This window comes from Rhea pennata, chromosome Z, assembly GCF_028389875.1.
Source record: "Rhea pennata isolate bPtePen1 chromosome Z, bPtePen1.pri, whole genome shotgun sequence".
Classification (NCBI taxonomy): Eukaryota; Metazoa; Chordata; class Aves; order Rheiformes; family Rheidae; genus Rhea; species Rhea pennata.
Window position 1 is genome coordinate 4,367,000 of NC_084702.1, and position 72,089 is coordinate 4,439,088.

Sequence of the window (72,089 nt, forward strand, 5' to 3'; positions counted from 1 at the left end):
TTGAGGAGCATCAAAGAAATTAAAAGGTGAAGGTTGAGCAGCGATCAAAAATTAGCTTTTAGCTAGTGCTTCAAGAACGTGCTGCTTTGCAAGGCTGACCTACACTTTGATGCACAGTCCTATAGAGGTTATTTAAATTCATCAGAAGAATAGAAGTTCACATGTACAGATTAAATTCTAAAACTCTGTGTTGATTACAGCAGTGTTACTTTCATTACACCAAAGAAACCTAAACATAGATATTCATAAGCTTGTAGACAAAACAGGTAAGGGGTATAGCTCCATACACAAAAATACAGAAAACTGGTATTTTTTCAGATAGTAGGCATATTCAAAATTTTTATCTATAACAAATTAATCTATAATGAATTCATCTAATAATACACACTAATTTGGTCAAACATTTCGTCTTGATTTCAGGTACAGTTTCTTCTTTCTGGTGTAAATATTCCTTATTAATGACAGCTCTATAAACGTATGATTTTAGCAGTAGACTTTTATGACAGTTCTTGTCAGTGTTTTGTTTTCATCACAAATTTTAGCAATTTTTTTTTCTCTTAATTTCAAAGTTTTTCATTTTCAGAGTTTTGTCCAGTTAGGCATTTAATGCTGCATTAACTTGCTTTCTCAGTATTCAGGCTTTTTTGCTTCTCTAAAAAAGAGAGGAAAAAATCTAGAGAGAAAGCTCTAAACTTAATATCAGCTTTAATTGTGTTTACATTTAAACTAACCCAATTAAGCTTCAAAGTTCACACCTGGACAGCAAAGTGGCTCAAGGGACAAGTGCTTTCCCAGCTTGATTACTGTAGGACTGGGTTACAAGACCACCTGCGTGCTGATCAGCACATAGCAATATACTCAAATTCACAAAACTAAAGTAGAAATCTGAAATCAGCTGTGTGTGGCAAACACTATAGTAAGTTGCTCATATTGGGGAGTCCTATCTTCTGCTCATATAGTTACATATGTCTTGCATACATGTCTTGCAATTTCAGGCAGAACATTAAACTTTTAATTATTGCTATGGAGAAATTTTGTTTTCTCTCTCATTTTAACCATTAGGTTTGAATTTTAGATGGTTTTGCTGTACATGGTTCAATAAAGCATTTCAAGATGCTTTCAGAAGATCATAGCTGTGTTTTGGGAATTGCAGATTTTAATAACATTATTTTTTTTTCTTCCACCAAAGGAGTTACTCTGTTTCTCCTCCTTGAAGTCAGAGAACAAAAGAAATATGGAAGGAAAGTTCATTAGCTCTCACATCTTCAAAGAAATGTATGAAATATATAAACCAGAAGAGTTTTAAAGGTGCTTTATAAACTATGCCATTCTTTCTTTCATCCCCTCTCCTTGAAATGGCCTTTTCAAGGGTAAGCAGCCTAAATAAATCTAGGCCAAGATTGTATCAAGTCAACATATTGCATTTTCATCATATAATTCTTACAAATTATTCAATGAAGAGAGAAAACAAAATAAATGTTTCCTGCATATCTCAAATATTTATGGCTCATCCAAAGCATGCTTAATCAAAACCTCCTATTTATTAAAGAAAGCTGTGTATTAAGCTCTCTAAGAGTTAACAATTATTTATGGAATTACTTTTTGCTGTGAAGGTAGTGTCTTTTCTGTTGATTAATTAGAGACTAAGAGTAACTGATAAAGCATAACAGATTAAGAAGTTTACCTACTAGAGGAAAAAAAAAAAAATCAGGACAACAAAAACAAGACAAACTATCTTACACAGAACTATCACATTTCTCCCGTCACTCCTCCCCAGAAAAAAACAATTATTTTGTTATGATAAAATTATCCAAAGTGCAAAAAAGATGATAAAGTATTTATGATGTCAACACAAAACATTTAAACTTTTCAAAACTGCCCCTCCCTTTTAAAGTGCAAAACTAAGTAAATATGTGAACAGTTTTGAGAAATATCAGAACAGCATTGTTTAAAAAACAAACTTAACATGAAAACAATGGCTGTGTTCAGCTGAAACCTACATCTCCAGTAGGTATTTTGTTTTTTAGAGATTTTTACATTCACTGAGCCCCCAGAATGGATAGACTCACGCTTTTAGATCTAAACCAGTTCTGCTCAAATTCTGGTTCACTGGCCATACATGATATGTACAAAATGTTTATAATAAAAGGAAAAAAAGAAATAAAGAGGAAATAAATTTTTGACTATTATAAAATATATAAAATATTCCTAAATATATAGGCAAGCAAATTAATGGTATAACTGAATGAATGCAATGGAAGAATGAGTAAAAAGGAACATTTGAAGTTTACTGCATTTTGCTATGTTAGTCACACCAAAAAAAAATAGTGCAAGGCAGGCACTGAGTTTGATTTAATGTAATGTCTGCAATTTGTTTGGTTAAAGATTTTTATGAGTTGACTTACCTCTCCTTTTTTAAATATTCAAATCTAAGAGCATGAGCAGTTGTGTACATGCACAGTGTTTGATCTTCATTAGTCCTTCCTTACTTAGACAAAATACTGTGAAGAGGTCTTTTATCAAACATGCTTTAAATATTTTTTGTTCATACAGCTGCATATGAAAACCAATCTGCTATAAACACATTGAATTGGAACTTGAATTTAAGTCCTATGGCCCAGACTAATCCCTCCCATAGGATTTTATGATTCTTGTTCCTTCTGATACTGAATATTCATTTTTGATTGAACATAAATAATGTGCTCCAACAGATACAATATGATGATCTTGTACTTACAAGCAAGGAAGGACTGATTGAGAGTGTGAGGGTCATGGGCAGCGTTGGCTGCAGCAAACACAAGATGGTGGCATGTAGGAATCTAAGAGAAAGGAGCAGGGAAAAATGCAGAATCACAACCCTGGACTTCAGCAGAGCAGACGGGCATCTTTAGGGACCTGCTTGGAAGAATTCCATGGGACAAGGTTCTAGAGGGAACAGTGAGCCAAGAAAACTCATTGATAGTCAAGAATCACCTCCTCCATGCTCAAGAACAGTCGAACCCAATAAGTAAAAAGTCAAAGGGGTTGGAGACCTACATGGATGAGCAAGAAGCTCCCAGCAAAACTCAAACATCAGAAGGCAGAAGCAGTGACAGAGAAGCTCAGAGGAATATTGGGAATGTCTGAGTTTGCAGAGATGGCGCTAGGGAGGACAAGGCCCATCTGGAGTTTAATCTGGCAAGACATGTCAAAGCCAACAAGAAGGGTATCTATAAATACATGAGAAATAAAAGAAAGATTAGGGAAATGGGTCAGGAGCACCCTTTGGTGACAGAGGACACTGAAATGGCAGAGATACTGAATGACCGTTTTGCTCCAGTCTTTATTGGTAAGACTGATCCTCAGCAATCTCAGTCCCTGGAGACCTGCAGGACCATCTGGGAAAGGAAGACTTTCTCCTGGTACAGGTAGATTATGTTAGGGATCACTTAAGCACAAGTCCATAGACTCAGATGGGATTCAGCCATGAATGCTGAGGGAGATGACACACGTCAGTGCAAGGCCACTCTCAATCATCTTTGAAAGGTCACGGTGATCAGGAGAGGTGTCTGAGGACTGTGGGGGAGGATGCTCCTATTTTCCCCTCCATTCCCCTCCAATCTAATCCCAGTTAGAAGCAGTCTACATTCCTGTGCCAAACACTCTGAAAAGGAGGATGTTAAGACTTTGAGATAAGGCCTGCTTAGGCCTCGGAACCTTGAAAAATGAAGCCTCCTCTCACTGCTGAGGCAGTGTTAATTATGGTGGTCTGGAATTAACTCCTTCTTACACCAGCTATGGGAACTCTTCTTGGCACCACCACTGCAAGAATAAAGCACTCATTCGCAGTCCCTCGAACACCTTCATTCAAGGCTACTCAAGCCAGCTACCCTGCTTCTAGGGGTTTTCAGCCACTCACATACACACCCCATGACTATGGGTGCAATCATCATAACACACAACATGGAACAGCGACAGAGGAAAGCTGAACCCTGCAGCAGCCAAGTGCTACAGTCTACGACTGTGTGAACAGAAGGACAACTGCCCTGCTGATTCCACTTCCACCTTCTCCTGAAGGAAAGTCTTGGGCTCTTACCAGGTGACAGCAGATCTGCTAACTAGCAGAGCAGCTTAGGACAGGGGTGTCTTCCACAGTTACTTCCCTGGGATTAGTGTATCTTGGCAGCTGAGGCTACAGTGGTAAGATCAAGCAGAACTGGTTTGCCTGGTTCATTCATTTGGGTGGTTACAATTAGTACAAGTTAGCTCATTTTTTTTTCTCTTTACTAAGTAGTTACCATTTATATAACTTTTAGTGTAATTAAAAAATAAGGATTCTAGTTGAGCTAAGTTTCTGTTGATAATAATTGTTGCTTTGTCGTGTTGTAACTCATGTAGTAAATTCTGATCTTTGAAACAAGTTATGGAGTCATGCAGTAAATCTCCTTCTCCCATTCTTCCCTACCTCATGTCACATTAAACCCACAAGCTCCGGGGCTGTAAAGATAGTTGGTCATCCTGCAACATTATTGGTACCAAGATTGGGGCGCGGTTTGATGAGATGGGGACTTTGGAAGACGAAATGGCGTCCCTAAGAACCCAAAGTTCAACCAGCAATGGGTTGAGAATAATTGGGATCAAGGAAAAGAAATGATTGTACATTATTTAGAGACCACATGAGTTAAGACGAAAGACAAAAAGGGTAAAGGCATTGTATATAAGATGCTTATGTCTTGTTTGTCAGTGGGAGGTGCTCAGAAAAACTGTTCAATCAGTTAGATGAAAAAGAGGAGTATATCAAGGATTTGAAGGCATTCTCAGTTATCTCACCATTCTGGAGACAGAGTTACAGTCTCAGAAAATGACTGTGCAGAATGACGCAGTTCAAATTCAGCTGTTGGAGACTTAGGTCAACAGTATGTTGACCCCAGCTAGTGTCTTGCAGAAGAACCTCAGATCTTTTGAAGGATAGGGCTGTAGTCCAAGCTAGTTCCAAGGACTGGGATAGAGATACTTGGTTTGACTCTCATCTGTCTGAATCCTTGGACAACCAGAACTCTGTGATTGAGACCATTCCAGTGAGACCAGTGGGGAAGTGGGAAACTATAGGTGGGCAAGGGGCTCCACTTCACACAGTCATGAAGCACCTCATGAACCAAAGCCAGTCCAGGCAGTGACTGCTAGCACTGTTAAATCAAAAGAAATTAATAAAGAAATGCCTCGGTCCCAGAATGCAGAGGCAGTTAAATACAGGAATGATCTGTGGAGGCAGGTCCTTAAGGCAGGTATTCCTAGGGCAATCATACATGGAACACCCACTCCACAGCTGCAGACACTGGTGGAGGCTTTTCTGAAAATAGAATTGGGTTGTCCGAACCCAGGTGGGTCCCCACATGCTCCTCCAATAGGGATATACCAGCAGAATCCTTTTCCTCGTAGTCTGCATAAAGGAATTTTGGAGGACAACTCCCAACACAATCATCAGGTAATTGATGGTAATCGTCAGATAACCAGGCTCCGGACACTCGTTAGACTCATGAACTAGCATCTCAGACCTGCTGGTAGCCCCTTGTCATGGGCTTTTCCAGCTGTGACAGAACAACTCTCTCCCCCAAAGAAATTCATTACAACTTGCCACCTGCTTAGCACCTGGTTCCAAACTACAAGTCTGACTCCTAGCTGTGGGAACTCTTGAAGGTATTTTAAAGAATTATAGAATCACAGAATCAGTAAGGTTGGAAGGGACCTCTGGAGATCATCTAGTCCAACCTTCCTGCTCAAGCAGGGTCACCTACAGCATGTTAGACAGGGTCGCATCCAGCCAGGCCTTGGAGATCTCCAGAGAAAGGGACTCCACAACCTCTCTGGGCAACCTGTTCTACCGCTCCGTCACTCTCACAGGGAAGAAATTCCCCCTCATGTTCAGGCGGAACTTCCTGTGCTTCAGTCTGCGCCCATTGCTTCTTGTCCTGTCACATGGGACAACTGAAAAGAATTTGTCCCCCTCCCCTTGGCACCCTTCCTTCAGCTGCTTAAACACATTGATAAGATCCCCCCTCAGTCTTCTCTTACCCAAGCTGAAGAGGCCCATCTCTCAGCTGTTCCTCATAGGGCAGATGCTCTAGCCCTCTGATCATCTTCGCAACCCTACTCTGGACTCTCTCCAGTAGCTCCATGTCTCTGATCTAAGGGGCCTCGGTCCTGCTAATAGCCCTCAAATAAGGGAAAGATTTTCATATCCTTTTGTGCCACCTCAGTGACCTAGCTGAAGCGACAGACCTCAGCAAGTGTGCTTCCCATATGACAGCCTGAAAGAGCTTGCACTGTTTAGCTTGAAGACTGAGAGGGGATCTTATCAATGCACATAAATATCTGAAGGGAGCTTGTAAAGAGCATGGGGACAGACTCTTTTCAGTGGTGCCCAGTGACTGGATGAGAGGCAGTAGATCCAAATAGAAACACGGAAAGTCTGAACTATGGAAAAACATGGTAAAAATACTGTGACTGACCACGGGCATAGCATTCCCAGAGGTTGCGAAATCTCCATCCCTGGAGATATACAAAAGGGCAGGGTCTTTTTCAGCTGTCTACAGGTGACCCTGCTTCAGGAGAGAGGTTGAACTAGACAATCTCTGAAGGTCCCCCCCCCAACTGTCCCCTCAACTGTTCTGCGATTATGTCATTCTATTGACTACCATGAAAGAAAAACCATCATATTCTTAACTGTATAAAGGCTGCTGATGAGCTTAATTAACATGTATCACTAGACAATGCATTATTGACTTGATATTATGCCTGACAGTGAATACATTATATTTAACAGACGGCAAAGGAAGTGTTAACATTAACTTTCAAGAACTATTACATTAAGGTAAGAATTCTCAGGAACAAGATAGAAGCAAGGTGAAATATTAAGGCATTCTGTATTCAAGTGCCATAATCTTTTGAAAGCTTCCTAGAAATACAGCATGCCTGCAGCTCAGACTTAAATATGTAAGACGAACGGTGATGCTACTGTTGATCATAACCCGTAAGATTCAGTTTATGTCAGCTACACAGTAAGATTTCTTGCAAGAAATATCAATGTAAAAAAATGGGAATAATGTATTCTTTCCATCATACAACAATATGAAAGGAAAGATAGTTCACTCCAATGGCAAACATTTCATTTTTAGATTATAGAACAGTCACTTCCCAAATCTTTGGAAATGAGCTGGTAGGTTGTTCACCAACACTTATTTTTGGCCATCATTTCAGGAAATCACAAAGGAAAATAAGTTCTAGACAATGAATTTAACAGAGAAAACAAATCTAAATAAGAGAAGGAAAAGTAATTTCATAAACTTTCATGCCATCTTTTAATTTTCACTCAGATCTATATTATCCTTACTATCAGAAAGAACAAGCACCTGCATTACACAAAGGCTCACAATATCCATTGAGCAGAATTCATGAACTTTTCTTTTTATTGTTAAAAAAAAAAAAAAAATAAAGTAAGCAGTCACTGAAATGTAAATGAAATGAAATGAAGGATGAGAAATGCCCCAGCCACCTCTGAAAATGAAACAGGAACATATATGAGTCATGCAACATTGAGAAAAACAAAGCATAAATTAAGCCTGATCAACTTCCAAAAGGCCAGATGTAATATGCAACAAGGACGGATTCATAATCAAATAACCAGAAGAAGCAAACAGCATTGGACCTTCTCAAGAGTAGAGGAATTTGCCCTAAGGTAGTACACTGATGCTTTCAGTGGTAAATATTTGTTGTGCAGAATCATGTGCTATGCATCTCCTGTACCTAAATAATATAGTAAAAAGTAGTAATGTTTATTTTGTCATTCCTAGCATCTGAACTTAATGGCTTGCCCATAAATTAATTTAAAAAGAGATTATTTTAGAATAAATTTAAAATAAGATATGACAATGAGCTCCATTTCTTTAAAGAAAACTTGGAAATGTTTTCACCAAGGTAGAGTGTTTGCTGTGGATGAAAGAACAGGAATAATACTAACGAATTACAAAGATGAGAGCTATGTGTTCTTAAAATACGTAACAGGATTATATGTATTTAATTTCACTTAATCTCTGTGCTTCTATATAGAGTATTAACTAACAGAAAAAGTACAAACTCATGGCTCATTAAGATACTTTTTAAGATATGAAAAATAAAAATAGTATTAATCAAAGTAAAAATCCTGGAACAAGTAAGTAGAAGTTGCTACAGAACCACTGCTTCCTAGTATGTTTATATGTATTCCAGAAAATAGCTTATAAAGACAGATTGATCATCCCACTTTCTGGATATTTGATCATGAGGAATCTCTTTGGAATAAAAGAATCTTACAGGAAAGTGTTCTGATGTGCATCAAAAGGCTTGAACTACGATTTATGTGCCTTTCTCAGTTTCTTTAGCAACTAAAGCCAAAGCATAGGGGAAAATAAGCATTCCACGCAGATGGTGCTGGAGAAAACCCAAATTAGCCAACAAACTGTCTTGTGATCAGAACTTTCGTTTTTTTCACCACTGAGCCTTGGATACATCAGATGCCTTCTCTTTTTTAACTATAAATAATATTTTTACATTTAAGAAATACTAACATAATCAATATTCCACACAAATAAACACAAAATGTATATTAAATGCTGTCTCTCTTTTTTGGGTGAAAGAATGCAGTGTAAAACCATTTTGCAATTTGTATTTTTCAGCTTATCATAAACCTTATCAACTACCAGCAATTTCTATCTACTTTAATGAAAATTAATTTCAGAGGGAGTATCAGGTGTACAGAACACCCTGTGATCAGTCCACAGATTTCTCATTTTGGTCAAAACTGACAATGAATATGAGTATGATTCATCATTAAATAAATATGGGATCCCATCTGTGCCCTACACAAAGAACAGTACCACATGTACGTCGCACGGGAGTTACTGCATTTGACTGCATTTACACTCTTTTAACATTCAAATTGACTCCAGAGAAATGTACAGAGATATTTTGGCCTTCACAAGGGAGACAAGACCATGAAAATAAAACAATTTTCCTCATATTCATAAATACCTAATTCAGTTCTCTCAGTGCTCTATTTAAGTGATTAAAATTTCACTGGCAATCAACTTGGACTCAGGTTACCTTTCCCTGAAAGTTCTTCGAACTTACAGCCTAAGTTTTTCAAATATTATTTTTTCAGAAAAACAAGAGCAAAGCACTTCTTGTCTTACATAACATAAATCCAATATAGTGATCACTTAGGACGGGGCCCTTGGAGAGGTGCCATGTAATCAAATTCTGCTCAAGCTGCGGATGTGCGCACAAAATGCACAATCATGACTCAGTTCAGTATGAAGGAGAAAAGGCACCTACAGAACACTTACTATCCTTTATAATGATAAGAAAGAAAAAAGAAAAAAAAAAAAAAAAACTTGAATCACACACTTTGTATATGCACCAATGGCTTCAGCTTTTTTATATTTAGTACCTACAAATCTTAGCTCTTTAAATGTTCCACTTAATTTCCAACAGTTTCTAGGGTCAAAACACCCAAGGGTTATGAATAAGTCTATGCAATGGTCTGTGACTTCAATTTGATAAAGTTATGTTCTCACACAGCATCTACACCTCTGTCTTTATGTACCTCAATGTATGTTTCCCATTACATAGAATTCAAGGAGATTTTAAATATATTAATTAAAGATTATGTTATACTAACCTTTAAAATATTTTTTGTGTTGTTTGACTCTTACATGCATCATTCCTTCAAGATATGCTTAAGGGCTACAGGATTTAAGGTAGATACTGCATCGTAATTTCTAAATACAGGAATTATTGAAATTCTATATCGTAAAAGTGATCATTTGCATCACTTTTCCACCTCCAAGCAAGCCAGTTTGTGGAAGGAAAGCTCCGAACATTATTTACATCTTCCCCCCCCCCCCCTTCATCCTCCAACTGTTTTGTAGTAATTAAAGTTGTTTATCCTTGTGGTAGTTTTAATTTAAAAACAGACACCCACAATACCCATCAATCTGTAACAGACTGTCAAGGTCAAAGCTCAGGTAGAGAAAGAGAGCTGAAAATCAGTACTTGAATAGCAGTAGCCCAGCTACAGTTGTATATCTTCAGTGAAACCAACGTTTAAATAAGGAAATAGTGTATTATTTCAAAACAATTCTGGGAGCAATAAAAAATACCGGAAGTGATCAGCAACATCCAAAGTCCATTTGCAGGCCAGCCACAAGAGGTGTCTCTCAGGGTTCAATACTGTTTAAGATCTTTATTAATGACCTGAATGTTGGGTACCCACAACAAATCTGTAGATGACCCAAAATTGAGAGCAGTGGCTGATACACCAAAGGATTGTGCTGCCAGTCAGGGGGGCCTCATAGGCTGGAGAAATGGACAGAGAGAATCCTCTAGATGTTCAAAAAAAGCATGAACAGGGTCCTGTACCTGGGGAGAATAACCTCATTCACTATACAGGCTGGGGGCTGATCTCCTGCAAAGTAGCTTTGAAGAAAACGACCTGCAGGTCCTACTGAACAACAAGCTGGACGTGAGCCCGCAATCTGCTCTTGTAGTAAAAACGTCCAACAGTATTCTGCATTGCCTCAGTGACCGTGTTGCCAGCAGGTTCAGCGAGGTGATCTTTTCCCTCTACTCAGCACTGGTGAGGCCACATCCGGAGTGCTGTGTCCAGTGCTGTCAAGCACAAAACAGACATGGACCTGCTACAGTAAGTCCAGTTAAGGGCCACAGAGATGATTAAGGGAATGGATGGGACAGACTGAGAGAGCTGGGACTATGCAGCCTAGAGAGAGAAGAGGGTAGAGTCTAAATGTGATGGCAGATCAATTCATTTCAGAAACAAAATTAAGCTTAATGGGGTAAGAGGAGATTTTCATTCACTAAAGAGTCCCTTATACGCATAGTCATAAGCAGATTTCAAATTCAAGATAGTCTGAACTGGACCACAAGCCTAAACTGCACTACTGGACAGCTACTAATCAGAACATTATACAGCAATGAAAGCCTGATTTCTAATAGCAAACTAGAACTAAATATTGAAAAATTAATACATTTATTTTTCCTCTCTTTATCTGAGCCTTTGCTGTTGAGAAGGACATTCACTAGGACAACTTCTTTATCAGAGAAAAATCTAATAATCTTGAATCAGAAAAAAGGTAAAAATATTACCTAATAATAAATATTGCAGTAACACAAAGAAAGAAAATGTTGTTCTATAACAGTACAACATCTTATTTACACACAGTATGTATCTTAGACTGTTTACATAGTACTTCACCAATGGTTACCACTGAGAAATTTTTACCCCTTCCCTTTCTTATGCATCTGCTTTGAATTTAATGCATTTTTGAGACAGTCTTCTCAGAACTGTAAGAATATAAAGGAAGTATTCTACAAACTGATGTATTCTGTGATATGAATTCAGTATAAGATTTCTTTCCTTCACTTACAGAGGCATGCCCATTGGAAAAAGAAAAGCTTTCTCATAAGTACAAACTTCAATGTATGTTCTGCTAACTTATGGTCATAAAACTCAGCACATGACACAATCAAGGCCCGTGGCAGGAAGGAAATAGACTTTGTATAACTATTTGATTGTTCCCATCTCCTCTTTCACTCTTAAATATATTATCAGAAAAGCAGCTGTATATGCTAAGCAGCATGACTATTCTAAATCACCTAACATATACTATTGCATGTTTCTTGGACCTTACTTCATGCTGTCTACCCTGTGCAGCTCCAGCTAGTAAAGATGGGATTCCAATCTACATTTGTAGTGAAAACAAAACATATTATGTTCTTGTACAACTGAGAAAAAAATTATTCATTGTGCAGAAAAAAAAAATCCTTGATCTTTTACAGTCAATGAATCTTTTCTGAAAGACCAGCTGAACTACTGAATCTTAAGAGTTGTTCAAACCATAGGAATAAACGTTAACGTGAAAATAAAACTAAGATCTTTTGGATTCTAGTCTGGCCATACTGAAAAAGAAAAAAAAAAAACACACACAACCAATTAAATTGTTAGTAGCGTACCTGACTCTAAAGATATTTGCCATGATTTGCACTTGGGTGCTAGTAAATTCATTGTAATTGAAGATCAATGTTCATGTGCTACATGAACTAAAATGGCAAAGTGTGCACTAAAAAAAGATACGATACTACAGTGCTCTGCCCTCCTCTGTGCACATAAATGCTCTTAGCTGTAGGAAGGCATCATCTGATGCTCTTTGAACCGTCCTGAGAGACTCCTTTAAATAAATACCTCCAATTGTTTCCTTAATTAGAGCTTTGGTTTTTAGTAACAGTTTAACCAGAATTTTTCAACCTAGGAATCCACTACGTAATCTGAATTCATAGAAAGCTTCTCATTTCTGTTACTAGGTCTAATTGGAAAAAGTAGAACCTTTACATTTTAATTTTATAGTTATAAGAAAAAAAAATTCAAAAAGTCCAAGTCCAACTTCTGTTTGCTTCTCTTTGGAGCGGAAAGCGAAGTGTTGGCTTAATCAATAAAATGACACAACAGAAATGCCACAATTGCTCTTTCATGCTAAGTATCTCAAGGCAATATCAGCTATATGTATTATACAACTTCAGAAAGGCATTTGTTCACCCTGATCTTAAAAACCAAAAAGATAAAGCTACCACACCGCTGGAGGCAATGTTTAGTCATCCTCAGCCTGTGGATGTTTTTTTTTAATGCCTAGCATAAATCTGGCAGCTGTGGTTAAAGGACATCATTACTTCAATGCTAGTGGACTTTGCAAATTATATAATACTTTCTTCCTTAAACGTATTCTTCTCTTTAATTTAAAGGAACAAACACAGAGAAACCTGAATTGCAATTCTCAGGGAAATATAATGATATATCTAAATTTTATTTTTCACTTTTTATCTAGGTATTTGATCACTATGCCGTAAAAGTTAAAAATTCTTAGTCTCTATGTCAAATGTTCTATTTTTCACCTCAAGTTGAATTTTTCTATAGCTATGATGTTTTGGAAATGATCTAATGTAAAGTAAACTTAAGACGTCCATCTGAACTGACAAAAAAATTTAATGGAATTTTTTTGGAGCATCTCCAGTTGCTGCTAATGCGATGTCATATATCAGTTATTATAAAAGTCCACCTGTTCATTTGATACATTTGAAGATAGCTATACTATATTAAGCAATAAAAATACATGTTTTAACATAGCCTGCAGAATTCTTCCCATTCGAAAGACCAGTCATTAGCAACTGTCAGAGGCAGGACTCCCATCACAATGAAAAATCATACTGAAACTTAAAACCCTAACCATAAGTTAAAACATAACACTTCTTCAGCAATGTTTAAAAAACTTTTATATATATATATATAGAAAGAAAATTATGATAAGTAATATCCTGTTAGAACTGAAGTTATGATCAACACAGAAAAATTTGCATGCTCTGAGAGCAGTTTGTATATTATAATGCCAGTACTATTTGCCAGGAACAATAACTAATTATTTTCACAAATTAGTGCAACATATCCACTTTTTTGAAGGAGAAAATTATATATACACATATTTTATACATATTATATATAAATATATATTTTTCTATATATATTATATATATATTTTATATATATGTGTATTTTTATATGTATATTATATATATATAAATAATATATATAATATTTTTTTTTATATATATATATATATAAAGACTTGTCAGGCAAAGCAGATCAAAACATAAATCTGAGCTAGGGGGACAAAATGGAAACTATGGAACTATCTTTTCTTTCTGTTTCTTCCAAATCCTTTTCTCTCATCTGTGCAAGCGCCAGGGACAATCAAGTAAAAAGGCTTAAACAGCATATATCTTTTTAAGCGAAGAAAGACTAGGAAGAATATAAAGTTTCAATATAAAGTGAAATGTGATCATGTTTTGACATGTTCCTTGAGAAGGATTAACAGGGCTGTTCAGAGTTGGCAAAACAGAGACCTAGAGAGGACTACATTGCCACAGAGGAGTATGAATGGAGTGTTGAAAAATTAGAGTAGCAGACAGGCAGAAGATTTCCTCTGTAAATTCTCATAAAAATGCCTTTTTTATTATTTTTTTTCCAAAAGTACAACTCCAATTAATTCCATACATCACCTTTTTTGTAAAAGAGTCAGCTGAAGAACAGAAACTGACTTTACAAGACATCTTCTCAGCTGATAAACAGTGAATTTGCCACATCTGAAAGTCTGACTGTATTTTAAGCTTAACGTTAATGTTTTCCAACAAATAATTCTAGCTTTTCTTAACTAAGCAGTACAAAAAAAACCCAACAAAATGTTTTAAAACATAACTTTGAGGTTTGGCAAAATAATTTTTAGTTGTTTACATTAATTTCCTGCAATGTTATTTTAAGGAAGACTAAAGTTCATTATAAAAATACTTAGATTTAATGCCTAAATAATTGTTGGTTTCCTCAATAATCTGTAAAAAAACAATGCTAGGCTATTTTTCCACATCTGTATAGTCCTCTCATCATTGTCCTTTCTCCCTCACCCCTCTGAACACTTTCTCCCCAAACATTCTTGACCTATCAAAAAAGACAGTTAGCTACAAAAACTAAGATGTTTTTGAATCTAGAAGAAAATGTAACTACTTTGCACAGCAAGAAGTTGTCTGTCAGTAACTCCTAAGGCCAATAGTGCAACAAGGGTGCCAAGAATGATAAGCTGAATCTTCAGTTATTTCAAAGAAATTCAGTAAATGAAGACAGATCAAAAACAGTTTTGCTAATCCTTTCACTATGCAGCTTGCCATTACCAAATTCCAACTCTGATTTAACTCTGAACTAATCTCTGAAGCACCAGACTTTCCACTAAACATATGTACCCATATTCATAGGAATGTCAAATGAATTTAACACTGTCCTACTGAACTGGGGATTTTGACCTGAGTGCTGAACAAGCCAGTCACATGCTACTGTATTTTTTTTTTCTGTAAGCCTTACTGATTTCAATATGAATAGTTAATGACAGACTTTAAAATATCATTTTACTTACCTCTGATTTTACTGGCACAATTTTGCATGCTATATGGTTACAGGCTTAACCTTTCCAACTTCAGTTCAGTATCTGGGTCAATAGTAAATCACTTACTCATCTTCTCCAGCTCTGCTGGCTTTCCACCAATCTAAAATACTATTCATTGTGAGCTAGAATCAGGATTTTCTCACCTAAAAGTATTTCAATATATCAGATTAGTTTGGCAATCGACCAATTGCGACCTTTTCCCCTTGTAGCGCAAACACCACAATTACTTCCAGGAAGCTATATATTTAAATTTTCCCTAATTATAAAATTAGAACCAAATTATAATTTACGTTGGAAGGGACCTCCAGAAGTCATCTGGTCCAACATCCATCTCAGAGCAGGTCCTATTAGACTAGGTTGCTCAGGGATTTTTCCATTTGAGTCTAGAATACCTTCAAGCACAGAGATTTCACAACCTCTCTGAGCAACCTGTTCCAGTACTTAACCACCCTCATGGTGATAATCTTATTAATCTAATCAGAATTTCCCTTTTCCAAACTTGTACTATGATCATATACTTAAGAAAAGTCAGACACCATCTTCTCTGTATTCTCTGATCAGTTAGTTCTAGATAGCAATAAGGTCTCCCCAAGCCTTTCCCTCTCCAGGCTGAATGAACCCCACTACCTCAGCTTCTCTTTGTACTTTTTGGGCTCCAGCCTCCTAACCAGCTCAGTGGCCCTCCACTGGACTAACTCCAATTTGTCAATATCTCTCTTGCTAGTGAGCCCAAAACTGGCCACATTTTTCCAGATGTGGTCTCAGAACTAATGGTTATAAGGGGAAGATCACTTCCACTGACCATTTGCCTCTTGGACTTTCCGAAGTTCCTATCAGCCCATTTCTCCAGCCCATACAGGTTTCTATGAAAAGTAGTCCTGCCCTTCAGTGCATTGACTGCTCCTCTCAGTCTGGTGCTGTCTGCAAACTTGCCGAAAATGCACTTAATCTCACTATCCAAGCTGCCAATGAAGACATTAAACAGCGCTAGCTCCACATACTGTTCTCTGAGAGACCCCACTAATCATCCTACATGACAAGTTTTCCATCCACCTTGTCATCCACCTATCCAGCCCACATCTTACCAATTTGCTGATAAGAAGACTACAGGAGACTTTGACAGCCCTTGCCAAAGTCAAAGTATACAACATACAATGTCTTCCCCTTGGCCACAACAACACTCATCACAGACAGCAACAGGGTTGGTCAGATGTGATTCGTCCTTGGTAAACCAGTGCTAGATCCACCCAATCACCCTCTTATCCTCCAAGTTTTTAGAAACGGCTTCTAAGAGGATTTGTTCTCTTCCCAGGGACTGAGGTCAGGCTGACTAGCCTATCGTTACCTGGTTCCTCCTTCTTGCCCCTACTGAAAATGGGATGGCATCTGCCTTTTTCCACGCATCAGGAAGCCCCCTTGATTGCCAAGATCTTTCAAGGATGATAAAGAGCAGCTTTGGAGAGACCTCGATGAGCTCCCTCAACATCTTCACAAGGTCCATTCCATGGACCTGTGTACATCCAAGTGGGTTACGTGATCTTAACTGCAACATGTGACTAGGTACAGCTTCACTCTATGGACTCTGCTAGAAGGCTCAGGGAGCTGGGAGGCCTGAGCATAAGCCTTGTTAGCTATTTGAACTTGGTGTATAAGTTTTCAGAAAAGAGATAGATGGGACATATACGTAAAAAGAACATTAAACTGGCCAGGAAAGGAACAAAAAAGAAAGTGTTGTGTTCTCCACTAGTTTTACATTCCCAGAACCTTTACCTGTTTCCATGGCTTCTTTGAATTTCTGACTTAGTATGAAGGTACGTATCTACAGCTATAATACTGTGAAAATTGAAAGGAATAATATTCTTGTATTAACTATCACAAAAAGACATGTATTTTATAAAATCTGTAACCTTTTTCTTGTTTAAATATCCTTAAACAAGGAAATGTGTATATTTAGATTAACAAAAATATTTTGTGTCTAGACTTTAAAATTATAATTACAAAATCACAGCCTCATTGCAAGGACTGTTTTTATTTAATTCGGACTCACAGCCAGTGCTAAATATATATAAAAATACAAATCTAAGAAAGGAAACACTTTCACCAGGTATTATACCCATTACAACAGGCAACTCTATAAACAGGTCTGAGTAATCCCTAACAATTCTGCCACTGCTGTGGCAAAGTCTGTCAGGAAAGCTCACAGACAGAAACTCTATTCCACAGTTTTTGGAATCTGTTTTCCCAAACCGTATACCTAATCTGCCTTTTTAATGGTCTCTAAGCTTAGTACAAGAAAGACAACTTTTCTTTTTCCTTTCTCTGCTTTACCTTTCACAAAGTAAACCTAAGCAGCATTGTCCAACACCTAAGAATTCTTCTTCTTCCCCCCCCAAAAAAAAAAAAAAAAAAAAAAAAAGGCAAACATAGTTAATGTCTATGCCAGCATCCAATCAGAGAAAAGATGAAAAGATTAGGAATCTTCTCCTCTGAAAGCTTAGGAAAGTTTTCAAAACACAAAAGAAAATATAAGAAAACTTACTCTGTAAGTTGAGATTTATCCTCAGACTTATCTACAAGCTGAAGGTGTCACTTTTGGCCTTTGCAGAGGAAGCAATCTGCGCATCTTAAGTGAATAGATATGCATTGAAAGATTAAACGAGTCATATCAAAGGGAAAACAGAGGACAGAAAAAATATTATTTAGTATTATTGATAATGAAAGTTTATATAACAGGAAAACATATGAAGTTAGTCATTCTTCTACTTCCCACTTCCTCCAAGAACAAGAGCGGTGCATCTCTATCAGTAAGAAGTGCAACAAAAAGGGGCAGGAGACCTGCATACGTGAGCAAGGAGCTCCTGGCCAAATTCAGACAGAAGAAGAAAGTACACAGAATGTGGAAGAGGGGAAAGGCTACTTGGGAGGATTATAGGAATGCAGCCAGAGTATGTAGAGATGCTGCGAGGAAGGCTAAGGCCCAGCTGGAATTGAGACTGGCAAGGGATGTTAAGGACAACAGGAAGAGCTTCTTCAAACACATCAGAAGCAAGAGGAGGACTAGGGAAAATGTGGGCCTGCTGCTAAATGGGGCAGGGGCCCCAGTGACATGGGATACAGAGAAGGCAGAATTACTGAATGCCTTCTTTGCTTCAGACTTCACTGCTAAGGGCAGCCCTCCCGAATCCCGGAGCCTGGACGTGAGGGAGAAAGTGTGGAGAAGGGAAGACTTTCCTTTGGTTGAGGAGGAAAGGATTAGAGACCTGGGCAGGCTAGACATCAACAAATCCATGGGCCATGATGCGATGCACCCACGGGTACTGAGGGAGCTGGTGGATGTTATTGCCAGGCCGCTCTCCATCCTCTTTGAAAGGTCCTAGAGAATGGGAGAGGTGCCTGAGGGCTGGAAGAAAGCCAATGTCACTCCAGTCTTCAAGAAGGAGGACCCAGGCAACTATAGGCCGGTCAGTCAGTCTCACCTCCATCCCTGGAAAGGTGATGAAACAGTTCCTTCAGGATGTCATCTCCAGACATATGGAGAAGAAGAAGGTGATCAGGAGTGGCCAGCATGGATTCCCCAAGGGGAAATCCTCCTTAACCAACGTGAGAGCCTTCTCTGATGGAATCACTGGGTGGGTAGATGAGGGCAGAACAGTGGACGTCGTGTACCTTGACTTTGGCAAGGCTTTTGACACTGTCTCCCAGAACATCCTCCTAGATAAGTTCAGGAAGTGTGGGTTAGACGAGTGGACAGTGAGGTGGATTGAGAACTGTCTGAAAGGCAGAGCTCAGAGGGTCATCATCAGTGGTGTCCCCCAGGGCTCAGTACGGGGTCCCATTCTGTTCAACTTTTTCATCAATGACCTGGATGAGGGAACAGAGTGCCTCCTCAACAAGTTTGTCGATGCTACCAAGCTGGGAGGAGTGGCTGACACACCTGAGGCCAGTGCTGCCATACAGAGAGACCTGGACAGGCTGGAGAGTTGGGCAGAGAAGAACCTCCTGAGGATCCACAAGGGCTAGTGCAGAGTCCTGCACCTAGGGAGAAATAACTCCACGCACCAGTACAAGCTGGAGGCTGAGCAGCTGGAGAGCAGATCTGCAGGGAAACACCTGGGAGTGCTGGCGGATGACAGATTGACCATGAGCCAGCAACATGCCCTTGTGGCCAGGAAGGCCAATGGTATCCTGGGGTGCATTAGAAATAGTGCTGCGAGCAGGTGGAGGCAGGTGATCCTCCGCCTCTACTCAGCCCTGGGGAGGCCTCATCTCGAGTAATGTGTACAGTTGTGGGCTCCCCAGGACAAGACAGACATGAAGCTACTGGAGAGGGTCCAGCAAAAGGCTACAAAGATGTTCAGAGGGCTGGAGAACCTGCCTTATGAGGAACTGCTATGAGAGCTGGACCTGTTTAGCCTGGGGAAGAGAAGACTGAGAGGGGATCTTATCAATGTGTACAAGTGCCTGAAGGGAGGGTTTCGAGGGGATGGGGACAAACTCTTTTCAGTTGTCCCATGTGACAGGACAAGAGGCAGTGGGCAGAAATTGAAGCACAGGAACTTCAGCCTGAACGTGAGGGAGAATTTCTTCCCTGTGAGAGTGACAGAGCACTGGAAGAGGTTGCCCAGCAAGGCTGTGGAGTCTCCTTCTCTGGAGGTATTCAAGGCCCGCCTGGACGCAACCCTGTCTAATGTGCTCTAGGTGACCCTGCTTGAGCAGGGGTGTTGGACTAGATGATCTCCAGAGATCCCTTGCAACCTTACTGATTCTTTGATTCTATGATTCTATGAATAGTAACACATATTGGCATGGTTAGAATTCAAATGAAGTACCACAGATCTTATAACATATGGTTCACTGATCAAAAACTGTAGCTTTTATGCAGTACAGTTGCTCTGCTAATGCTCTTTTTGATACTAGGCAGTTGTGCTCATGACAGAACAAGTGGATATGACTGATATCTGCACACAGAATAAATGTTTATAATAAAGATCACAACTGAGAGTCAAGAGAGGTCAGGTTACTTAAATTCACTGCAGTTCTTGAGGGAGTGAAGGTGGATGAGGAGTAGAGCGGTGAGAAAAGCATATGTGTAAAATTTTAAATCTGAGCTATGAATGACATGATTTCCTTATCTGGGGCCCAATTTGAGAGGAAAAAAATACATATACATTTATTATATAGCACACATTCCTTTCATAGTATTCCAGAAAACAGAAATGATTCAGTGTGTTCACATTCACAGCTCAAGATTAAAAACAAAAATGCATTATTTTCACATGGTTTTACTAAGAATTGGTATCAGCTCTTTAACTGAGAGAGTAAACGACTACTGAAAGACATTACTGAATTTTGGCATATGATTATGCCCAGATGTATATATAAATACATTAACGAAAACGAATTCTTCTAATTAGAAATCAATCCAAAAGCTTACAAAGTGTTTCATACAAACAACAAACAGACTGCAAGAAATCTCCATGTTAGAAATGAAACTGCAAAAGAAGGCATAGGCCTGTAAATAAAAAAATCATGGTAAGATTGTACTTTCATTTCTTATATGCAGGCTTTTAAAAAAGTTTAAAAGGGTGCTTTCTTAAGTGAGGAAAACAAAATTCTGGTTTGCAATTACTCTGAATTATTAGTCTCATTATGAAGTCATAACATTGATTTATATTTAATCAGACTTTTAATTAGGACGAATTAGGCAACAAAGAGTTGGTACTCTTTTCCTATTTCATCTTTCTCTGATACTGTTTTCAAACATCTCAAAGACTTATTAGTCTTTCTATGCTTGAAGCAGTATTACTTGGCATATTCAAGTAAAATGGCCAAGACATGTATTCCCCAAGATCAGTGAGATCATATAATCTTTGTGAGGCTTTTTGTTTCACATTGCTGGCATAATAGAGTCTACTCTTGATAGACATATATATATTGTTATCATGAATATTATTTTTATAGTAGCATTCTCATGAGGAAAAGAATGTTATCATCATTACAGTGTGTACAGTGTGTACAAGTACATAATTCAGGTGGCAATTATTGCTGAACTGTCTTTTAAGCTTTACAATGTAAATTTTCCTAGTCACAAAAAAACACAAAGCAAACAAATAAAACCCCTCAAAAACTTGTAATTTCATATTCCCATAGTTAGTTCCCTAAGCTGAGTTCCTCTCAAACCCTAAGCAATAGACTTTTGTGAACATGTCCAATATAGGTGGCTATGAGTTCATACCACCAATAAATGCTGACAGAGACTTCTGTTGGACAGAAGACTGGAGTTATCAAAGATATTAAATTCATGAAGATTCTGTTAAAATAAAGAGCTTGGACTTTTCTGAGGCCTCACTAGAAAGTGCAAGAGAGCAAACTTTTGCTTTTCAAAATACTAGATTCCACAGGGGAAAAAAGACACTGGAAAAAAGGTTCATTACCTTCAGTCTAATAGGTTAATCTTGCTTAAAATACAGAACAAGACAAGTTCTGAGACAGTTTTGCCTACTTGTATGGAGTAACCTGACAATCAGAACTTTTGAAGAAACAAAGTGTGTTGGGTTGGGCATCACCGTTGTCTGTGTGTGTGTGTACAAGCGTGTGTGTGTGTGTGTATCACATAGCACATATATATATACATACACATACACATACACACACACACACACATATATATAAATCACAAAGCTCCTACTATTCCTCAAGTTTTCTGCTGTATCTTCCGATCTTATAAGTAACATTCCATGTCATCCTGTTTCCTGTTTAGAAATGTAATTCAGCCATTACTGGCTCCCTGACATGTTGAAATGTAAAAGAGAATTGCAAAATTTGAAGATGTTAAGAATTCATGACTCTCTTCCTATTCAAATGCTTCATCAGATATCAAAAGACGAATATGAGAGTTCAGAGGAGGCACTACCTTTGTTATCCTTGGTCTCAAATATTTTAGTAAGAATCAAAATCTATTGCATATTTTAAATGTATGTCTTTTTTTCCCCTTTCAGGATTGATACTGAACCTAATTGATACAGGCCTTTGAGAGCACGGGTTTGGCTGCTAAGGCTCAAGGCCTTGGTGGTGAGGGTACAGCCTCCTGCATGCTGCAAAGAGGCCATAGATGCTCTGCTCCTTCACTGGTACGGTTGGATGGGCCCTGGCTGGTGAGGTCCTGCTGTGCCAGACCAGGGAGGTCCTGTGACTACCAGCTACCAGGGAGTCAGTGGCCCCTGCAGCACCCAGACACATAGAATATTCATGATAAAGTAAGTAATAATGTGCAGCCTTAACATGGGCTATGAGGAAAGTTATGTTGAGCTGAGTCATTCTGATGACAGGTACAAAAACACCTCTAACAGAAAGAGAGATCATTCCTCTGCCATGTGTAAGAGTAGCACAGTTTGGAACAGGCTACAAACACTTTTACAGTACCCTGTCAGTCACGAACCCCAGCTCATATGTACACTAAAAAGTGTCTCTGAGCTGGAAGGAGGATCTAGAAGTTCCTCACCCTCGTGATTTTTCAAAGACAAAAGTTCATCTTCTTCAAATACTCCTTCAAGTGAAAAGATGAAAGAAAAAGTGCAGAGTTTGGGAAGATCTGCTTTTCAATCACATGTAACCAAAGTGCTCATATAGCATTGACTTTGCTTCAGTATCTCTTCTCTCCATTCTTTTTTCTATCTGAGCATCAACAATCTATTATACACATAATTTGCCTGTTTGACTTACTGCTTGATTACTGGGAGAAATGACATTCCACTGCAAGTAGAACCTATGGGACCTATGGATAATGTTCCTCCTATTCAATGCACTGAAGTAAGATGTTTTAAAGCGAATACGTAAAACTTAAACTGTTACAAGCTTAAATCACTGCTTACAAACCTCAGAACAGGAATTATTTCAACCGTGGCATCTAGGATGTATGATACAACTACATACATTTCAGGAGCTTCATACTTACAATGACATTCTAGGCAGGAAGTTAAGTTACTACAGTAACATTGTGCCTCACTGCAGAAGACATCTAACTCCTACACACATTTTACTATTCCCTCATTAACAGGAAGTTAAAAGTAGCACAAATCCTGGGGATAAAATTGCCTGTACGATGCAAGAATAATAAAAAGGTTTTGCAAACTTGTACATTCTTTGCAAATATTCACCAATAATTTTCAATTTTGCAGTCAACCAAACTGAAAGTTTGTCTAAGAGTTTCAGTAAAATATTACAGCTTGTCTAATAGACATATCTCACTGAAAGCAGGGTAAGTGCTTGCTTTAAATAACAGAGAAATAGATGTAAGGCATACTTGCTGCTAGATGGATCTTCCTGATTTTCCCCTTCCACTCCTTTACATTCTAGCAGCAACCTCCCTCACCACTCATGCTAATGCTAACATTAATAGCATGTGAAGTAGTTTTGAGAAGCTAACTCATCAGAGCACTGCTCACTTTTGACAGGGAGGTGGCAGGGTCAATCTTCTCCTAATTGAGTGCCCTGAAGCAGCTCACTGTGACAGCCAAAGGTAAGCTTTCAGGGCCAGCTACCTTGCAAATTACTGAGGTATGTCATCAAAGCATACTCCTAATCACTAAAATGTAGGAGGAGATTTTTACACCTTTACAGAAAAGGAATGAATGAGTGAACAGATAAGCCTGGGGACCCATGTTTTAGCGAGAAAAATGCCTCAGAGTCCTCTATCCGCTTTCTATGCCCCTTAGCACCCCTCTAGTGCACCCTAGCCTACTCTTTCAGCTTTCCTTCTGCCCCAGAGCTGTCTTTGGTACCTCCAGCCCCTTTAGCTTCCATCTACTCCCTTCAGAAGCCTTTGGAGGCCTTCGTTGTGTTCTGGAACACTCCTTTGGCAAATAAAAGGAATTTCACATTTCCAAGAAAGTGAAATAATGCTTATTTTAGGTGAATGCCCAGCCTGCCTCCAAGAGGTAGCCTCAGAGAAAATAGAAGAGAAAGAATGTGTGTGTGTGTGTGTATACATGTATGTATATATATATATATATATAATCTAGATCTTTAAAGAGAAGATTGGAGATAGAAACGAAACAGATCCAGTGAGAATAGGTCCTCTCTGACGTGCTGTGGCATATCAGTGTAGAAAAATAAAAGTCCTGAACAGCAAAAAATATAACGTCACATAGACAGATGGAGAGAAGAGACTTTTACAGCTAAAGCTCAGTGTTAAACAGAGTAAGCACAGTTTTCCTTTCAGTTCTTCAATTAAATTTTTCAAGAATATTTGTGGCTATACTGTCTATTTTTAAGCTAATAATAAGCCTTGAAAATTTAACTGCATTGGCTGAAACTAACTGCAATTCCAGGGTAATCAGACAGCAAAAATGTCCTGACATACCCTGACAGAACCAGGTGCACGCAGAGCTGGAAAGTTGCCTTCCAGGAGTAAGAAGAGTAAGGTTTTCTGGCTTACCCTCAGATAAGCAGGATGGGGGCACAGCTGAACTCTCATGATCCTTGGGACCACAGATAGATACTCAGTACAAAGGTCTCAAGATGAGAAGAAGCTCTTCGAAGACATGAGTGAACTTACCCATTTGCTAGTATTATTACTCTGTAACATAGACTGCAGAAGCAGATTGTTCTAAGAATCATCTGCTCCTTAGAACAGATAGTTTGGGCAGCTACAGGAAGAACAAAATAAAACAAAACAAAAATCCCCCCATGCAATTAGCTGATTATTAAATGCAGAAGACACTATCTGACTGGATTATTGGTATCCACACTAAAGGATAGATCTCTACCCAGTTAAAAAGTTGAAGAAATCTTAACAGAATCCAGTGTATATCAGAAAAGGGGATTAGGGGGGAGAAAATGCTGATAGTAAAGAATGTTAAAGATATTTAACTTAATTAAAATAATGGGCATGCACACCATTAGTTCAGGAAAGTAAGAAAGCATGGCAGGCCTAAGGAGTTTTTCAAAGTTTATGTATTTCTAAAAAACAAAGTCAAAGTGACATGGGAATTAAATATGTATATATCAAGGTTTTAAAAAGACAAAATAAAAATCCCATCCATTCAGAAAGAAAAGTAAGCATATCGCTCTTCCGTAGTACACATAAAATAGAAGAAAAGTAGACCAGGACTGAACTACCACAGCTGATGAGTCAGCTTTGGAGTTGTGCTGCAATACTGTTCCAACATCCCACTGAAAGTGTCCTCAAAGTAATAGGCTGCTTTTTCTGTGAACAGGTAAAGTACAACCATATCAAGCCTTATCATCAACAGACTTTTCAATAAAACTAAATTTCCTTCTCCCATCAGGTGGCAGAAATTCAGTCACGTAGGAAGCAAATTTTCCTCTCCTAGACACTGTTAGAGACTGATTGAGGAGCAGAAACTATTTCTCATAAAATTATCTATTTTTTCCTGATGATTACATGTTATATCTCATGTTAAACTTGTCCTGCTGCAGGCGAACAAGTAATAAGAGACAAAAGGGAATTATTTTTGATGTTGTTTTTTGTAAGGATGATGTTGAGCCCCATTATGTTTAGAAATCAATAATTTCTGAAATATCTTAATATGCAATTTCCTTTCAGAATTCCAGCCAAGTACCTTGACATACAGATCTCAACAAGTTCTCATTCACATTTCTTACAGAGGCAAATTAAAGTTATGAATTTTAAAACTTCCAAAATCTTTGTAAAAGACTTAAAGTAATTTCTGCCTGCTTTCTCTGCTGCATGAAAAAACTGAAAATTTTACAGTTAGATAGGTATCTAAATTGTCCAAAGTTTAGCTGAACCCAATCCAAGTAGTACTTCTGTATCTCCATAGTCTACTGCTTCTTTTGGACATAGATATCTATCAGTCCCCTCAAAAAAATTCCAAACTTAAAAGCAGTGCTAAAGAATATAAACTAAGATAATCACCTCAGTAAGCGCAGATGGAAATCAAATTCAGTACCATTGGCCAGAGTACGGGTTACTTGCAATATGAACAAGATTTGATAACATCACGCCTTTGCCCAAAAAGGAAAACTCATACTGTAGCACACGAACAGGAACACAGTCTTAAAACACACATTTAACTCTACCATAACAAAACCTCCCTCACAACTGGATGATCACTTGCAGAAGAATACAGACCAGGAAGGACACAGCAATGAAACTGAACAATCACCACAGGAGATTAACAGAGTTTTAGTCAAAAGTAAATGAGATCCAGGGCTGTTACATGGAATCAAATAATCCTCAAAGAAGTAAAGTATAGCCTCAAAAAAAAAAAAAAAAAAAAAAAAAGATTTTTTTTTTTTTAATTCTTACTTCAAGCAAGACAGGAAGCAAGTGACAGTTATTTACAGAAAGTGAGGTATATGTTCACTGTTAAAAAGAAATCTGGTGCTGGAGCTGACTGTAGAAATTCTACTGTCCCCATCACTGGAGATTAAATATGTCTGAGGAATGATTGGATGGAGTTAGCAGCGGAGAATATAACTCATTTGAAATCATTTTTTCTTCTTTCTTTTTTTAACCGTTCTATAAAGATCTCAGCCTACGGTTTGAATTAACATGTTTCTGGATCTTGGTTGATATGTTTTAAAGTGATTGATGTTTCTAGATCTCTTTGTCAGCTAATGGAAGGCTCATGTATCTACAGAATTTTTGGCTTTTGCTTTTTTTACTGACTCTTTACTTGACTTTTTACTGACCAAGTTCTATCTGTGTATAATCTTAGCACATATAATAAAAAAAATGCAAATTTACATAGAAGAATCAAAAGTTTGATTTGCATCACTTAATAACAATGAGAGCTGTATTTAGATCTTTTAAGAAAATGATTACAGAGTAGGATCCTTTTGCTCACTATTGAATTCCTTTTCTATCATTGTACAATGTAGGAACTAGCTACAGATCCACACGATGATATACACCTGAGATTTTCAAAGTGACAGTCTAGAATTTGAGCATCTTTCATACAGGGTGTCAAAACTAATTATACACATGAAGTTATCCAGTCAGTGAATAAATATCTTCTAACTGAAAAAAAAAGCTTCTGTGATAAACTAGTAAACCCCTGCAATGCAAGAAAGTTCAGAGGAGATGGGCAAGGGCAAAGTGCCCCTGAAACTAAGGAATAGTGCAGGATGTGACTCATTAACCACAGCTGCTGTGGCACAGCAATCTGGCTTTATGGTGACATAGAGAGGATCTGGAAGGTGGCCTTTGTTTTAGATAAGCGGCTACATCCATTGAGGGAACAACTGGTGCGTTTCTCTCCCAAGTTCATCAAAAGAGTGTGAATGTCTCCCTAGCCAGGCCAGCATGGGTTGAGAGTACATAGGGCTCAGCCCAACACAGTATAAAAACTGAAGAACTAACGAATTTTTAAGAGAGCATGGGCTTGAGCTGGCTTCAATTCACGTATTCCTTCACAGTGACCGGAGATGTCCAGCATTGCAATGCTGAGCATATTACAGAGACCAGTAATGGGAATTATAGTGGTATTGCAATTGAACTGTAGATTGCAATTGCTGTATTTTTGCAAGTGTAACCTAAACTTCTATTGTGATTTTAGTATATTGCTGTATCAATCTGCTAAATCAAAAATCTCAGGCAGAGTCAACTACCTACCTATTACATTAGTAATATCTAAAGAACCTGGTCAGAGAGTATTGAACTATGACAGTTTCCTTAATTTCTCAGGAGAAACTGTTTTTTTGTTTGTTTGGTTGGGTTGTTTTGTTTGTATTAGGAAATACACAATATATTTTTTCAGGCAAATCTGATTAAAATTAAACAGGTAAAAGACAGCTTTTTTTTAGCTGGGTTATAAAATGCAGTAAAACAATGAGGCATTCTTGATGTCTAAATGAAAGTCAATGTAATTCCCAAGAGAAACTCCTTTTGCCAAACTACCTACGATATAACATCTTTATTCTGGCCAAAATTTGTTTCATGACAGTTACATCCTATCTATACATTTCATTTCTAATTGTTTTCTGCCTGAATAGAACAGGTTCAAACATGGAAAGTGATTCAGCAACTTGTTTAAAAATAAAAATTTCTTAGAATAAGAGTCTTCTAGTGCAACAGCATTGTACAGAAGGCCTCTAAGCAATTATTCATTGTAGTTTCTAGAAGCAAGAGAGCAAGAGGTAGCCGTGGAAGAGAAGGTATTTCCAAGATAAAATATAGAGTGTAAATTAAAAAAAAAAAAAAGAGAGAGAGAGAGAGAGAGCTTAATTAAATACCAATCTATGAGGTAAAGCAGAGTGAGTCCTTGTGTGATTAAAGCAATATTATTAGGAAAGCAATAATAGGATGCTGAGGCTTGAACTATAACTCCAGATAAGGAAGAGGTTCAACAGGAATCAATATTACTCAGAACTGATCGTGAAATATGAATCCAAAGATATCCATAAAGATTTTGAAAGAAGTCTGTTCTTTCCCTTACTATGTGCATACATGTAACAGGTACTTCTCCAGGAAACATGTTAAAGGATTACAGTATTTATGACCTCGTCATGGAGAAAATTACAATTGTCAAGGATGGATACAGACAATGGAATGATCCTGGTAGGCATGATAACCTCAGCTCATGGTAGATTACCTTTTCTCACAGTTTTGTAGCATAGAAAAGAAGAGTTTTAAGCAGGAATCTGAAACAGCAAACCAGCAGGTTTTTGAGTATTAGCAGCAAATTATTTCCACGTAAAAAAGGTAACACGACAAAAATCATGGGAGGTATTTGCCTCAAAACAGAACAGGTGGGCACAGAACCTGGTGGTAATGCAACTCTTGTCCCTCATGTCCATTTCTAAATAATTTTGGTCAGTGGTATTAATTAAATACCTCAAGGAAGGTATAACTACAGCAGCGAAAATTTATTTTTTCTCAAACACTTCCTGTATCTCAACTCTTATAAAGATGCTAGATTAATATTACCTTTATCATATAAAGGTATGGATTCTTCATATAAGCATGCACAAACTTTTAAAGATATCATGGTTAAGGACTGACGGCACCCCATTAAGATTGATTCCTTAATGAATTTTCACTGTCTTCCTGTGAAAAGTGACTATCTACTGCAAAAAAATCCCACTAAGTTCTTCTTCCTCCTTTTGACTATAGATTTCTCTCCTCCCTCACTACATACAACTCTCTTGTTTCTGAGATGGGCAAAGTTAGTGATAAAAGGCTGAATACTTCCTATAATGTTGTATACAACATGGCATCAGAAATGAAAAAACATAATTTGTACAGGAAATTGGAGAGCCTAACTTCAGAGAATGCAGCCAAATCTTTAAAAAGGAGTGAAAGGTGAAAAAATAGTTTTTCTCTTGCCATATGGGAATTAAAACCAGTCTTGTAAAACCTCAACACTTCCTTTTTAATTTTGATCTTTTGGTGGGGAGGAAATCAAAACAACAACAAAAAAAGAAAAATAATCTGTTATTCCCCCCCCCTTTTCTCATGTAAAATCAACTGTTTTTTTGCTTTTTTACAGAGAAAACTGACAGATTACAGTTACCTCATCTCTTTGCAGATCATGGGTCTTACTTCCAGCCAGCGGATCAGTAAAGATCCATGATCTTTAAGAACAGACTGTAATAAGTATGATATTGTAAAAAGAGATATATTGCCTCCATCCAAACATATTTATCATAATTATGAGAAAAGCCCACTTCTCATGATTTTATTACCATCTTCAGTATAATTTTCTTTTCATTCTGATATTCAATTTTATACCTCATCTTTGAAATGAGCAAGGTTTTGGGGAAAAAAAAGTCTGTCTTCTCTACTATTAAGTAGTGTAGTAACCCAGACAAAGATTCATTGCTATTAAAATTAGTAACACAAGACTGACTACACTGAAGTTATCCATACATTTCATATCAATATGAGAACAGGAAAGACAGAAAAGACACTTTGTTAAAACCACCAATCTTTCTGTCTCTTCAGTATCATTTAGAGGCTACATTATGTAGAGATCCAAAAAAGGCCTTGGATTCCATACATTCTTATGGAGAACCTTATTCAGGTGAATTTCATTCAGACATAACGCAGTGAATCCTTGAATATCTCAAAAAGAAGGTAAGTGCCAGTATTACATTTTGAACAGAATATCCATGCTTCCTTTTATTCATTTCCTCATCTGGTTTATTAAAAAAATAAAAAAATGCACAATCTAAGAAAAATTAAATCACTATTCCAGTAAAATTAACACAGAACATGATTCCAAAGACTCTTGCAAAGCACAGTAGGCATCTTAAAAACTGGATTTTCTTATCACACAATAGTAACAGTATCTAACAGCTTCATGAGTTCTTCTTGTATTTTAATACCGTGAATGACATTAAAAAACAAAATTATCTCTCTACCACAGACTTACAAAGATTGTATATAAAAAGTACATTAATAGGTATAATAATGTCTGCAGTGTATTTTCATAAAAGATTTAAAATCAACTTAAACTTTGATCTTCCATTTGACAGAACGGATTGTTGTTATAAGAAGTGGTAACATATTTTTCTTCAAATCCATAACAATTTTTAGTATATTTTGGGTATTTTCAACAACCATAGTCTCATTATATTTCCACTCAATTCAACATTCTTCAGGCAGAAACACTTCCAACAAAAATAACTTTTCTTGAACTCTCTGTATGGATGCAACAAAATGCATATTCATCCTGCCATCTATTTGCTATTACAAGTAAGAATGAAACGATGGTATTCTTCTCAGTTCAAGATCTGGACCAATATCTTAACTGTTAAATCTTTCAGGGGAAAAAAAACAAATACCACAAAAAGCTAACTCGTCTGCAAGATTTCATGAATGGCATGGATTTTCTATAATGCCACCAATGCTTCATAGATGTGTTTTCAAATATATAAAAATTCCAGGTTCCAGTCTCCATTCTACTGCTTTACACAGAACAGGTAAAAGACTTGGGATGTGAAAATGAAAAAATATTTCCTCCTTCAGCACTTCATGGCATACATGATAAGCACTCGAATTTTAAATAGTAAAATACAGTATACAATGATACAGTGTAACAAAAATCCAGAGTAAAATCAAAGATGATTATTTTGATTATGCATTGCATGTCATGAGAAATCTTGGCTCTTTAGTAAGTTGCTTCTAACTTTTAATAAGATGTAACAGAATCCAGGAGTACTTTACTTCTATAAAACCATCATCAACTATTTTGCAAAATGAAATACCTGACTTTATGATGATGATTCATCATAACATGAAATACAGACTGGTCACAATATGAAAAATTAAACATTATTTTGAAAAAGGCTTGCACTTTGTGTGCATTAAGAGAAAATCAAGTTATGTCTGGAAATGCACTTCTTTACAAAATTGTTTTGGGAAAAAGAGTTATGCAGTAAAAGTGAAAGCTCTACAGGACTACTGTTCAATGATGTCCTCTGTTACACCTCTGCAAGCACTGTGAAATTAACTATGTGAAATTAAGCTCTCCTATATGGACCAAGAAAAGAAATTGCTTTCAACATTGAAGAACTGTTTTGCTGCATGTAATAATTCTACAGTATTTGAAATTTTGTTTTTAAGCATTCAGGCATAAAAAAAGAGAAAGTATTTGGAAAGATTTCATCATTGTTAAAAAGTCTGTTCAGCTAAAACACTGAATCAGGACTCTTTTAGAAGCCATAACAGATTTCTTAGAGGATAGTAAAAGATAATTTACAAAATCATTTTACTGTCCTCCAGACACTTACTCAAGAAACAGCACTGCTGTGATTTCTGATACCTGATGACTCTTTTTTTCTACCAGATTTGTGTATTCATTATGTTTCTCTAGTAGTAGTATTAATCTTGAAGTCAGAAGCAAAATAATTAGAGCAACTAGTATAATAATAAGGATAATATGTTTTTTTTTTCCTAAAATCTCATTTATAAGTAGCTACTAATGTTTTTCACCCAGCTACAACACTCCCCTGAAAAGCAGAATATAAGTGTTTACTTCATCTCCTAGAACAACATGTGAAGGTAGCAAAAGACGTCATACATGGCTCCTGCACAAAGGAAGTTTTCATTTTCATAACAGAAGAGAACAAAACAATATACTAAGTTTCAGTATCATTTTATGCTTGCCTGCTAATATAGTGATCCTGTAGCTGGAAAAAAAATGTATCTTTTACAACCTACAGGTCATTTCTAAAACCTTTTTCTGTTAATGGAGAGATGATTCACAACTTCATTTTCTGCATTAAAACATAGCTTGTTCTGTTCTATGATTACATCTTATTTCTTTATTTAAATTAGGAAACTATAAATAAAATAGTAAACTGCTGCGCTGTTGCTTTTCTTTGAATCTTTCCATGGTAACACCGAAGTCTGAAGGTCTTCTTTGGGTCATTTGTATCCTTGACAGGCAATATATCCACAGCAATTTGGCAGCTAATTAAGAATTCCTTTCATTCCTAAGCTTCATTTATTAACAACAATTTTTTGTAGTATTTCTTTTAAGACAAAAAACTACCACTGTTATTGGATTATGCAAGTATATAAACCAAACAGCTGGTTTACTAGAACCACTTTCCATTTTACCAGTCAGTAGTTACATAATCCAAGGCAATAAGCCTGGGGAGAGTACAAATCCTCAGCAGATTTTTGCATATCTTTTCTTTTACTGGTACAATTAGCCAAGTCAGCTTAGCCAAAAGAAGTACAAATCATAGATTTTAAATGCTCTACGAGCCAAACACACAGTACTACTCCTGGAATTACTGAAGGATTTTGTTATACTTGCCATTATGAACACACAACACCATTCACACTTCCACAGGTTTATTATTATTGCTAACTATTTCTCATTAAAAAGTATGCTGCATCATTTGGACTTACACAGTTATTTTACATATTTATGAGTTTCTGTGTAGGGTGATTTTTGATAAGGGCAGATAAATCATGGTTGTCGGGTAAAAGTCAGTAAAGTTCCTCTAACTTTGAGCAAAAGAGCCTCTAAGAGATGAACTGTTATTTCATCCATTCAGTTTTCTTTCTTAGTACAAACACTTCTAGCTCTTTAACTATTAAATACTAAGATTAGGTGCCACCCCAGGAAAAATAAGATGGCATATTTTAATAATGCTGGCATACTCCCAGTCATAAAAAGACTTCTTTTAGCAACTATGCTACTAAATCCAAAATGCTGTAGTCTTGGGAAAAAAAAAAAAAAAAAAAAAAAGAAGAAAAAGAAAAAGAAAAAGAAAAAAAGAAAAAAAAAACAAATATAACAGAAAACAGAATATGTATGAATGTGATATTTAAAGAGATCATCCATAAAAAGGTAATCTTAAAATCAGTTATTTAATTAAGAATTAGTTATTGGGTTAAAAATTAGTTATTTGGCTCTTTTAGAGTAGAAGTACAGAACTGCAACAAAAATTTAGGCTGGATAGGCACAGGTAACCAAAATAATGGTGTTCACCAGACCTGATCTCGGTATGTGTCCACAGAGGTGTAAACCAATCAGAAAGAAACAGTGCTATAAAAATTAATTACCTGAGATCACTTTAGTAACGGGCATTAAGTCCTCCGACTTCATCATCATCAGGTTTTGACTACATCCACTTTAGCAAGAACTGCAGTGAGTTGGTACAACAAAATAGTGCACCCTTTGCAATTTCAGGGATCTACACTTCAGTCCAGGTCTCACCTGGCCCTAAAGTCTGAATGCCCCAAAGCAGACATAACCCTGCTTAGTTTTATCTGGGTCATCCTGTCAGAGACCACTATGCACAGCTGTGCTGAAGCAAAGCACATCAACGGGAGACAACCAGGAGATCTGCTTCAAAAATCACACTCCTAGTCTAAGCAATAGTGTTAGCGTAGACTCACTCCATGATAACAGAAGGTAAAACCAGTGACAATGTCCAAAGGAGAACTCCAACATAAATCAAATATATTTAAATGATTTCAGTGTCAAACATTTTGTTGGAAAGAAGATATATTATCTACAGAAACTAGAATCTCAAATATGTTTTTATGAACAGTCTGATGATTCAAAGAAGATTGACAATAAATACAATACTGAAAATAGAGCACTCTGCTCATGTCTTCACTTTTGAAGAAAAGCTATTACATAATCCAGATTTTTACAGAGCTTATGAAGAATGGAAGCATATTAACCGCCTATCACAGCTTCTCCGAAAGGGGGGGGACTGGTTTGCAGCTCAGGTATCTCAAAAAGTGGGGGGAAAAAATGGCAAAAAGCAATAAAAAATGACAAAATGATTAACCTGAGATGGGTTTGAGCAATACATAGTTAATTTTCAAGCAAGCCAGTTCAATTTTCTTAATTATATTTCTGTCTCCTGCTATTTTACAAAACCATATTTTGTGCTATACTGAATACTCAGAATAGTAAGAAAACACTGACTTTCTTGAAATCAGCAAGAAATCTGCATTATTGAGGATCCACATGGAGCTATCTGGAAGAAAAAAGTAATTTCAATTCTATTTTGATGAAATACATGTATATGTTTCTGGGCAGCACCTCACACAGCTGATTTCAATTAAGCTGAGAGATCCAATGATCACAAATAACAGAAATATGTATCAATGATAGTTTTCAGGCATTTTCTTCTCTTAACAACTTAGAAAGAGTTTTATACGAAATGCTTAATTATTTATAATTCTAATCTATCAGAAAAAGATAAAAGTACAAAAGCAGGTAACAACAGAACACAGCATGATGTCATACTAAATTAAGCTAGGCAAGTATTATATCATCAATGGGGAAATATCTATACTCTGCTGAAGAAACTACGGGTGGAAAAAAAAGACTAATGGTTTCGTTTTCCAAGACATCAAACACTTGAAATCAGCAGAAGCAGTACATGATTACCAGCTCTGAAAATCAGCACAGAAGGGGCTTGTGCAAGGCTAAAGGATGGCTAGAACCACACGCCAACACCTGGATTTCAAGCCCTCCTCATAAAATGACTGTATCAGTCTCCTTTCCATGTCAGAAACTGTATTTTCACCTTGTATAAAGTATACAGTAAAATGACTGTTTTTCTTATTGTAGGAAAAGGAAAGAAGGTTGATTTACCATACCAAGACTGCCAGAAAACACAGATTTTACTTTGTTCTCTTATTTAGCTCTCATTTCCAATTCAGCTCAAAACGCAAAGATAGTGACTAAGGACCTAAAACACAGCAAGAGATCGCACAAATCAGAACAGTTAGCTTTAGGTCAAGAGTACAAAAATCATGTTTTAGTACTGAGTGATGCTTGTACATTTGAAAGTAGTAATTTTCTAAAACATAGCATCAAAAAAAAGATAAAAATCATATGAAGTTTTTTTTTAAGGAACATTGACATTTATTTGTTTTTTCTTCACTGGGGTAAATATGGCTACCTTTTGATATACATAGAAATAGTAACATTTATCTGAATGTAGTTTAGATTAATACAATTACACTAAATGTTTTGTTAACAGAGCTCTTCTACAGAGGAGTTATTTCAATAACAGGGTAAAAACTTACCACCTTTATAATCTATGTGTAAAATTACCAGTCTTAAGTGAAATATTTCTGCCTGTTATCAAGGAGAAACTGCTCAGTAGTGTTTGCTTTTCTTATGCAATACCCATTGAAATTCTTCCATTTCATTGAAAATATCTCTCAAACAGCATAAAACACTAAAAATGCTATTTGTTGCTTCAAAGAATAACATTAGCAAGCCGCAGAAATCACATTAGTCAGGAAATGTTTTATTTTTCCTATGTGAAAGAAAAATACTGAAGAAAATTAATATCTGCCTACAGAATGTTAACCACAGTTCCGAAAGTCTCAAAATACTTTCATTATTACTTAGGAAAAAAACCCCTAAATCTCAAATTACACACAAATAAAAATATTCCAGCTTTGTGATGTTCTTTTCCTGAAGAGTGGAAATCCACATTAGGAAAAAAGTAGATTTGAGTATGTGCTAAGACCGTACTTCATCATACTGATATCCTGTGGTAAATTTCAGCTTGTGAGAAAAGAAAATAATCACCTCTTACAAATCATACATTCAAAGGTTGTATTGTCATGTAGGAGAATACTCAAAACCACACTAAGCAGACTGCATAATTTTTGCACTTAAGTGCAGATCAAAACAGTTAGCTTTAGGTCAAGAGTATAAGGAATGCTTAAACCCCATAAAATAATTAACAAATCCAGATGTGTTTATTAGCTGTTTCTTCGACATTCACATTTTAAATGAAAAGATACAAAAATATTGCCAGTTCTCCCTTTTAAATTAGTTTATAGTATAGTAGCCTATTTATTATTCAGTGCTGTTAAATTTTTGTATAGCAGTAGAAGCCCGAACTCCCTTGCTGAATCCAAGTATTCTCTTCATAAAACATAAAACAACTTCATAACAAGATAGTTATCTACCAGACATGGAATTAGTAAGGTGTAGGTTTATAAACTGCAAGTCTATAGACTGTTGTGTCATATCACACAGTGCAAAAAATGGGTCAGTCCTCCACACGTAATGCTACTTCATGGGTACTAATCCACTTTGCACAGCGTCTCCAAAGCGCTTACAGATTAATATTTTGGATTTTTCTCCCTGTTGTGGGACAACACCACACACACACTTTATTTATTTGATGTCTTCTTGTGGAGAAGGTTTATCATTAAGAAAACATGCTTCAACAAGCATGAAAACATCAGTGTAATTTTTTTTTTTTTTTTTTTTTTTTTGCTATCAGTCCTGGTTAAGTAACACTTATAAGGCACTCTAGATTAATAAAGTTCAGGAAAGAAAATACTGTAAATCAGTCACAGATTAACACAGATAATTTTAATCCCCAGATTGTAAAACTGCTTGCAGTAATGTTCAGGAAGTTTGCACATCTTGAAAGCCTCCAGTGAAAGTTCAAAATACCCACATAAGATCATAATGTCTCCTAGATCATTATTTATTTGTATGCATACATTTGCTTCTTTTTTTTTTTTAATGTATTTTGTATAGGTTGATATGAAGTCTGCAGAGTCAGAACCTGACTGAACATCTGTGTGGTCTTTGGGAACAGTTCTGTCTGGACCCAGGATCCAGGGAAATAAGTCAGGCAAACTACTGCAGCTTCAGCTTTTGGTATTCCCAATGGAACTCACCTTTTAAAAGACAAAGTGGTAATGTGCAAGAGACAAATTTGTTCTCATTAGGAAACAAATGCTAATAATTGTCCTATTTAATTTTACAGTATTTTTTTTTCCTTGTCCGTATTTTTGTTAGCTATTCATGCTGCGAGGTGGCAAATCTGACAGACCTTCAATTGCCAAAAGACACAGGAAGCACATTATCTTTAAACATTCATACTTGTTGATTTAGGTTTCTATTTTTAGTCTTCTCTGAAAATGCAATATTCAATAGGGAAGAAAAATGAAACAAAAGAGAAGGAAAATACTGTAAACCAGTCACAGATTAACACAGATAATTTTAATCCCCAGATTGTAAAACTGCTTGCAGTAATGTTCAGGAAGTTTACACATCCTGAAAGCCTCCAGTGAAAGTTCAAAATACCCACATGAGATCCTAATGTCTCCTAGATCATTATTTATTTGTATGCTCTATTTAAAACCAGAGTCCTCTTACTCTTTGTAAGGTGCAATTCCAAGCTTCCATAACGTATGTAGGGGAGCATGCTTTCCTGGGAAACAGATTAATACAGAGATGGAGTGGTATATCTGCAGTCATGCTGTCTTTCCTGGCAGAAAAGGAAATAACCTATTACAAATCTTAGGTAATTTTGTCATTTTTTTCTTCAAATTTAACACTGCGAAATATCATCTCAGTAGGTTCAGCACAGACCTTCAGTTACTCCTCTCCAATTATAAAAGAAAGACTGAATTATTCTTACTGAAGTAAGTGGCTCCAGATAGTGTAATCTTCCTTTCAGTTTACAACAGTGGACTTAATGGGAATCAACATCAACAATTCTTATCTTCATTGAATTTAGGACGATAAAAATTAGTTCACTTTAATTTAAAGTAATTTTTTATTCAGGTAATTTTAATTGTAATATTGTGTGCAGTACTACAAGTCTATTAAAAAGTACCTAATAACATTTTACTTTTCAAATAAAAATTCTCTACCAGCTATAGAAGTAAAAATATGATTTAAAAATTGGCATGAAATAAGATAAAGGAATAAGGAATACAGAACCAGGCTGAAAGGAAAGCATAGTCCTCATAGCTACTGTTTACATTAATATTGTTTTAAAAAATGTTTTTATCCAAAGATTCCATTTCCAAACTCAAACTTAGAATCTATTGTATAAAATTTCAGGTTCCTCACTAAGTCTAAACCTATAAATTTCTAAAGCCTCTTCAACAAAATCAATTCTAAAACCAATTCAGGTTCAAAAAAAGGTTTTCATGGCCTAGTTTGAATTCTAGATCACCTAGCTCATCATTCTATCAGACGTTCATATCTAGCACAGTATCAGAAGTTTATTTTTCTGATACTCTTTATGTGCATTTAAATTCTCCTAAAAATAATATGTGACTTTTAACATAAAATTGATAAAGAGATTTTCAGGAATGGATATATACTACAAAATGTCTAAAAAGCAGTCAAAAGGTAGCGAAAATCATCTTGTAATAAAGAGAATGAGAAAGAGCCAAAACACAGTGTCACATTCATCTGCATTCTCATTAGCACTGACTCTGTAAAGGCAAAACAAGACATGTCACAACTGTCCAAGCAAACTACATCTTTTGACAGTTTGTGCTTTTATTCTTCCAGATACTTTTGAAAGTTCTGCCCAAAGAATTTGCAAGCTTTCCTTTAAAGATGATCTGATGATGCTGAGGAACAGCAATTTGCCTGACTAGGTCTCCAGACTTACAACCATGCTATATCTTTACACCAGGTTACTGTTAAATTAAAGTCACCTCTAGGTTAACTTTGCAAAGAAAATAGGAAACAACCATAACTTGTGATACATTTAAACCTGGGACATACCTATCCTATTTTTCAAGAGGGAGAAAACACTTGTTATGTTCCAAAGAAAGAGCCACAGGTTCCTAAACGTGAACAGGTTCGAAAATTAGAACCATATGTTCATAAATTAAAAATGCTATCTGTGAGTAGTTTGGAACCTTTCAAAATCTGTTTTTCATAATAAGAATGTGTTTGTGAAATCAGTATGTTCCTTCTAAGCACATTAGCTGTATAAACTACTCATTTTGCTGGCAAAACAACGGCTTTACTACTTTTTTGGCAAAAAAAAGGATTGAAATAAGGATAGAATCATGCAGGCTGATGCATGTTAAGTTGGTATTCTTCCATCAACAATTTGCTCAAATTTGTTCCTGGGTGTCTGGTTACATAACACCTGGAAATTAGGAATGCCAGTAGAGAATATAATGGATGGAAGGAGTTTTTGTTTTTTTTTTTTTTTTTTTTTTTTTAATTAGTGCAAAATTTCTAAATCTTGCAATTCCCAAGTCCTTTTTTTTCTTTCTTTCTTTTTTTTCTTTTTCGCTAAGCTATCTGGCTTATAGGCCTCATTTAAAGTGACTCTATAACTGATTTCACCTACTAACATTCTAGATTATAGAGAAAAAAATCAGCATATTTTTCATTAAATTAATGTACTGTTTTGGTAAGAAAGAGTGGATTGTCATTGTTTTTCCTGGATCTACAGGAGAAAGAACGAGAGAACAACTGAAGACTGAATCAAATCGCCTATCTTTCCTACAAAGACTCACAAATGAAATACCACTACCCAATGTGTTGAATTAGTAAACTGCTGACTTATATTGACGCTCAGATGATTTGAAAGCTGTGAAGTTCTGTTGCCTTCAAGTAAATCATTCATTAAAATAAATATGTCTAATTATGGTTCCCTAAATCTCTGATGTTACACACTTTGGAAATCACAGCTTATCTATGATCCTGTCCCAGTAAGGGGTTCTTAATGTTTAACGTCGAACTTTTTAACTATTGTTTTTTGTCTTGATCTCTTTCTGACAGAAGTACCAAATACATATGCTTGTATGTGTCAACTAGTCTTTTCATTTTTAATTAAACAATAATTTGTTTAACCACACTGAGTGTCTGACAGAGATCTTGACAGGTATTTAACTAAGAGGTAACTTATTACTTGGATCTCATGTAACAGGCAAACTTTGAGAACTCCATCATCTCATGAGTATCATCTCACAGTTCTGCTGTGCAGTGCAGTAATTCTAAGAGTACTACCAGGTAGAAAGAAACATAGAACGATGTATTCTGAAGTGTTCAGAATACACAGAAACTAGGTAAGAACATGCTTAAACACTGTAAATCTCTGCCTTTGAATATCTAAGTTTTCTATTATCCAACACCTCTCCTAATGATATAGGTAGTTTAAATTCCCATCTTCTGCAAGATGAAAACGTACAATTAGCAAGTCTCATTTTTGTTTCAGGGCATCATCTTTACAGAACTTCTTCCCTTCTGTGTTCATCTTTCTTTTGACCTGTTTGTGGCAATTTCAACTCCAATTTCAGTAGACCCATAATTGCTTTACTTAATTTTGTAAGACACAGAAATGCTGCTTTCCTTCAACAGCATTAATAGGCATTACTATTCACAAATCTTGTAACAAGAATACAGTTCTGCTCTTACTACAACGCCTATATTTTATTCCAGTTTGCAGTAGAAATCGAGTCTGTGCCTGTAAGTAGGCCAACTATAGATAGCTGGAATTTCCAGTGCATGAGCCAGAAAATCTTTCCACTTATATTGATCCTTTTTTTAACACTAGATTAAGATGTTTACAGTCTAGTTTTTACTTATAAAGTGGGTTTATTAAATAGTTTAAATATTCCCATGTTTAGTATCAGTAGCATAAGGATGATGAATTTAAGAATTAGTATTTTGTTTTGTTTTGTTCTCTTGTGTAATCTTGTAGATCTTGCGAATAAGAACTACTTATTTTTCCACCAAAAAGGTTAATTTTATTCATGTGATTTACCTTTTTCTTGGGGGTGAGGGGTGGTAGAGAATCAAACTGTTTGTTCACCTCATTTATTTTAGCAAGGCTCCTGTGTGATTTAGAAAGATCTGGCTGCAGTGTTTGAGATGTATCAGCTCAGTGAACTAGAGTTAATGCTAGCATAATGACAATTAGTTAGTTGACAGAAAAAGGCTGAAGTTCATAAAAATCAGTGAGTCCCAGCAATTAAAGGCAATCTCTTCATGGAAGAAAAGACATTAGAGACCAACCACTGTCCAGAGGGGATGTTTTAGACACTGAAGAAGCAAAAGAAGAATTGAATAACAAAACAGGGAATGATCAGTCAGATACCAGGTCTAGACAAGGAAGGAGGTTAATGGATCAAATCATGGAAACTCGTGATAAAAAGATGTAATTAGAGGGAACCATCATGTGAGAATTCAAGAACTAGCCTTTTTATTATCAAAAGTATTTCACCATCAGCCAAAGTCATTTTGCTCTCAAATAAGCAGGTGATTAGTACAAACCAGAAAGGGATCATGGCTAATCTGTTGACCAAAAGGAAAGAAATCTAAAAAAAAACCCAGGTAGTCCTGATGAAATATCAAAATATAAGAAGTGGGGTGATATTACTGAAAGAGAGCATGAAAAATCAACTCTCTACCGTATTGTGTAGTCTACTACCCTTAAAGAACAGTAACAGCATAGTACGGATGCTGATAAACTGAAGCATACTGGGGAACTTCATCAGAATATTCCAAATAGCTACGACTCTTTTTAAGGACTTCAGTAAACGAATATTGAGCAAGCAGGAGATCAAAGAGCTGAAAGTCCCTTCCAATGTAAATTATTTTATGCTTTATGACAGAACCAATCATCCATATCTCCAGCACCACAAAGTAACACATTAAAGGAAAGATACTGAGACCAAATCGATGGATGCCGTAATCTTTGCAAATGAAATACTTTGGGATTTGGAGATTTTTGAAATAATTATAATTTTATGGCTGAGAAGCAGCTTGGACTATATACCTGAACATGATATAAAGGCATATAAATCTGCATCCAAAATTGACTTTCTTAGGTAGACTTAAAAACAAAGTACAAAAGAAATCAATGTCAATATACAAAACAAGGTAAGAAGTGAAATTGTTTTAGAACGGTAACTGTTTAAGAACAGTCAATGCAGCAGAACTTCTATTCATGAACGTGCTGTAATAGAAAAATGGAAATGAAACTAAAGGTGAAGAAAATGATTCATCAATCATAGCTAAAATATGAAGGGAAAATTTTTGGAACTGTATGAACTAACATTAGCAGCAATAAGCTACGGTTGCACTTCAAACAATGTACGTATACCATTCCGGAATGTCACCTTCCCTATTGTTACCACACAGACCATAGAGTCACGTAGAGAATTAAAGTGCCTCAGTATATTTCTGTAAAGGTGTTATCTGGATACGGGTGGATAATTTCTACAGTGGGTCAGGAAAAAGAGAAGTTGACAGTCTCCTCTTTTAGAGTCCTAAATTTACAGTAATGTCAGGAGGAAGGTCAACCCAATTTCAGAATATTGTGTTCTTGCTTTCTTTAAGGCAATTATCTCTAATTGAAAGAAAATGATTAAAAAGAAATGTTCATTTTAAGATGCCCTTTTCCAGCTGCTAGAGTTGTATACTTTCCATGTATATCATGAACAGTATTTATCTACAGAAACACCAGGAACAATTAAAAATAATCTTTTCATGAAGATTTGCACATCTGTCATTCAAAATTTATCCCTCAAAATCAGTCTGTGTGCAGTCATGCAGCACACCTGAGTTATCCACTTTTAGATGGCTCAGATAATCCACACGAGATTCAATAACCAAAGAACAGATAAATCCTTACGACTCTGTGGTCACAGTGCACAGCATAGACCTCATCTTCTATTCTTAAGCAGACATTTAAGGAGCTACATGACTGCCTGAGTTTAGCATCCCAAATAAGTAACACCTCAGTGTTTACTGTTACAAATTTCTGTTTCTTATTTATCAAAAAGGACAAGACACTGATTTTCAACTGCGAATTCCTTCTGCACAGTTGCCCAAGTGCTAAATAAATTGTATGTATGCAATTGCTAACGCTTGTCAGCATATATTCTGTCATTCAAATGAGGCAAATGGCATATATAAAATCAAACATCAGCATCAGCAGAGAGTTTCTGAGCTCTCATTCCTCTTTGATAAGGGAAGAAAAAAACTAGAAAGGGAACTGATAGTGACAGATGCATAAACTAAATTTTGAAGTTGTTGAAATCTTAAAACCTCTGAAGAATTCATAAAGCTATTCCAACATACACCAGCTGAGGTCCAAATCTGCTTATATAAACAATTTATGACTAACTACAGCGATTGTTTGAAAGTAGAAATTTTATTTCCCACCTAAAAAAGGAACGCTGTTCTAACAATTCAAAAGCCTTCGACACAAGGACAGAAAAATAGCATTTTTTAAGAAGGAACATATGCACACAGATATGCATTGACAGTGAAGTGAATTAAAAGAAATGCTACACAAAGAAAACATTTCTAAGCAGCAGCCTTCCTGAGTGGTTTAATTTCCATGGTATATTTCTAAGGCAGTCCAAAATTTACTAGTACAAATCACAGTACATGTTAAATTAAGCACTGAGCGTTCAGAACTGATCACTGAAACCTCTTTTGTGCAGTAGGCAATAATGTACATGACTATATTTTCCCTGTACCATGAAATTTTTCTTTCTGTTATCTCCATTTAGCATTAGATCATTTTTCAACACCCCTTCCCCTAACACCTAAAGATTCTATATTATTCATTTTGTTTTTATTTGGCCTATGTTCTGGATATTTTTACACAACTCATATATGCATTTTTAAGGCAGGTGATGTAAATATGATAGACTTGAAGCAGCCAATATAGTAAGCTAATAAGAGATACTATGCTAGAACTATATTCCATCAGAAGATATATAATGTAACAGTCCGTAAAATCCAGTTGTTTAGTTGGAGGCTCATTTTGGAGATAAAAAAGGAAAATCAGTTCTGACAATGTCAGAAATATTCTGCTTCCCAATAACTTCTGCTTTCAAATTCTGTTTACATTATACTATAGGGCACATAGGAAAACATAAAGATGAAACAGGAACCAAACTTTAGCTTATCCAAAATATTTTGAATCAACTGCTATTAGTTTGTGTTCAGTTTTTTCCTTAGAGAATGAAAAGTTGAAGAAATTTGATTTTATCTGGACAGAAAGTAAATTTCTACATACATTATAAAACAGAAAACACTGTTTTACAGTATCTTGCATGGTACAGCTGAACAGAAGGCAAAGCAGGGTACATCGCCTTCTGGAGCACATCCTTTCACTCAGTCCAGAAGAATTCATGTCTAGCCATAAGAAGCAACAGAAGTCTCTTTTTGAATCTCTTCACAAGCATGGATTTAAAGATTTTGGGTTTGTTTTCATTTTCGTTTCTTTACTAAAGAAGCCACAAGGCATTATTGTTGCAAGACATAAACATATACAACAAAAAAATAAGGTCTCCCTCCTCCACAGCAGCCATTTTGAGCCATATTCAAAGATCAAGTTTCAGAATCTGGACTTCAAGTTCATATCCTCAACATAAACTACAACATTATTCAAGTGACCAGATGACTTATATTGCAAAAGTGAGTATTTTCTAATGGTATTACTTATAACTACACTGAATCAAAGATGTATCACTTTATTTCAGGTGAAGATACCGCACAGTACAGTTCCTCTGTTTATTGTTTCCTTAGCTTGTATGTACATACACATGTATATATGCTGTGTTCAAAGATGACAGATACTTTATTCCTAAATCTCAAGAGAAATTTTGATATATTTGTTTTATTAAAGAGTAGTAAGTTTGGATTTGCTACTTTAACAGCCTAATTTGTGTAAATATTCCCACTTCTGCTTGTCATTTCATTCATTCAGCTATGCCTTCTATTGATTGCATCTGCAATTGTTTCACATCCGTATCTTCCCCCCCCCACCTAGAATCTAATGACAATATCATTAGTAAGCATCACTCAAAACATTTGAATCTATTGAAGCTAATCTATTAGCTTCATAAAGATGTGCATCTGCAAAGTTTGCTTGATTAAATCAACATGCAGATCTTAGACTTTTTTAAAAAACATGTTTCAAAGCTTCAATCACATTGTTATTGTAACTTTTTGGTCAAGCACCACCATTCTCAGTCCCTGCATTCTCCCTTGGGTATTTGCTAGCATGGCTCAGTCCAACCAGAGCACATCATTCCCCTCAGGCAGAGGTAGCAATGAGCACATGTTGTTACCACCATTCCCACCACCTCCTCTACAAATTATTCATTAGCTAGGGAGACTGCTGTTGCCAATGCCAACCCAGACGCCGCCCCAATGAAAAACAGTATACATACTTGGTCGTTTGAATACTATATGGAAAACACCTTTTTTTTTTGTTTTGCCCTCTCATTTCCAGAAGAAACTCGCTGATGTAATGCCACTGCAATTCTGGTATAGCCTAACCTTTGACATACTCAAGTCCATGGACTCTAATGGGATTTAACCATGAGTGCTGAGCGGGATGGCTAGGTCACTCTCCATCACCTCTGAGAGGCCAAAGCAATCAGAAGAGGTGCCTGAAGACTGGGAGAAAGCATGTATCACTCCAGTCTTCAAAAAAAAAAAACAAGGAGGAGGATCCAGAAAACTACATGCCAGTCAGCCCAATCTCCATCCCTAGAAAGGTAATGGAGTAACTAATCCAGGATATTATTTCCAAGTAGATGAAGGACAAGAAGGTGACAGGGAGTAGTCAGTATGGATTCACCCAAGAGAAATCATCCTTAATAAGTCCGATGGCCTTCTGTGATGGGATGACTGGCTGAGTAGATGAGGGGTGAGCAGATGTCTACCATGACTTCAGCAAGGCTTTTGACAATGTCTCCCATAGCATCCTCACAGATAAACTCTGAAGTGTGGGACAGATGAGCAGACAGTGAGATGGACTGAGAACCTGCTGAACTGCCAGGCTCACAGGGTTGTGATCAGTGGTACAAAGTCTAGTTGGAGACCTGTAGCTAGCATAGTACTCCAGAGGTCAACACTGCCCCCAATCCTGTTCAACTTTCATGATCTGGATGAAGCGACAGAGGGCACCATCAGTTATATAATAATATAATAACATATTATGCATATATTATTATATTATATACAATAACTGCATCCAGTTATTAAAACAAAACAGGGAAGAGTGGCTGACGGACCAGAGGGCTGTGCTGCCGTTCAGAAGGACCTGGACAGGCTGCAGAGATGGGCATAGAGGAACTTCATAAAGTTCAAGAAAGGCAAGTGCAGAGTTGTATTTGTACAGGTTGAGGGCCAATGAACTGGAAAGCAGCTTTCTAGAGTGCTGGGGATGCTGACGGCAAACAAGTTGACTAGGAGCCAGTAATGTGCCCTTGTGGCAAAGAAGGTCAATGGTATCCTCGGGTGCATTAGCTACAGCAGTACCAGTAGGCTGAGGAAGGTGATCCTGCCCCTCTAGTCAGCCCTGGTGCAGTCACATCTGTAGTACTGTGTCCAGTTACGGGTTCTCCAATAAATGAGAGACATGGACATACAGTACTGAGTCTACTGAAGGGCCACAAAAATGATTAAGGTATTGGAGTATCTCTCATATGAGCAAAGGTTGCAAGAGCTGGGAATGTTTAGCCTGGAGAATAGCAGGCTAAGGGAATCTCGTCAATATATAGGAACCTGTGAAGGAAACCTGTGAAGGGAGAGTGTCAAGAAGACAGAGCCAGGCTCTTCTCAGTGGTCCCCAGTTACATGGCATGAGGTCCCGGGCACGAATTGAAACACAGGGAGTTCCATCTGAATTAAAAAAAAAAAAAAAAAATGTGGGGATATTCAAGTATTGGAACTGGTTGCCCAGAGAGATTGTAGAGTCTCTATCTCTGGAGATATTCAAAAGCCATTTGGGCACAGTTCCTGGAAACATGCTCAAGGTGCTCCTGCTTGAGCAGGGGGGTGCTGAACTAGATGCTCTCCAGAGGTCCCTTCCAACCTCAACCATTCTGTGATTCTGTGATTTATAATTGGTCTCTGTTTGGTTTGTACTTTGAAGGGAAAGTAGAGACAAATGTGACTTCAAAATATCTTTTGAAATGAAAGATTCAGTGTTTTAATTAAAAACTATTGAAATAGAATGATATAGCCATTTTCCAGGCAAAGTCAAAGCTGAACTCAGTCCAGACCGTGTTCGAGGCAAAGACATTATTTTCCCGAAAAGTTTCATTCGAATGGGAAATTAATGATAGCCTTTCCAGAGGCTGCCTAGATGCAGCACTGAAAAGTGATTTAAAATCTACTTAGCCATAAAATACCAAATGCTTATGGCCTTTGTGGTTTTCACTATTAGCTGTTAAGCCATCCTTCCAGAACCAGTGAAAATTAATTACATATTCACAATACCACACTAAGTTTTATGCTCAGAAGCCAAATTTTTCCCTGATAGAAGTCTCAACAGCTCACTGATAGTAGAGAATTTAAATGGAACTGAATCACTTCTCACCAAATAAGGACCCAGACCTACTTTTATTTTTCCTTTTTAACCTACAACACATTTTGTTCCCTTGGGCAGAAATAACAACAAATCAGTCACGTTCACCAGATGGCATGCTTCACATTGCATCAGAAATGGTACTGAAAAAAAGAAGATAACTACTGGTCTGACAGTTTTTAACCCAATCTCTTTTTGCAGTGATCTATCAAATAGAGAGACAAGTCTTTCAAAACCACTATTTTATGTTAACAGTAAGATTTCTGTAACTGTTTTGAAAAATAAAAATGAAAGTACTGGAAAAAAAATTCTGCAAAACAGTATGTTGAATAGGCATACTTCTACCATGTTCACTATAGTAAGCTTTACTTACCAAGTTTTATTTTGCATTACTGATGTTTCTTGCATAAAGACTTACATTTCTCTTGAAAATAATAGCATGGTAATATCAAAATACACTCAAGAAAAGCTTGTAATGATCACACAATGTGGTAACATTAGAATAAAAAAGAGTATCTTGAAGCCAAAAAAGTATCTCTGTGGGATTTAAATGGAAACAAAAGACAAATAATAAATGTTAACCTGTGACTTACAATTTGGGAAGAGCTGATAAAAATATAAAACTCCATTTTTCAATGATTATGCATTTTCTGAAGTTCTATTCCAGTAATGATATGATACAATTCCCAAATTAAATCAAACCAAGAAACCCTTTTAAACAGTGGAGTAAATTTTAAGATGGTTTAAACCATCCTTTTTGCATGAAAATTTGGACATCTTGAGTGCCTGATCCAGTGTAACTGAATTTAACATCGTAGTTAGGCCCTTACTTATTTGAACCCAATAGATAATATGGAGGTATTAGTCATAAAGCCCTTCTCAGATTTCTTTTTACTTTAGAAAAAATGAAGAAACAACTGAACAATTATCTGAAATGTGCAGCACTGTTCATTTACACATCTGTTTAGGTACACATCAACCAATCTGAAATATTATTCACTGAATATTCACTTCTTTCCAGGGATTTTCTTTGGCCATCACTAGACAAGATGAACCTCTAATGTAGGAGTGGTTCGTGGAATTGCTTTTATTGTGCCTTCTTGGAAATCTGTACAAATATTTTTCATTCTGATGTCCTTGGGAGCAAATAAAAAGATATCCATTTTATAGCCATTCTTCAATAAAACTTTTTATTTCCATTATAGGGAAAAACTATCTTGCCCTTATGCTGCCAGAAGCCATGAAGAACATGCTATGACTGCCATTAAGTCCAAAAATTTCTACTCTATATTCCTAAAATAAAGATCAAACTTCTCCAAGAAATGCTGACTTTCTTAACAAAAAATAAGATAATGTTTTGCATGAATATGCATAGATGTGTTTGTAATTTTATCTGTTAAAAGATGAAGAAAGTGGTGCTTAAGGAAGGCATAAATTATTCATTTTTAATTAAGACATAGCTGTCCTGTTTCCATTTCAAAAGGAAAAACACTCATCTTGCAGCTTTCTCTAGCCGTTTTCCTTGTAACATAATTTGTAAGTGCACAGTTTACAGGTCTGCTATTCTGTGGCTGGTTTGCATAAGCCAGTTCAGAGAATAAGGTCCACAGATTGATGACTTGTGGAAACCTGTCTACTTCTTTGGGAGAAAGGTAAATATTTCCCCTAAAATTGCTTCAAAGACATCTTGCATCTGGTTTCTACATAACATCTTTGAGATGCCCTTTATTAGGACCTTCAAAGAATTACACTCATTTTCCCCTCAAAATACTAATGCAACATAATAACTACATAATTATATAATTACTATCACTATAATACTATAGAACTTTAATAACTAGTAACTTAATAGCTATATGCTCATTCAATATAATTATTCTACCCATTTAGAATGAAAGAAAATTCTCTGGGTATATATGAAATACACCATCATCAGAGGGACCAGCTCGTGTCATATAAAATGTGTGAATTCATCACACTTGAAATTCTCGGTTTTTGCATAATATCTTCTAAGTATGAAGTGCTGGAGGGGTCATCAGATGTCTCTAAAATATCTTGTAGTGTTCTATCAAGGTATTTTCCTTTTTATAAGCTTCACCATTAAAAATATTTTTGTGTAGTGTAGATAACAAAGCTGCAGACTTTCTACATTTTGGGCAACGTCTCCTTTAATAAAGTAACAGCCATGGCATTTGCAAATAGCACTTGTAGCATATGTTTATGTAATAAACATATATGTAATACGAAACAGCATATGTAGCCATAACCATTGTACATACAATACAGTGAGACACATTTAGTTTATGTACCTATAGAACTGATCTATATGCATAACATTCGCAAAAAAGATCAATTGTATATATATTCTATCCTTATCCAAAGAATGGCCCCAAATTGCTGCTGCGACTGTAGTGTTACTAACACCACAAGTATTTTCAAGCCCCAAAACACGCTCAGAACTGTACTCAGGCACTTTCTTTCAATTTTTTTAATTCAAATATTGATTGTAAAACAAAAGTGATCAGTTTTCAGTGATTTTGAAATATGAATTAGAACATATCTGAAAATCTCCACAATCTTCTAAGACCTAGTAAATAGTAATGTATTCAAAGTAACTGGATTACTTCTTCAACACAACAACAAACCAAGTCCATTGCAAACCATTTGCAAAATAATTCCTATATTCCAGTGCTTTGGGGACTTTTTAAATTTTTCACTAAAAAGGGGATACTCAGCTTAAAAAATTTTTCAACAGGAAACCGAAAGCAGGAATATAACAGCCTCATTCTCCTGCCACAGCAGAGTATAAAATGTGTGCATATTCTTTTACAGCTATAACTGAAACCAAGGCAATAAGCGAAGTCAGGGAAGGACTCTTGAGCCAAGTAAAGACATAACAGCCTTAGGCACAGCAGTGTTTTCCTATGTTAGTAAAAGTACTTGCCTAGCACTAAAAGCAAATGACTCATTTTAAGACTTTTCTGTTGTTACACTATAGTGTAACATATGATATCTTCAATATCATATGTTTGAATCATATGTTTGATCAATATCAATATCGTATGTTTGATACGATATCTTCAATAATTTGGTCACAGGCTATTCACTCTCTTTTAAGACATTCACTAATTCAGTGAACTGTACCTAGAAATGCATACAGAATGAGGTTCAGATTCCAAGCACCAGTGAGACATACTTGTAACAGGACTGCTAACGCAGAAGCTGAACAAATGATTTTCTTGCTATAATGTGCACAGTCTACCAATGCAATTCTTGAAACAAAACAGCTCCTACTCTTGGAAAAAAAACACAAGCCCATTATGTGATAAACGGCAGAAGAGGCCTGTCCTCATGTGTCCGTTCCCAACATTTGATTGATGCAAGAAGCCATAAGCACCAGCTTCACCATTCAGGATTAGCAATTCTCCAGCCTAGGTTCTTCCAATTTGAAGCTAGCATCACTGCTGTATTCTTGCATTCCACTTTAGTTCAAATCTGCTAAATGAAAGGATATGTAAAATGGCATGCTTTTGAACTGGTCATTACCATGCCAACTCCACACTCAGGTTTCCAGAAGCCTCACACTGAAAATGAGGGATTATGACATAAAACTGTACTTTCTTATTTCTTTAACAATCCCTCAGGAATCAGAACTATCAAAATTACTTTTTGGCATCTTCTTCAAAATTCATTTTCTTCTAGCTCTCTCTGATGAAAGTAAGTCATGATAACAAAAAAAAAAAGATTTTAAGATTATTTCAAATGATAACTTTACAACAGTAGCAAGATTAAGTAACTGTAAAATGAAATATCAATTTGGGGGTGAAAAATATCTTAACAATACTTCCAGTTAGAGGAATTAAAGACACCTCTGAGACAGCTTTTGCTGGAGAACAAAAACAGTTCTAGTTATATGCAACCATTAGACAGCTGTATTCCTTTATAATGTTCTTTAAATAAACTAGGAACTCAACAGGCCTGGAGCCCCAATATGCCAAGCCGTCATAACAACAACAACAAAAAAACTCACCACCCCCCCTCAAAAACAGAATGGTGAAACAGACCAACATAAAGGTCTTTTAAGACACCAATTTTTACAGAAGTCTTTGTTACCATAGCACATTTTCCCCTACCTTAGGCTTTGAAAAAATGCAACATGCAAAACAGAGGCAGTTCCTGCTTCTTTATTTTTACAGATTATTGCTGCAGATGGCTTCTGATCTGCTTGGTTCTTGCATTTTGTGGCTACTGTTCAGTAACACTGGCACAGCTTCAGTGATAGCTGAAGTGCACCTTCTGAACTGGGGGTGGAGATGTTACACCAGTCTGCCTACTTATTGAAGAATATTTATTAAACACTGTTGGCCATGCACCTTGCCACTGCTCAGGTGACAGAAGGAATTAAGCCTTTTTACATCTTCCTGTTCATTATGCACTTGGCTGAAGGCTGAACTGACTACACTGATAATTGAGCAATTTAAGATTAGAACAGCTGGAACTGTAAGGTAGCAAATATAGGATTACATGGCCACCTTCCTGTCAAGAAGTAAAACCTATCAGTAGACTTACAGGCTGATTTACAAGAGAAGATACCAGTGAAATAGAAACTAGAATATATTCTTATTGCAGCTTTTCTATTTGACACATTTAATTTACCAGTGCTGGAACAGTGTGTTCAAACAGCATGTTTCTTCTCTTATGAACACTTAGCCAAAACTTTAATATGTGATTCTTAGGGATTTATCCTGCCTCAAAAATTACTTTAGTCAAATTATCTTCCCATTTGCCACAAATGTCTGAGAAATCATACTTCAAAATCAGTGGTAATTCGTCACCTAACAGTGACCAGAAAGCATATTTGAAAAAAAAGGAAAATGTAAAAACTTACGAAGTCCCTACAGCAGTGCCCTTTCATGACTGCCAGCACCAAGTCTGCAGTAGGACATGCCACAAACAGAATGAGTAGCATCAAACGTAACTAAACTTCATTCCTAACTTTCTTTCTGAAGCAAAATATCTGCATAACAAGCTGTAAGGGGAGTAATTAGTTATACCAGTGTTCATGCAATATCATTTAAAGATAGTTCAAAATTTGTATTTCAAAAGGAAAACACTTCAGATAGCACATTCACAGGAAGCATCTACTCATCTTGTCTAACTATGATGTGTTAGGGGAAGTGTTAATATTTTAAGTGCTCTGAAGAATAACATAGGAAAAAGAAGACCAGTCAGCAATATCTTTGTTGTTGCCTGAAGAGGACACACTGACAGTCACAAACCAGGATGAAATTATGGAAGAAAGAAGTAATGTAGTTTATATTCAGGTCTAGACAGCTGCAGAAAAGGAGCCTGTTGTAATCTTAAGTGAAATAACACTAGTTAGTATCTAATTAGAAACCTTGACTGTAACAACAAAAGTTCTTATGCAACAGGATTTATATGGAACAACTACAAAACACTGAAATGTCATGGTTCCAGGATTTCAAAAATGAGCAAAAATACATGCAAAATTCTGTGTAAGTTCTAGAAACTGAATATCAAAATGAATCTTGAGATGAATAATGTGTTATTTCTGCATGTATAAACACAGATTCATAGAGTAGAAGTTTAAAAAGAGCTTAAAGTCGTATGTCAATCTCTTCACTGTGAATTTTAATGAGCCTTAGTATTCTAAATCTCTTTGCTAACTTCAAAATACTAATTATTCTAATTTAAATCAACAGAAAACACCATTCTATCATGTAATTCGAGTTTTGGTTTTTGTTTTTTTGTAGTTTTTAATCTGCTTCAGAAAGATTGAAAACTAGAAAATAATAGTGCTTTGTCAGTTTTAAAATCTACTCATAACAGAATACACTGGTAATCTGACATGGACCTAAATGCACTGCCAATTTCCTTAGGTGTTAACAATCAATTTCAAATGAAAGATAAGTATATGTAAGCATATCATCATACAGCATTTAATACATTAGAAAAGTTAGAGTAGCTCACGATATATTTTGACAGTTGCTGAAGAAGACATATCAATGATACAATTGTCCTAAACCTGATTTTATCTGACATCCTCTTGGAAGCTGCTTTAGGAATTTACACATGCATTCACTTAAGTGCCCAGCTGCTCTCCTTTTCTACTTCAATGCAAATCCAAGTACTTATCTCAGGTGACGTGCTTGCAGAGACTCATAATGGAATACATTTCAATGACAAATGGAAAACTTCAAATATACACTAGTTACTGGCATATCCTTCTCTCGCCGATGTGCTGGAACACCAAATGTTTTCACATTTCAGAAAGATCTATGAAAATGTTACTGCCCTTATCAAACTGTGTAACTAATGTAACACACACACACACACACACACACACACACACACACCAAAAAAAAAAAAAAAAAAAAAAAAAAAAAAAAAAAGCCATCCAAGCTCTTTATAAAACACTTGGTATTCATCATTGCCTGATCTTAAGTTTTTCATACTTCTCATCACCAACATCATCTTTTAACATATTAGATAAAAATAGTCCAGTACCAACAGAAGTACCACTCAGTAAAGCTAGACACATTTCAAGCAGGTACATAACATCTTGATATATTCCAGGTTGTATTTAGTGTCCTTACACACACTGCTCAACATGCGAACAGAGTATTTGTAATCTGTGTTACATAATTAAATGTAAAATCTGTTAGCTATCAGTTTGATAGAGACATCCCTATAAAAATTAAGAAGCTTAATTCTCCTATATGTAATTTCTCCTTACTCCTAGTAAGTCTTAAATTTTCCAGCTAAACAAAAGATTAATGTCTCAAATGCTAGCTATAGCAATAACTCTACTTATACTTTAAAAGATGAATTAATTCTGCAAAAAGATAGTATCTTCAGATACACCAAATATTCAGTACTCTTCCTCTGAACTGAATGAACAATGAACAGTTGGTAGCTGTCAATCAAATAGTATGTTTCTTCAATTGCAATTCTCACCTGACCTATATTCAAATCAAATAGAAAGTCTGAAAAAGTAACAATAACTTAGTATTGCTTAATACAGTTAAGCAACACTAAGCAGAATTCAAAATTTCAAATCTTTATTTTTAAGGTTTTTTAAGATTTTTTTTTCATCTAATATCAGGATAACATTGATGCAGCATACTACATGGTTATTACAGGATATCACTGTAGGTATTCAGAGGCTACCATCTATCACACTGCAAAGTAACATCACAGCTGGCTTTAAGCAAGATTACAAGGACTAGTCTGTGACAGTCAAACAAACATGCAAGTCAAGCGGGTTATCAGTGCAGTACCTGGATGGCACATCTAAACTGACAGTTTGTTTTCTTCATATTTTCTTTTGACTAATCTGAATGCCTTCAAAGAAACAACTAAAGTCCCCACAACATATCCAAGCAAACGTTTAACACCAAGGAATGCAAAAAGACTTTTTATAGTATTCAGAGGACAAATTCTAGTCTTTTTTTACTTTTTTGTTGCACTAAGAGCAGGTGCTCCTGGTTATATCTCCCCTAAACTTTCAGAAGATAAAAAGTCTTCTGAAATTCTTACTTCAATAATGTTTTGTTAATGTATTATCAATTCTAAATTATTTTGCAATTCAAATGTCTTCTTTCCCTTCAGATGACCTTTTGTGTTTGTTTGTGTTTAGAAAAAAAAAACACAGAATCTAAGATATGTAATATTAAATACCTCATCATTTTCCTACTGTTTCAATTTCAAAGCTTTACCATGTTAATCTCAGCGTATGTGCAAGTTTTTAATTACACTGCAATTCCTTTTTGTTCTCTACCTTTGCCTGTTTTCAAAACCATGCAAGCTGATCACGTAGGGAAAGTTCAAAATAATCGCTAAAATAGATCTAACAATGTTTTAGCACTTCTTTAAACTCTTTTTTTTGTAAAAAAAATCTACAATTGCCTGACAGGAGGTATTTGATGACTTGTTTTATAATCCCAAATATATAACACTGTCAAGAACTTTCTTACTTCAAAATCAGAACAGAAATTATGCCTACTTCTTCACAGGAATGCGTTTTTCAAAATCCCAAATCATTCCTGCTCTTGAATCTCTGTTCTAAGAAGAAGAAGAAAGAGCTAAACACACAACATGACTTTCATCTCTAGAGTGCAGTATTAGAACAAAAAGGCTCACAATACAAGTGTAACTTTGCTGCAAATAACTACAATCTAAAGTAAAAGATAAAATCCCTAATGTCAAGTAATTTAAATTATTAAAATAAAAAATGTACCTCTGACCCTCTGCACTGCCACAGAGGAAATAATTTAATCGAGCTGCTCAAAAAACACTCAAAAAGGTTGAAGGAATAAATATTCAGTAAGAGATGTGTTTGATACTAAGACAGTAGTTGTACACTTGCTTTAAGCCACACGGGCAGAGAGAAGGAGGCTGCACAGGACCATTTCTACCAGTAGGACTGCATACTTGTCTATTTAAAGTAATGACAGCTGTCTTACCTGTTCATAACTTATGCTCATCTAGATGTTTAAGGAAGTTGATTTAATTAATTTTTTCTCAATTATTTATTTAGGGTTGAACTTACTTATCATTAATTTGTGACCTCACTCTTCTTCCTAACTGGCCATCCTCCAGAGCAGATGTAGTTACAGATTTGTAAGTCATCCAGGTGCTTGGCTCTGTATTTCCTTCAGAATTTTTGGAAGTAAGCCATTCTACCCTTAAGATTTATTGCACTTCAATTTCTCTAGTTGCTCCACTGCTATTTGTTTTGATACCTTTACATCCTCACTACTTTTTTTAAGAGCAGCTCCACGGTAATAACTTCTTCATCATCCTCTCTGAAGAAAACTGAAAGAAACTTCTTAGTTAGTTATTCCTGCATCTATTTATTTCCTTTAGCATCTAGCAAATCCTGCACATTTCTCAATTGGAACTGGCTCTTGTTTGTGCTAGAGCCTCTTTACACAGCTCCAGGAACAGAGAGAAGCTTTCATTAATAACTAAATGAAGAATTTTCCGTATTTTTTCAGATTCTTCATTATACCAGTCTGAACAGCTCATTTCTCATCAGTTCCTCCCCACACATATAATTGATTTTTTACTTGACTCATTTATCTACACATTAGTATCCCTATACACTACAAACACAAAGCAAAGGTTTTAAGAAATTGCAATTCACTCTGAGCAGAAATACTCAGCACCACAAAAACATGTAGACCTACTTTGGGGATAAGCATCAGTAAGTTTTCTATACTTCATACTATGACAGACAAAGTATAAGATACATCTACTTTGACTTCACTGATGCCATTCATCTATTTCTACTGAATTCTTACATCTTTATCTCATTTTGGATTTAACTATTCATCTTCTGTACAAACATAAGACAGTAAAATTATTGTTCCTCCTCCTCCTAGATCTCTTCATCTGGTCTGCTCTTCCTCACTGTCTACACAGAGACTGATATGATTTGGTTTAAACAGAGATACACAAGTAGAAAGAAAAAATCCTAACTAATTTAATTAAAGAATGAACTTCTATAAGATACAAGTGGTGATATTCTTCCTTACTCTTAAATACATCCTATGTATCATGCATTATCTGTTAGCCAAATGTAAACCTTGATACATAGGAACTATCAAATGGCATCACTCCTCTGGTCCATCTAATGTGTTCTGTTTTCTTTGGCAGTTGTCATATGCTTCGGAAGAAATAAGAAACCTATAGCATATACTGAACATACCTCTTATGTTGGTATCTAACAGCTAGGAAGTGCTCTAAGTTCTGATGCTTCTAGATCTGTAGCTTATAGCTACTTCATTTCTTAGACAAACTGACATAAATCAGTGTTGGGAACCACGGCATTTGCAAATTCTTGAGAACAGGAATTCACAACCTAGAAATTCCTAGAAATTAACTTGTGTATTTTTACAGAAGTTCCTGGAATGTATACACTAATTCTGTAAGTCAGCATATGATTTACCACAGGGTTGAAGTTTTTCTTTCCCCACAGGCCTTTTAGTAGAGAGTTTCAGTCAGGACAATTATCACTGCAACTAGAAAATATGAACACAATTTTAAAGTAAATGCAGTTAGTTACTTTCAAAAATGACCAGCCATGGAGATGCTGGAAGGCAACAAGCTTGGCTGTTTTTCTCATTCTCAAATACATTAACTGGCACAAACTACCATCACTCCTGCTTCGGCCTTCCCTATTCTTTTCCCTTTCAAAAGCCTAGTATTTAATCACAAGCACCCACAATGACTCAATCCTCTTTGCTGGGCTGTCAGTTGTTGCACATCTACGCTAAGGTCTGCTAACAACTGACGAAGTCTCACAACCTTGAAACCTCTCTCTCCTTTTTTATTTAGGGGCAAAGGAGAAGCAGAATTTCTGGTCTCTTCTTCCCATGGACCTTACTTCTCTCTTGTGTCTCTCTTCATGTTAGCTGCAGCCTTTATTAGGCAGCCCACAAGGATAACCAGAACTCCAGTTGCTAGTTCCCAGGCTGACCACAAATCCTTCAGACAACTTCCTGACTGATGATATTGAGAATTTTTTCCACTTCAGGAATGGTAGAAAAATGGTTACAGGCCTCAGTAACGCATATAAATATTTATATAGTTTGTTAGTTAATTCAATTTAAGAGCAGACTGGACATTAACTGAGGATATAGATAATCTTGAGTGTTTGTTGTTGTTGTTATTGCTGTCATTTTTGTTTTTTGTTTTGTTTTTCACAATACTTAAAAAGGCTGAATATTCTTATTTCTTTCAAAGATCTGAACTGAACCCATATAATTTTTCTTCAAAGCTGTACTGCATGACTTCACTGCAAAAATCTCAGGCTGTAAATTAGTTCCTGACATAATTATGGGTTTGCAGACATTCATATTTCCCTGGGTCTATAAACAGTGTGAATTACTGTTCAGATAAACTGAAACTAGAGGCACTAGAATTAGCTGACATTCATTGATGTTTCCCACCAGACAGCCTAACATCAAATACCCACAAAGACTAAGCATCCTTCCTGATGTGATTTAAACATACAGCCCAGTAACAACATTCAAACCGTAAGAGGCTTTATTATCTACTACTGTAACAAATTAATGTAGTCTCACTGACTACCAAGCTTCACTTACTGAAGCCGTGAAGGAACCTTTTCTTTTTACTACATTCAGGGAGACCCATTAACACAACCCATCACCCAACTCTAAAGTCAAACTGTAAAAGGGAGATTGCAATAAGACCCAATGCAGGTTGAAGTCTTAGAACTCAACAACGAGCAATGTTACACAAATAGTATTCAAAACAGGATGCAGAGTATTTTGCTTCATCACCACACATGAAGTTGTGTGTTATGGCAAGCTACTTATAACTGGACATTCCAGGAGAACTTAGACCTTAGAAAAACTCAACAGGTTACTGGACAGTTCATTCAGTGTAACATGTCCTTAGCAACCTGCTACTCCTAACAAGAACAGTTACACTGAGTCACAGTTGGCTGGGTTAGCGCTAATACATAGCTGGGGCTAGGCTCACCACTGAAAAATCTCACTGCTGAGACTCACATGCACTATGGAAGCCTACTTGGCAGCTTCTCACAGAGGAATATAAAACCCTTCTGCTTTGCAGGAGGTAAATTTTCTTTAGAAAGCTGAAATAGCAGAACTGAGCTTTTCCTCAAAAGACTCTCACTTGTTGCAGCTGACTCCTAGCTCCTAGTCCTGTTCCACGAGGACTTCATCAAATTATGACTTCAAATGTAGCTTATGAAGGACAAGAATCAATAAATTACCACTTCTTATGAAATTATCATGTTTTCATTTGGAAAAAAAAAAAAGAATGAGAAGAATATAATGTAAAAAGATTAACTAGGTGGAAAGAGAGCAGCAGATGACTTGTCTAAATACAGCAAACTAAAGGACAATGTATTTGGTTTCTCTAGCAGCGTGATCCCATATCACACTCTTATTTACAAGAAAGAAAATTTTAAGAGAATGGAACATCTAGAGAAAGGACTAAAGCGAAATCCTTTTGTCCTCAGAGACAGGGCTTAGGGGACTAGCTTTGTACCTGCAGAACTCAAGAAAGGCCTTTGCATTATTTTCAATGAGTGTTATCCTCCAACTATAAACAACTTTTCAAGCCTGAAGACTAATATCATTGAGAATTTTTTGTCTTTGCTATTAAGTTTCTATAATCTGAGCTGCCAGCTCTCCATTGCTTGTAAGTATGCTCACTCATGAGTGAGCTCGTAATTATCAAACATGACTATCAACTGTTACACTGAAGTAAAATTTTAAAATATGAAGTATAATTTCAAGTATATAACGTACATTTATCATTGCATGTAAGCTAAGAGTAAGATATCTTACTTTATAGGAAAGGTGATTCTGGATTTTAAACTACAAATAGTTTAAAAGAAACTGTATTCTGCCAAGAAATGACTTGAAGAAGATACGACTTATTTAAAAAATGTAAAAAAAGAATATACATTTATTAGTAATGATGTAAATATCAATCACAATTTACCATTGTATGCATCCCAGTTAAACAAAGAGCAACAGAACTGTAGCATAATTACTATTCTTCATTTTGGCTAAAGAATAGAAATTTTGCAGTTAATCAAACAACTGCATATTAAAATAAGATCTTTCTGTTGATATTAATTTCAATTCTGTTCCTTCCATTCAAATACATTAAAGTTATATTACAGATTATAAGATTATGCTAGTCTTTTATATTTAATTTTTTCTTGCACCACAACTTCAGTTTTGGGTTTTGGAGCTAATGAGTTATGGTGTATTATTTGTACACTGAAATGCAATTTTCTTTCTTTTGGGGAAACAGATAATTGGCACATCAAATGAAAATGCTGATGCCTACATCCTTCAGTCACAATTAGTGCAGAAAAAAAAAATCTCTACTTCAACAATGTCACTGAAAATCTGGGGAGTATGGTAGTATTAGCTTACTGTTGAGTAATTTTAAATTGGTCTACCTAACATATTTGCTTCAGTTCACATTTCTTTCTATTTTATGTAATTAGGAGTATTTGGAAGATAGGATAAATTCCTCAGTAGCTGCATTTTATGGTAAAGACTAAGTCTCTATGCTGACCTAGGATGACATTCACAATAATCATCAAGATGAAACCACAGTGTATCAATCTCTATCAAAATATGCCTACAATCTACTGATGAAGATGTCTGCTTCAAGTTTCAAAGAGAATTAGAGTTTAGGCTTTAATCAAATAACAACTCTGATAATATAATTATTTATATTCTTATGAACTATTCTTTCACACGATAGTTGCTGAAAGGAAGAAGAAAAAAACAGAAGTTCTGTATTTTATCAATAGAAAATGGGTCATTGAAATGTCATTATACAACACTGACAGCAGTTTATCTTCTATGTTTCCTTCATCTACAGATTTTCATCATTAAGAACCAGAATTGTCCTCAGGAATCAAAAGGCTTATGAGATGGTAAGTAACCTAAATTTAAACTCTATAGCACATATCTTGTACAAATAGTACTGATATCTCAGTACAGTAATCACTGATAGGTATGCTGCATAAACATAAGCCTTGAGGAGCAGTATCTACAATTTCAAATGCTTCAATTTCATTTTTATGGCATTCATCTAATTTCATTTATTTATTTATTTTTAAAGATAACAAAATGTACTTTTTCCAGAAAAAGATTATCTTTCTGGCTTTCATATTGAGGGGAAAAATCCCCAGAACTGGTTGAAAAAGACACAAACTGAAAATATTTTGAAAAATAAATAGTTAAACAAGTAACTGTACTAATCAGAAATGAGCAATAATTTGCAAAGATTCATAATTAGGCACAGCTTAGTTAAATCAGCCTTCTAAGAGGAAAGTCAGTTAGTGAATCCTTAGAAGTTCTTTGAAGGTAGGATTTTTTTAAAGGTCCTGAATATCTGCAGACTCTAAGTTACAGCTGAAGAAACTCTTTGGGAAAGGATAATGTGGCAATACACATATTTAGTATTTGTAAGAGTTTACTGAAACTGATGCACTTAATTTTCTTTCATCTGGATTTTTAACTGCCAGAAATAGCTAGAAGAAATTCTGCCTGCTTCCACAGGCTGAATGAATGAACCAACAGATGACCTTACACCAAGCCCTCTGAGCGTCACAAGCCTTTTTTAACTTTCATCACTGTGTTTTAGACAGGCAAAAGACAAACTAAAGACTGAAAACTGGCAACACTCATCCCAGCTTGAATTAAAAGATCATCTGTAGGAACTCTCTTAGAATCCTCACTGGCAGCCTTAGTGATAACCACACCTACCTTGCATTTATGTTATTCTAATGCTATTAATATATGAAATTATATGAAAAAAACAGTGCCACTGAGACTTACATTTTCAAGCTCAGAACAGAGTCACTAATATTCCAAACTCCGTATCTCCTTGCCTTTCAGCCTTAAAGAAAATGATCTGGCTTCCAGACTATGAAGGGTAGGTGACTTTTTATTTTCCCCTTAACTGCAGGATACCAAAATGCACAGTATTCATTTGCACTAGCACACCAACCCAGTCCGAAACACAAAGCTTGTAGATGCCTGTCTAAACTGACAAGCTTCTCTAGCAATTTGTATTCCTTTGCTGCTTTCTGCTACTATGTAGGAAAATATTTCCACCTAGAGCCCTTTTGCAGAATGTCTGGATTGTAGAACAACAAAAAATTGTCCGTATCTGTTATAGTATCACATCATAATGCTCATATTTAGCTCATCACATCTTATTTTGTTCAGTCTACGCAGGTGTTATTTCTTGTTTCACAAGAAGGATTCAGAGCAATAAGAACCAGTTCTCAGAGGTTTTATGTTTACCTAAAAGAAGTAATGTTGCTGTTCAGGTTCACAGATTAGTTAATGTCAAGTTCAAGGAAGAAAAGTAAGAAGGTGGCTTCATAGCTGAAGAGTCAATTGTTTTAAAGGAAAATCTCGAATCTTATTTTGATTAGGATATCTACACATATATCAAAGCTACAGGAACATACCCACAATAGCGCACCCTTCCGTGTGCATGATGTGTTATATAGCAAACCAGACCATGCAGCACTTTCACATCTACGGGGATGCACTTCCTGGAAAGGGTGTAGCCCCTAATGGTGGTTTGATTGCATACAGCAGAGAGCCTGAACATGTCTTAATTGTGTGGTTTTCATTAGCAAGGAGAAGCTCAGGAAAATATATCCTCCTCTTCCACCTCCTATTAGACTTCTTTTTCACATGAATGCTGCCACGGTTGTTACTGAATGATGAATAAAGTAATAGTTCTCCATGTAATTCTCTCAGGATATATATGGCAGTTTCGGGTGAAATCTTCTTAGACACACTTTACATTGTAGATCCCGCAATCCCAGATGTGTCACTGCAGAAAGCAGGACAAGGCTTGAGAACTCTTGTGTGTATGCTTTACAGGTCATGGCTTACGTGCCTTAACATTACATAAACTAATTTTCACTTCCATTCTGTGCTGTAGTTTTGACTAAAATAAAGGCTGCATGGTTCATTTTCATGACAAAGCCACAAACAAGCCCCTCTCCCCAATCCCTTCCCCACCTGGCAAGTCATCCAAGTTCCAGCGTGATTTATTTTCAAGATCTTCAGGTTTTCCTTTTCAAATGAAAAGGACTTAGTTCTGAAAGAGCAGCATTTTGAAATAGCAGCATACAGCAGCACTGCAGTTCTCTACTTGGCAGAAAGCGATACAGGAAAATGCTTAAGAATATTTCATGTTTCCTCCCAGCAACTGTGGGGCAGGACTTGCAAAACCGTGCAATTTACACTTGGAGACCGTACAGCAGCGAGTGGTTTTGTTGTCTTCGCAATACCTTGTTTTCTCCCAAGCGTGCTCGGGAGCACCTGCACTTTGAGGCACACCTCAGAACAAGCCGTATCCAAAACCTGCTGCGGACAACGTACAACGGCCTCCCCTCCCCCCAGCTCCGATCCCCGACCTCACTCCCGGCTGACGCACAGACCCCAGCCAGCACATCCACCACGGCCGCGGGCACAGGTGCGCGAGCATCGCCGCCCGGTCGCCAGCGCCGTGCGGCTCAGCCGCAAACCCGCGGGGGGGGGGGGGTGGGGGCGGCGGCCGCCGCCGCCCGCCAGTGCTGCGCCCCGGCCCCGCCGCCCCCCGCTTCCCCGCCGCCCCTCTCTCCCCCGCCGCCCCAAGCCTCCCCCGCGGGGGGAGGCCCCCGAGGCACGGCCCCCGGGCGGGGAGTCACTCTGCCCTCACGGACGGGACCCCGACGGCGGCGGGGTGGGTCTCCCCGTCACTTACCTCGCTGCTGCCGGCGGCGGCGAGCGGCGGCGAGGAGCGCCGCAGCCGGGGCTGCCGTCGGCCCGCCGCACGCACGGTGCCCTCCGGAGGCGAGAGCCGCGCGGGCCGGCGGCGGGGAGCGGCCGGGCGCCCGCGGGGCAGCCGTGACATCCAACCGGAGCCGAGCGCGGAGGCAGGCGCAGCGCGATTCTCCTCCGCGCCGCGCCGCTCCGCTCCCCCGCCCGCCTCGCAGCCGCCGCAGCCGCGCTTCTCCGCCCGGCGCCTCGGGCGGCGCCGCGCTACAGGCGGGGCTGCCAGAGCAGCGCGGCGAGGGCTCGCCGCATGCCCCCCGGCGCGGCCTGGCTCCGCGGGGCCCCCGGGCCGCGGCGGCGGCGCTGCGAGCGGTGGAGCGGGGAGGCTGCGGCGGCAGCCCGAGGTGAGGGCGGCGGCGGCGGGGGCGGTGGCTGCGGCGGGGGCGGGCAGCGGCGCCTTCAGGGCTGTGGCTCGCACAGCACCGGCTCCGTGCAGCAGCACCAGCACCTCGGGGAGGGGGCAGCTCCCAGCCCCCCCGGAGCAGCCGCTCCGTAGCACCTTGCGGGCTGCAGGTTCCCCGAGCCGCGGCGGCTTCTGCCCGCCCGCCGCCGCGCCAGGAACACGCCGCTCTGCCCGCTCCGCCCTGGCGGCGGCTCCGGAGGGCCCCGAGATGGAGCTGCGGGGGGAACCTCCGTCCTCCGCCCCCCGATTGCCTCTCACTTGCCGCAGCAGCCGCCTTAGCCGCTTCAGTCTCCGTTTGGGTTTGAGGAAAAGGCGTGCCTCCGCCTGGTTTTCAGAGATCGGTCCCCCTTCCCGTTGCTCTTTGCGCATTTTGGAACAAACGTATTTAACACCTTTTTAAATGGAGAACAGGTATTAGTAGATTCAAATCGAGTAAATCAAGAGCTGCACTGCTCATGCCCTGCTGATTTCTTGAGATTTTTTTTCAGCCAGCAGTAAGTGACATCCGTGTCCCTACAAACCTGACTGGAGGCTGTGATCTTCAGAAAACTGCAGATTAAAAAACTGGTGGAGAATGAGCATATTTAGGGAATTTCTCTTACTTACCAGCATGAGCACTAACAGGAAAATTACTAAAGTTGAATGATAAATGTGAGTTAGTCTTTTTTTTTGGCACTCTCCCTTCTTGTATGCACCCATACAAAGGCATGTATAGACACTGTATGGCCTTAATTGTACAGGGGTACATGAAAATATACATGGGCACATTCTTTAAAACCCGGGCAAGTGTTATGATCATGGAAATAGAAGCTAACACTAAGAAAACATAGCTCTTTGTTCTTGTAGTACAAACATTTTATTCAACTTTTTTTTTCAAGAGGAATCCCAAGTAGTAGCCCTAGAAGCCATACCTTAGAGACAAAACACTTTTCAGATAGACGTTCCTCCCTTTATCTTGTATAACCAGCTTCTGTATTCAGTAATAGTGCCACCAACACTTTGTGCTTTCTTCTGACTCTATCTCCAGCAGAAACCATCCAAATAAGAATGCTGATACCAAACAGGAGTCAGCTACCTTTATCCAATACGGACCTAAGAGTCTTTAGCTTGGCTCTATCTGGCCAGGCTGTAATAACACATTACTGAAAGGCTGGGTAGTGACCTCTCTAGAATCGCATGTCACTGAGCTATGATGTTAACTTCCATGAGAAACAACACAGATGGAATAATGAGCATTTATAATAAAATAACTGAGGATTCTTGTAAAGTCCAGAGAAGAACGAACAATGAATGGTACTTGGCAAAGTAGTGTTTGTAAAATAAACTTTCTCTTGAGAACCTGTAGTTTCAGAAGCGATTGATTGACTTTTTCTTGTGAATCAATTTTCAGAAAGAGCTGTAGTCCCACAGAACACAAAAATCCTCTGTAATTACTAAAAGAAGTATGTAAGAAAACATTGCTGTGTTTTTTATCTAGTACTGGTAATAGATAATTATTCTGAGGAAATTAGACTGATGTTTTCATACTCAACTGAAATCATATACTGTACATAAAAGTATCAGCTATTTGTCAGTTAGGTGTAATTTTTCTGAAGGTTTATCAACAACAAGATAAAGTTCTCCATGTACGCCAGGAAGTATACTGACAGCAAGATAATGGAAGTCTATCATGGATACCACCACCTTGAGTATTCCTCTGAGTGTGAGATAAAGCATGATAGCTATATAGAGACTGAATTATTACGGACTAAAAATAGAAACAGTAAAATCACTACGGCTATCACTTTGCCCGTGGGAGTGGTTTCTACGATAAAGAAGTGATACTTGAAAAATAAATCTCTTTTAAACTTTCAATTAATTTAGACATTGAAAACCAAGAAGAGTGTGTCACCAGAGGAAACTTTTATCATTTGTATTTTAAAGTGGTAGAAGACCTTATGACATTTTCGGTATCTTATTAGCCAAATTTGCAGGTATGAGGACCAGTTCAATGCATTATTCCACGAATCACAGAGGAAGCTTCTGCGATAGGATACTGAACGTCATTGCAGCTTGAAAAGTTTGCCGTTTACTTTCATTTGTAGGTATTTGGCTTTCAGAGGAGATGGGACAGCAATACACAAGAAGCCGAAGGTTTCATTACTGCTAGCCATTCAATCAAGTCATTGAAGCCAGTGAGAAGCCATGTCTCTTTTTACTCTAGGAGGTTATGTACTTCGGCACACTAAAACCGGTTTTAAAAAGTCTGTTAGCACAATAGTTTATAAGAACCTTTGAATATAGACTTTGCATCGTACTTTTTTGCCATAAATTCTGGAAAAGGAATTAAGTACATTGTAAAGAAGACTACAACTGTACTTTCAGACTGAACTGTTATAATGACATTCTTACAGAAGTAAGAATGATTGCGCATTTAGCTGCAACTGTAAGTAAAATTACAGTGCCTCTTTAAAACAAATGAAATTAGAAAATAATCCTCAAATCACTATGTATCTTACAAGAAAGATCAAATGTATCCAAAATACATCTACATTTGCTATATTTCCTTAATTGTCCTGTAAACATTCACTCCAAAAAATACTTTATCACGCTGAGATTTCTATAGCAAGAATTTAAACTTTTAAGTTGTCTTTCCTTTGGTTTTGATATTTATCTGAAGTGCTTTCACATTTAGCCTTACAAACCTCTGAAGAGCTGGGAACACCATGTCTCTGTCTTATTGTCTTTGTCCCAGTTGTTAACAAATTATTTTGCATCTAAGTAGAATGAAATCATAGGCTGAATTATAATATGGACTTGAAATTAAGTTTACTTTTGTCTAAAAACAAAGAGAAAAATAGGAAATAGCATCCACATGTGTATATGACCATATGATATAAAGTTAATTATAAGTATTTTTTACAGCAAGGAATCTCTAAACTTTTAATTTAAAAAAAATTTAAAAACTTTTTAATAAAATACCCGAAGAAGTAACTTAAAAACATCTTTTATATTTTTTTGTGGAAAATATATCAGCACTTTGAAATATTAAGATTACATTTTTCATACAAAATTATTTCTAATCTTGAAAGAGAATTCAAAAATATATGTTATAAATCTAGGATCATTCTCCAATTTTAGATTATCACCACTTTTAATGAGCCGATCATCATCTCCTTTGCCTAGCTACTTTTATGTACAGGTTGTCTTGATTTAATAGATTGAGAAACATTTAAAGTGGAATTCACAAATTCTCTAGTGAGTTAAAAGCTAGTTAGCTATTTACTGGATCAAATGAGACTCTGAAGCCTAAATAGCTGGTTTCTATATGCTTAGAATGAAATCTGTGTAGATTGTTTTAAGTTCTCTAAATCCAAGGGCAGGGCATAATGATGATGCCTAGCTTCACTATTTACTAACACATTGTATTGACTTGTACAGCTGGTAGGGGTGGGAGCATTGCAGTCTATGCCAGAGATGATAGACTTAATCTGCTAAAATAGAGCCCTTGCAAGAGGTGCAATTGCATTTTTCTTGACAAATTAAAAATTCAGTAGTGTAAGAAATATGTTTTTAGAATCACAGCAGGTACATATTGATGAGATCAAGTCATGATTTTTTACCAAAAGAATAGTTTTGTAAATCTGCATAGATTATGAACATTCCACAGCGGGAATATTGGAATTCTTTCTAACCATACCATGCTTTTCAGAATAATATGTAATCCTCCTCACCCAGCTATTACTCAATGGGGAGGTAGATTAAAAAAAAAAAAAAAAAAGAGAGAGAGAGAAAGAGAGATGGAAGGAAAAAGAAAGAAAAGTCCCTATCATATCACTACAATGTTAATAAACTCAGACCGAGAATGTTATGTCCTGCTTTCTTAATCACATAGATGAATGTTTCACCACATTATACTTTTAATCACCTTTGAGATATCCCAATTTTATTAAATAATATTCAGCAACCATGAATCATGTCTTTAGAAACTACTTATCAGAAATTACATTTTTTACATTATATATATTTTGGAGAAGACCAAATAATTCTGGAGGAGATGCGATACGATTTCATTTTGAATGTCAAAAGAAAGACTAGTGAAATAGAAGTACTGCTCATTTGCTAAATACCTGCTTTCCAAAGGCCGGAAGAATGTTTTTCGAGATGCAATTTTCCCCCCTTTTCAAAGTCTGAAAGGATAGATTACATGTACCTCTGTCTACATGGAAGTGATAGATGGTATTGCATGTATTTTCTGTGCTAAATTATCCACCTTCTCTTTATTTTTATGAAAGGGCAATAGCAAACAAGTCTTCAAAAAGTAAAGCTATGAGTGAATTTTTGAATAATGCACGAGTCATTTATTATATTGTTATGTTCGGACTGAATGGAAAAAAAGAAAGAAAAAAAGAAAGAAAACAAAGCCTGAGCATATGTGAAAAAATGCACATATGATTTCATGTATGATATATGTGATGGACCGTTGGGCATTTCTATTTTATTTAAGGTTTAAATGAACATTGGAGGGGCCTTGGAGAAAAGCCCTGAACTCTTCTTAATTCATTGATGCAATCATATGAAACTTATTATTCAATTTATTTAATTTCTATAAAAAGTATGATTTCAATAAAATTAAGGGAATGTGTCTTATTAATATAAAATTAGTGTAAGTCAGACATGAAGCTGTCCTGCATTTTCAAAATTAGTATTTTCTCTCAGTGATTTCAGTGTTCAGTTATAGAAATTCATACTGTTCTAAGGAACAGGAAATACTGCTGTTCAAAAGCTGTGCTAGATTGTATAAGTTAGTTATTTATGACTAATTTGGTTCAATTTGATACTTATCTTGCACCCAAAACAGTAAAAGCAATAATTTGATTGATGCACCAGGAATAACAAATCTATAAAATCATATATTGCTGGAGATTTGAGTAACTGAGATTGACAACGATGTGTACCATTATTTCTACGTTTATTCTACATCTTCTGTTGACTTCTTGTTCAACCTTGATAAAGTCATCAGTTAACTTACTTGTGCTTTTGCTTACAATGTGCACATACATTGTAAAGAATATTAACATCACATAAGAAAGAATGTTGTGAACATAAGCTAATAAAATATCCCCTGAGATTATCTGAAAATCTCAGATATCAGGCAGCCTATAAATACCTGAGTCTAAGTTTATTATATAGTGAAAACAAGTGTTCACAGCAAGAATTTACAGGTGCTCTAATAAAATGAATAAACATAATTATTTTCAGTGATACTTGCAACTAACTTACATTCAACTAAGACTCCATTTTTGATAGTATTTTATCAAATACTGTATGGCTATTATTTTTAACAAAACTGGCATGCATTCAGAATAATTTCTCCAGTTTAGAACCATTTCTGCATCAAAACTGTTAACACAGGAAGATTCTGAGAGCTTCAACATAGGATACAATAATCCCAGGTACACCAGCTGCAGAAAGCAGAAAGCTTGTATCACTGGGCAACCAAAGTCATGACTTGATGACTTCTCCTCATGTTATAGATGGATAGCAGCAGTAACATCAGTCTTCCCAGGCAGCAGGATTCCTTATATGCTAGTAAATTAACTAGTCTCATGGACCATTCTGTGGTCCAGAGGGCAACTAAAATGGTGTAGCCACACCTCTATTATCAAAATCTCAGAGCCTCCAGACAGGAATAGTTTAATGAAAGTATAGCTGATCAAGTTTCAATCCCTGTATCTTTGTACTATTTAATTTAATAGTTCATATGCAGCCTGTGAGCTTCTATTTACCTTGTATGTTGCAAGAATGAAATTCTTAAAGTTGATGTGGGAATATGCTACTCAACAGTGAGTGCATGCTGATAAAGAGAAAATAAGCTTTGTTGTAGTTCCATAACTGAAAGCCAGATGGTGTTGCTAAGGTTGAAAAGGGGGAAAAAAATAAATATATCCCAGCCCTGCTCTGCTTCAGATTTCCAGTTATTAATATGGAGCTGAAAATCCATCTGTTCAGGTATTACTCACGGTACAACATGCAGCTTTGGGGGGATAAAAATTCCTGAAACAGCAACAGGTACAAGTGCTTCCAAAGTTTTGTAAGTTTGAAAGTACATTAAATTAATATTTAAGTTGCAATTTTAAATTATTTTCACTCAGAAAATAAAAATACTCAGATCTCTCTGCAACTAATGATAATCTGCCTTTTATGTAAGGATAAAAATCTTGAGCATTAGCTACTTACAATGGAACTAATCAAACAATCACATAGGAGCAATGTGGTTTCACAGTTAATGCAGTGAAATTTGGAATTTTATCCATAACAAATCTAGAAAAGTGACTATCTACTACTTCAAATTTGTCACATCTTAATTAGAAAAATTAGTGGAGTTTACTGAGTCAGAAGGTTTCTTTCTTTCTATGAGAAATTTTTCATCATCAATGGGTAATACAATGGGTTTTGACATTAAATGAAAGTGGAAACTGAAGGGAATTAGAGGGACCAAAGAAACAAAACACAATAGTGTTCTCTAAGCTGAAAATATTTTGCTTTACATTTTGGATGATGCCAATTTCCATAAGTAAATTTGTAACTCAAGGACATAAATAATTTAAATTTACTGGCCACTTTCAGGAACTGAGTCATAGAATGGTAAGGTTGGAATGGACCATTGGAGATCATCTTGTTCAACCCTCAGCATAGCCCATACGGGGACTGAACCCACGACCTTGGCATCAGCAGCACCACACTCTCAGTAGCTGAGTGAAACCTGCCCACTGTTGTTCTTATTCAAAAAAGATTGCCAACTTTGCATATATTTATCTACAGATCTAATGATTAATAAATTATTAGGAATGCCCTAAAAACTATCCTCTGCCATTTTCTTTCTCTCTCTCTCTCTTTTTTTTTTTTTTTTTTTTTTTTTTTGGTGCTGTAAGAAGGGACTGGAGTTTGAAATGCAATACTGTATGTTTCATGATACAAACCTTACATTCATATTAGCAATGAAATTTGCCCTTGCTTAATGTTTCAGGCACAAACCGTATGTGAATCAACTGCTGGAGCACACTGTGTCTTTTCATCATACGTGGGGTGTACTAGTGTCCTGGTTCAGCTTTGGTTGCACCATCTGTGAAACTGCTTGGATTAATGCCAGTGCAGTGCCTGAGTGTGTTCTGCAGAACCTGTAGCACAGATACAAAGCACAGTAATACCTGAAAAGAGCTCTGGTAACTTGACTTGCTAATGTAGCAATCACACCCAGCAAGCAAGATTTCTGTCTTAAAGACAGGTCAACCATACCTATGTATGCAGCTTGCAAAGAGAGTATGACTAGAAAACATTAGAATACTAGAAAACAAGACTAATTCAAAACTAAGAAAGAATTAAAACAGCAGAGAGTTTCACATGACAAAAAAAATGTTAAAATGTAAATGGTAATTGAATAGAAACTTCATTGTGTTATAAAACATGAATCAGCAGAGATGTACAGGTAGTCATGAGGGCTCTGGCAACCACATGACTAGGGCAAAGTTAGTCTCCTTTCCCCTAAATGAGTTACTTTCATACTCACTAAACTAAGCAATATTGCCAGTGATGTCACTTGCAAGTTGCCAGTGTAGATAACTACTTGATAGTGATAAAAAAAAGGAGTTCTGTTGCTGTATTTTTACATATAGTTTCACTTGAGGTAGG